Source organism: Sebastes fasciatus, chromosome 11 (genome assembly GCF_043250625.1).
Source record: "Sebastes fasciatus isolate fSebFas1 chromosome 11, fSebFas1.pri, whole genome shotgun sequence".
NCBI classification, from domain to species: Eukaryota; Metazoa; Chordata; class Actinopteri; order Perciformes; family Sebastidae; genus Sebastes; species Sebastes fasciatus.
The window spans coordinates 27,586,605-27,639,630 of record NC_133805.1 but is presented as its reverse complement, the minus strand read 5'-3'; the positions used below and the strand labels follow the sequence as shown (position 1 = coordinate 27,639,630).

Here is a 53,026-nt window from a genome sequence, read left to right as displayed (position 1 = left end):
TTATAGTATGCAACCTCTACTGCTCCCATATATATATATATATATATATATATATATATCTTGCTTCTATAGTTACCATATACCAATTTCTTACTTTATTATTATACTGTATATTATTTGTAAATACACTATTATTTTTATTTTTTTATTTTTTTGCTACTTAACTTACTGTTTTCTTAATGTGACTAACAAGTGCATGTTTCTGTTGCTATTGTTTTTACTATGTAAAGCACCTTGTAAACATTGTTTTGTAAAAGTTTCTATATAAATAAAGCGTATCATTACTATTATCAATGTTATTATTATTTTATAGTAAGCAAATTCTACTGCTCCCATATATATATATATATATATATATATATATATATATATATATAATAAATATATATAATATAAATATATATAAATAAATAAATGTATATATATATATATATAAATATATAATATATATATATATATACATTTATTTATTTATATTTATTTTTTTGCTTCTATAGTTACCATATACCAAGTACTTCCTTTAGTATTATACTGTAGATTATTTGTAAATACACTATTATTTTTATTTTTATTTTACTATTATTTTGCTACTTAACTTCTTTAACTGTTTTCTTAATGGAGCTTCCCAGCAAAAAGTATTTTACACGATTGTACTTGTATAACCGGTGTGCCAATAAACATCTTGAATCTTGAATCTTCATTCCTCAATCTATTATTACAGTGAGACAAGCCTCAGCATAAACCGGCCTTCAGAATAAAACGCCCCCTGGTGGCTCCAACTCGTTTATCCAGGGATGAATTATATACTGTACATCAGAATCAGCAAAGACAACGAGGAGCTGGAAGCAGAGTCTTTTTTTTTGTCCCAGGATCCTCAAGAAGGTTAATCCGACCATAAATCATAAATGATGATCATATTTTGTAGTCCATTCTAATAAATAGTGTATTAAATACATTAAATATTCCTCTGACAGCTCCTCATCCAGCTGTCAGAGCAGCTGACAGCTCCTCTCTCGTCTCTCTGCTCACCGGAACCAGAACTACTCCTCGTGTTGAACTTGACGCTGGTCTCGGCTGCTGTGGATGCAGAGAGGAGGAGTGAGCTGAGTCTATTTAAAGAGGGTCATCCAGTCATCCAGTCAGGAGAAATAGCAGAAGGTCCTCGGCGTTGACTAACCGCCTCTAAATGGGTTTATCTGCCTGTGGCTGCTTATTGTCCATTATTAGTCCAGACTGAGACTGAGGCCGCTTCACTGCTGAGACTGACTGAGACTGAGACAACCATCCGTCCACCATCACTCCACCAGCTCCTATCTCTCTCTCTCTCTCACTCCCTCTCTTTAAGGGCTAATATCCGCCTTTTTCCTTCATTCTTTATTATTAACGGATAGGTGAGAGATGGGTAAAGATTACTATAAAACGTTGGGCATCTCTAAAGGAGCCACAGAGGAGGATATAAAGAAAGCTTACAGAAAACAAGCGCTGAAATGGCACCCGGACAAAAACAAGTCTGCAGCCGCCGAGGAGAAATTTAAGGAGATCGCTGAGGCGTATGAAGTCCTCAGTGATCCCAAGAAAAGAGAAGTTTATGATCAGTATGGAGAAGAAGGTAATGGCTTTTTATATTTGCATTGAATTACATTTCATAACCTTTGTGTGACGGATTTTAATTCACCTTCTATGCAGCGTTATATATATATATATATAAAGCCTGGATGGTTGGATGTAAAACACAGCTGGCAGGTTTAGAAAACAGCTGTTCAGCAGATCATTGGACTACAGGTCTGCCTGTTTTATTATTATTATTATGAGGATTATCTATTTCACTATATCTGCAGTTATTATAAGCCTCTGTTTAAGAGAAATAAAGGCCTGTCACCATTTCCACCACAGATTTTCTTACAAATGTAGGTGTTGTAATAGAAACAAATTTGATTATATCGAAGCCTTTATGTGTCGTACCTACAATGTAGCAGGTCTATCTGAACAGATGGCTGAAAGCTATGAAGCATGTTTGATGTGAGGAAGGGAAAACAGATCATCTCTACATCCGTATATTAAAAATTAAAGGTGGCCATATTCACAAATGTACCTTATTTTTTTTGTACCATTTAATGTAGCAAAGGTGCTGAAGAAAGGGCCAGTATAAGGGAAACATGGTGTAAAGTATGAAAATGATTGCTAATTGAACCCTAAAATGAAAATATGTACCTGGAAATATGTACGATATGTCTCCTTTAAAGGATTATTTAAGCCATGCAACGAACAGAGCATCTACAAGTGTGCTTTATTGGTGATAAAATGCAACTTCTTTAACATTGCTATTGGATAAACCCATTACCAGAGTAGATTATCTACTGTAATATCTCAAAAAATTAAAGATCTTGAGTTTGTTTAGTCTCAGAATTTGTCCAACAAAGATTCAAGTTCCTGACTGTCCTTTGAAAAGCATCATAGTTTGATCTACTTTTGCACTATAAAGTATTTTGTTGAACAGGAGATACAGTCTCAACCAAAGAACGTATATTGCCAAGAAGTGAAGTCAATTGTACGTTCCATTGCAACATCAGCAGCTAAACTACGCTTCTGCCATTTTGGACTGAAAGCGACTATCGGACGCCAGTAAAACATCCACATAAAAAGTGCCGTACAAAAGTAAAACAAAATGATGTCAAATCTACTGTCATATTCTATCAAAATGGTCTGTGTTGAACAATAAAATATTATAAATATATGCGTTTTCAGTCCAAAATGGCGGCAGCAACTGAGTTCGGCTCTCTGCTTCTGTACTCTTTGCCCCAACTCTGAGGGCATCAACCAATATACCAGTTCAATACCAGTGCTCTCTTTCTGCAAAATTTAAAATCTGTATATCACACTTTGTGGAACTCACTGGGATCATTTTTATAGAAGGCAACATGATGCTAAGGGTTTTTGCTGTACTGAAAAACTGCTGTTGTGCTTGAATGAATTTAAAACTAAACGATGAATTTTCTACTGACATTGACAAATAAACTGTAGAGCTGCAACTAATGATTATTTTTTAAAATAGATTAATCTGCTGTTTATTTTCTCAATAAATTGGTTAATCGTTTGGCCTATAATACATCAGAAAACAACGGAAAATGTAATTTCTTAGAGGCCCAAGGGGACATCTTCAAATGTTTTGTTTTGTCTGACCAAGATATATAAAAAAAAAAAATCAGTTCACAACAATGTTAAAGGACCAGTGATTGGGATTTGGCGACATCTAGTGGTCTGTTTGCAGATTGCAATCAACTGAGTACCCCTCCGCTCATCCCCCCCTTTCCAAGACTGCGTTAACGTGAGCCGCCGAGTGCAAAACTGTGATAACGTCATTCCCCTCGGGCTGACCTGAATTCTTCAAAGCTTCAACTGGTAATCGACCTCGAAATCAGTATTCGATTGCCTCTTTTTTTGTTTTTTTAAATAAGTACTGTATGTAATAATAAAGTATAAATCCCAAAATAGCTCATGAATTAAGGCATAATCCCACAACATTATTCATATTCAACATTAATTATTATTAGTAATTCTCAGACGGATATCGCTGTTTGTTGTGTGTAGAGGTGCGTGTGTGTACAGTAGTGCATCAGCGGCACTGAAATGGGAGAGATGGAGACAGACAGACAGAAGAACATGTCAGCCTGCTGCGCTTTGCAGCGCCGCGAAGCTACGAATACCTTCAAATATTTCTCGCTGAAGCTTCGAAAGCCCAAAAAATGGTATGCGGGACAGCCCTACTCAGAGGCTATCCTTAATAACACTACTTAAGTAGCAACGGAAGTCAGATGGCGGCTGGTGGTACCACGGTTTTGCACTCTGTTGCTCAAGTTACAGAAACGTTTCGGAGAACTACGGTGGCCTTCAGGTAACGTAAAAATGTGAGCAGCCCTCTCTAGAGCCTGGTTTGCAACATGGCGGACTCCGTGAAGAGGACCCGCTCCTTATGTAGAAATAAACAGCTCATTCTAAGCTAACGAAAACACAACGATTCTTAGTTTCAGTTGATTATTCACTAATGAAAACATAGTTATGAACATTATATACGATTTATGCAAATAGATCCCTCGAAATGTTACACACTGTTCCTTTAAGACAAGGAAAAGCGGCAAACTCTCACATTTGAGAAGCCGGAATCTCTAATGTTTGATATTTTTACTTGAAAAATGACAATCAATTGATAATTGAAAATAGTTCAATCTATCGACTAATCAGCTAATAATTGAAGCCCTTATATTTAATGTGGTTCCACCTAATAAGGTCAGTATCGGACCTAATACCTATCTGGTGGATTGGATTGTCAAAGTAGGCATCACTTGGGGCATGAAGCTCTCCCACTGCAGAGTGTCAATGTTTGGATGACTGATGAATCATTTCTGTCGCCCATCAGGTCTCAAGGGAGGAAGTGGGCCCACTGGTGATGGACCAGGCAACACCTTCACCTACACCTTCCACGGGGACCCTCACGCCACCTTCGCCACTTTCTTCGGGGGTTCGAACCCCTTCGAGATGTTCTTCGGGCGTAAGGCCAATGGCCGAGACGACGACGACATGGAGGTGGACGGAAACGACCCCTTCGGCTCCTTCACCAACTTCAACATGAACGGATTCCCTCGGGACGGGCACGTCGGCCCCGGAGGGCAGGGGCGCCGGAAGCAGGACCCGGCCATCATCCACGAACTGAGGGTCACCCTGGAGGAGGTCTTCCACGGCTGCACCAAGAGGATGAAAATCTCTCGCAAGAGGCTAAATCCAGACGGCAGGACCATGCGCAACGAGGATAAGATTCTCACTATCGAGATCAAGCGGGGCTGGAAAGAGGGAACCAAGATCACGTTCCCGCGGGAGGGGGACGAGTCGTCCAATACCATCCCTGCTGACATTGTTTTCGTCATCAAGGACAAGCCACACCCTCACTTTAGGCGGGAGGGCTCGAACATTGTGTATCCTGTGCGCGTGAGCTTACGACAGGTGAGGCGCTTTCTATTCTGGCACCCACTTCTGACTGAGTGCAGTAGTATTAATAGAGTCTGATAGATGGATTAGTCACTCACAGGATTCAGAACAAGCGCATATTTATTTTAAAGTGCTGCTTTAATGCTCACTACTTAAGCCGTAGGTAGTCTGCCTCAAAAAGCTGTTTTCCCTGGAATGTACAGGCATCCTGAATGAGCACTGTAGTAGAGCTCTAGTACTGAACTACACACACACTTCGGCTGTTGTGCATTTATGTAATCTAGATCATCAGCATTGAGAAATAGAAGCTGTATCACAGGGAGGGCAGAGAGGCGGTGGCCGCCCACGTGCACACATTGCAAGATGTTCTTATATGGTTCCTCCCACTCTCTGAGAACTCTCTGCTTCATCTCTGAATATGTGATCGATGTATGCAAACAACAGAAGATCAACTCTGCATGATGTGAATCACGCTGAGAAATCACCTTTTAATCACATTAAATGTTTCTTTCCGATAGGGCTGTCAATCGATTCAAATATTTCATTGTGATTAATCGCATGATTGTCCATGATTAATCAAAGGGACATTTGTCCAATATTTAATACTCTTATCAACATCGGAGTGGGCAAATATGTTGCTTTATGCAAATGTATGTTTATATTAATATTGTAAATCAATTAACAACACAAAACAATGACAAATATTGTCCAGAAACCCTCACAGGTACTGCATTTAGCATAAAAAATATGCTCAAATCATAACATGGCAAACTTCAGCCCAACAGGCAACAACAGCTGTCAGTGTGTCAGTGTGCTGACTTGACTATGACTTGCCCCAAACTGCATGTGATTATCATAAAGTGGGCATGTCTGTAAAGGGGAGACTCGTGGGTACCCAGAGAACCCATTTTCATTCACATATGTTGAGGTCAGAGGTCAAGGGACCCCTTTGAAAATGGCCAAAATTTAGTGCAAGTTTGGAGTGTTATTTAACCTCCTTTGCGACAAGCTAGTATGACATGGTTGACACCAATGGATTCCTTAGGTTTTCTAGAGCCCGCTACAACCTCCGAAAGATTGATTACGTTAACGCGTTAAAGAAATTATTGGCGTTAAAACAAATTTGCGTTATAGCGTTATTATCGCGTTATTATCGCGTTAAATTTGACAGCCCTATTTTCCGACTATGATCAAATAGAATAGTTGTATATCACCATGAAAGTTGCATTCTTGACTTTGGCACACAGTTGTTTGATAAAATAAACTTATCTCAAGGACCACTTACTAGCCTTTTCCAGAACTTTCCACAACTTCTCACAGTCTTCATCTGAAAGACATGAAAAGAGAAAAAAACAGAGGTTGTTTATATCCAATGCCAAAGGCGATCTTTGAATAGAGAGATTACGACCACCTGTTAACATGTGACGACAACTGAGCCATCTCCTCGACAGCTGAGCAAACTCCATCTACTAATGAAGAGTGTTGATGTGGTCTATGGTTGAGGAAAGCTCTGGAAAAGCTATGAAAGGGATCTTAAATGAAGACTATTTGGTCAAAGTAGTTGTATAATTTGCTCAGTGTTCAAATAGCAAGGGTCCTGTCTGGGTCTGGGAATAAAAATACAGCAAACACCGTCAGAAATCTCTTATAATGGTACAGTATGTCCAATGCAATGTTAACTGTTCACTTAAGCTTCAAGGGTATTTAAAGCTGATGAACTGTAGATATTCAAGAGGCCAGTTTGAGTGCATCTGTTGAAAAAAACATTTTGCAAAAAATTTGAGCAACCTGCACACCGTCTACAATATTAGTTTATCGCAGATATATAGTGTCCACATATAAGTAACAAAAGAAACTGCAATACAGACTTGCCAAAAATATGTTTGAGGCAAACACATTAATCAATTTCACTTTTCAATAGTAGTCCCAAATGTCCTGCTCAGTACATTTCATGGTCGCAATTCTTTTAAACCAGGTATTCTCATTAAAAATGTTTATCTTATGTGTTTATGAAAAGACTGTTAAGTATAGGAAATCACCATTAAAGTTCACAGATTTTTGCATTTTGAGATTAAGGAAATGTGTGTAAATGCATTCACAGTAGAGCTGGAGAATAATTTAATGCCATCCTTTATCAACTTTCAGATGAATTGTATCATGGTGACATGAACATTTCCTGTTATCGTACAACAAATATCTGTTGTCAAAGGATTGTTAATGATTATTAAGTGAATCTAACAAAATTAGTTACTTTGATGACTTTGGCGTCATGTAATACATAGCAATGGATCATAGTCAGCTGCTTTTAACATCAGTGTGATTATTGTATATGTGAATTAGTGTACATTTGCTATAATGTGCAATATATTGATATCAGAACATATCCTTTCTAATATCATGGTCATTGCAAGTATATTGCCCTGCAGCTCTAGGTTACACATGTATAACTTTAAAGGGATAGTTCTGATTTTTTATAGTGGGGTTGTATGAGGTACTTATCCATAGTCAGTGTATTACCTACACTAGATGACGGTCAGCACGCCTCCAGTTTGGAGAAGCAGGCAGGAGTACTGGCAAGGAACCAGAGCAATGTACTGCCTTGGATGGGGGCAGCAGCAAAACATCTTTTAGCCACCTAGAATCAATATCAGTTTAAGTGTATGCTACATTTAGAATATTTTCACCGCTTTACCTTGCCTTCAGACAACGCTATGTGTCTGTGAACTGAAGCTGTTGTATTCATCTATGCTCTCTTCAAAGTCACCAGACTCCTTTAAACTGAACTAACCCTTTAAAACACCAAAGTCACACAATAACAAACAAACTAACAGATCGAGGCAGAGGTAGACCAGCTACTTCCGTGTTCTGCGAGGTAAAATAACTGTTTTTGTCAAAGGAGTCTGGTGGCTTTGAACATTGCTTTGCATCCGTGCTGGTACTCCTGTCTGTTTCTCAAACTGGGGATGTACTGACCACCATCTACTGTAGGTAATACACCGACTATGGATAAGTACCTCATACAATCCCACTTAAAAAAAAATCTGAACTATCCCTTTAATCTCAGCCAACGAACAGATTAATGCGTTATTTTCACAGTAGCTCATGCGTGGGTTGCTGTTCTCCTGATTCTCACGTCTCACATTCTCAATGTTCCTGTCTTTTTCAGTCGTTGTGCGGCTGCTCGGTTACCGTGTCAACGATAGACGGGAAGACGTGCAACATGAAGATCACGGATGTCATCAAGCCTGGCATGAGAAAGACTGTCGCCAGCCAGGGTCTCCCCTTACCCAAAAACCCCGAGCAGAGAGGAGACCTGGTGGTGGAGTTTGATGTTAACTTTCCCGAGGCGTTGCCTGGCAACGCCAAGGACGTCCTGAAGCGGCATTTACCTGCTTAGGACGCAGGACACGGACTGAATGAGGGGAAATGACAGCATTGCCCTTGTTACCAAACACCCACACACAAACACACAAGGGCAATTCTGACAGTTCACAGATGGACCCTACAACGAATGTGCAATTTCTATTTTTGAGCTGGTGTTTTTATAAATACCATGCATGCTGCCAAGATGATATAAGCGCAAGTGAGAGACTGTCTGGGTTGTTGATATCTGGAAGAAACACATTTTGTGTATGTGGGTCTTGGCCACAATCACTTTAACTTTTTGTTTGTTGGAAATATTTGGTAGTAAGTGAGTCTACAGTTGCCAAAAAAATCATCCCAGTGATCCTGGGAAACATTACAGTGCCAAACAGTACATTTTCTTGCTCTACTGACATTTTCTTCAGTGTTTATTTTGTCATGTAGAGATACAAGCCTCAATGTGGAGGCTGTCTTAAAATCTGTGTACAAGTTATTCAAGAGGAAAGTGAAGTTGAATGAACTGGATGGGCATATGTGCATTTTAGAAACTTATATGTGAAGATATTGAACTTGAATTTTAAAATAAATATTTCCACATGAAGTGATCTTGAGCTGTTTCAGTGAGGGAGGGGAGGCATGCGATGAATCCTCCTCCACGAAATAAACCGTAAAACCGTTGATGCTGCTAAGGCCTATTTATAGTCAGTGAACAGTCTGCATAGCAATAGTGCACTAATCGAGCACCAGGAAATGGTTCTTCAGACGTATATTTTAGTAGTCAAATGTGAATATTTTGTTGTTGTAACACTTTTCTGATGTGCAATTAAAAATACGTTGACTGAATTTAATGCTTACTAATGGCAAAACTATGAATGTGTAAATATAGCTGCCTGGTCCCAGCTGCTGGCTGTCAGCTGCCAACACAGAGGCCTTTACTGTGCGTTTTCCCACCAGGGGACGCCATATCACTCATCATGGCGGCGGCCCAGGGGCCCACAGAGGCAGGGTCCTTGTTGGACAGATACAGAGAGCCTCTTGGCTGCTGACATTTGATCTCATTAGTTCAAAGCTCAAAGACAAATATAAGCTGTTATTACATGGCTGTAACAAGTAGTTATTACGTACATATTTTCATTTAATATCACAAATAAGTATCATATTAATTTAACATTTTTATCTATCTATCTATCTATCTATCTATCTATCTATCTATCTATCCATCCATCCATCCATCCATCCATCCATCCATCCATCCATCCATCCATCCATCCATCTATCTATCTATCTATCCATCCATCCATCCATCCATCTATCTATCTCTCTATCTATTAGGGCTGTCAAAGTTAACGCCATAATAACGTGTTAATGCAAATTAATTTTAACACTGCTAATTTCTTTAACGCATTAATGAATTAATGCCAGTCCCATCTCAAGACCCATCTTTTCTCCTCTGCTTACTTGTAGCCTCCCCCTCCCCCTACCCATTTGTCCGTGTATATGTATGAGAGTGTGCCTGTGTATGTCGCCTGTTTTTTGTCGTTCGTCTACTTTTTGTCTCACACCGTTTTTCCCCCCGAATGTGTAAAGCGTCTTTGAGATCCTAAAAAGCGCTATATAAGTTTAATCTATTATTATTATTATTATTATTAATGCAATTTGCGATTTTTAGATTGTAGCGGGCTGAGTTTTAAAGCTAGAGTGAAGATAGCATCTTATGAAACTAAACAACGAAGGAATCCATTGGTACCAACCATGTCACACTAGCGTGTCATGAAGGAGGCTAAATAACACTCCAAACTTGTGCTAAATTTTGGCGAGGAAAAACTGGCATGACCATTTTCAAAGGGGTCCCTTGACCTCTGACCTCAAGATATGTGAATGAAAATGGGTTCTATGGGTACCCACGAGTCTCCCCTTTACAGACATACTCACTTTATGATAATCACATGCAGTTTGGGGCAAGTCATAGTCAAGTCAGCACACTGACTTCTATCTATCTATCTATCTATCTCTTATTTTAAAACAAATGTCTGATTAGTTTTCAAGGGAAAAAAGATGGAGATCTCTTGGTGAACAAATTGTTCCTTTTGCTAGCAAAGATTTGCACTAAATGGCTCCACTGTCCCTAAAATAACTAGCACATCAACATGTGCATGAGAGATTTGTGCAAATGATGAGTCACTATTATCCAGGGAGGGTGGAGGGTAAACACACCTGCTGCCTCTCATTGTGTGAGCCTGATGTTGATGTTGGTATCTAGAATAGAAAAGATAGCGTTCAAGCTAGTTTTATTATATTGACAAAATATCACAGTTTACACACCTTTCTGTTTACAATAATTCAGTGTCATGTTTCATCAGTAATCGGCACTGTAAAGAAGTGTATAATTATATATAAAAAAGATAATAACTCTTTATCCTGATCTTACGTTACACATCTGGGAAACCCTTATCTGAAAAGCTTAAACTGGTCCTTTAGGTTTCAAAGAAGAATCCTTTCAGAATTCAGGAGGCAGCTGGGAGTCCTGGAAATAACATTTAAGGAAGGGTGTAAGAAATGTTATGTTATTGTAAATTAAAGATGATCATTATATTATCCACCAATGAATAGAAAGTTAAAGTTAAAGTTATGTGCACATTATTGCATCACTAATTATAATCCAGTGATATTATATGTATTATTCTGAAATGAGCCATTCTACATAAAGAGTACTTTTACTTGTGGTACTTTAAGTATATATAGGCTATATTGATGCTAATAATGATGTACTTTTTATTTAGGCAAAGTAAGATTTTGAATGCAGAACTTTTACTTGTAACAGAGTATTTTTACAGTATAAAGAACTAACTACTTCTTCCACCACTATCCTGCAGCATGTGTTTTAAATACCACCTGAGTAATTGATTTAAAGTGACCCCTCCTCCTCTCCTGGTAGAGTACAGGTGCACTGGGACTGCGCCCCGCTGCGCATGCGCCCCGCTGACATACATACAGACAGACGGACAGAGCAGCTATTGTTAGCCTTCAGGACCGGAGCAGCCAGCAGGTTGTGTCAGAGTTTATCAGCACTCACCACCACCTACCTGTTGAATATTCACACTAGTTATTCAGCAAGCGAGAGCCACTGTCGAAGAAACACATCCAGGCTGTGAGGCAGGTGAGGAAGAGGAAAAGTGTTGCCGCGGAAGGAAGGAAGGAAGGAAAGAAGGAAGTAAATAAGGACCAAACGCGACCGTTGGGATTAGAACTCAACAGGTTACTTCAATGCTCTAACAGAAGCTCGGACTTTATACTTTCCAACGTCGACAAACAAGCGAAAACTACCACAAACATGCCGCTGGGACCGTGGAGGAAGAAAAAGCAGTCGACGAAGGAGCATCTGGTGGACAACGAGGAGGGCGGCGGACACGCAGGTGCCACCGGGAGCTTGTCTAATAAGTCCTCGGTGAACGGAGCCGGGCTGCCGCCGCCGCCCGCCAACCTGCGGCCCAAACTGGTGTTCCACACGCAGCTGGCTCACGGGAGTCCCACCGGCAGGATCGAGGGCTTCTCCAACGTCAAGGAGCTTTACGGGAAGATAGCAGAGGCGTTTAACATCAGCCCACCTGAGGTAAGAACAGCTCACCTGGAGGAGCAAACAGTCATGCATGTTTCTTCTTCTTCTGTGGCTTTTAAAACTCATGTTTGTGGTTTAGTTTTGCGTTCAAGTGTTTTAACTCAAAGTAATGAAGTATTCTAACCTGTAGTACTAAGTACTGCACTCATGTACAGTTTTCAGGTACTTTACTTGAGTTTTTCCATTTTATGCTCCTTTATATTTACTTTATACATTTCATACTACTTTATACTTCTACTTTACTGCCTTGTGGGAGCCAATATTGTTCTTTTTTTTACTAAATTTATAGAGTTGGGAGTCCTGGAAATAACATTTAAGAACTAAAGTAACTTTTATTACGATTTTCTATTTCTTCTAGAAAATCAGATGACATCAAAGTCTGTTTACAGTACAGTACTGCATATGTGAACAAAGTTGTATAAAGACTTGTGGCTCCAGAGGGACATGCATGAAGTTAAAATGGACTATTATTAATTTTTACGGTTAAATTAAATGACTAAATTGACTCAAATGATGTCACTTAGAAAATGCATCATCACAAAGCTGAAAACATATGATGATCTTATAGAATATGATTCATTGATTCATTCTTTACTTGAGTATTTCCATTTCATACTATTTTATACTTCTACTTCACTGCCTTGTGGAAGACAATATTGTTCTTTTTTACTACATTTATTACATTTATTTGATATCTGTAGTTGCTTCTTACTTTGCAGAGTCAGATTATTAATACAAAATATTAACAAACTAATAAATGATGATGTATCATTATGGATTAAGCTGCCTGATAGAATATATTTTAAAAATTTGCATTTTATGCTCCTTTATATTTACTTTATACATTTCATAGGGAAATATTACTTCCCCCCAACCTTTTCAGATTAAGGTTATGATATTTTGATAAATTGATAACAGCCTCCAAATAACCATAAAGTTTGATCAACATTTCTCTTAAACAGAACAGTATACATTTCATAAAGGTAGGATTTATTGCAGGGCGGTTGTATTAAGGTGTATTGCCAGGTGTACCTATTAAACTGGATTTTTTTTCCCCCAACAAAACAGCTTTTTTTTTTTTTTAACTTAGTTTTTATTGCAGTTTCAGCAACTTATAAAATCATGATCGAATTCTTTACCACTGTATTTTCATTTTACAGCTGTCTCTTTGTTTTTACACAAAAAAATTACAACTTTAAACAAGAGGGGGAGAGAGAAAACACAAAAAACTCAAAACAAGACTTCATCTTAAACTGTAATTTCAATTGAAATCAGAGAAAGGGAGAACACATACTTAAACAATCCAAAGAATGAAAATGAAATAAAGTAAAATAAATAAATAAATGTGGTGAAGGGTCAGAGGTCAGTGTGTGGAAGGGTGTGTGTTGTGTGGGTGTGTGTATGTGCTTAGAGAGATGACCTGGGTCAGGAAGACAGAGATACAAGTATGATCCAGGATATATCAAAATATGCAGGTACCTGATCACAGTCTTGGTATGATCATGGCAGGGCTCCACCTTTTAATAAATGTGTCTTTTTGGAGTCTTAGGGAATAGGTTATTTGTTCCATGTGGTAAATTTCCCATACCTTCTCAATCCATACATTGTATGTTGGGGGCTCAGGTTTTAGCCACTTAATTGTGATGCATTTAATTGCTGCTGTTAGCAATATCTCATGTACAGTTTTGAGGTACTTTACTTAAGTATTTCCAATTTCAATTTCAACTTTTCCAATTGGAGGATTTGCTTCTTTTCTCTATTTTTTTTTATCATTGGAAATTACTTTTCTTTGTGTTTTGGACTGTCGGTCAGACCAAAGAAGCAATTTGAAGACATTTTTCAGTATTTTCGGACATTTTATATGGCAAAAGATTCATTGTGAAAATAATCGGCAGGTTAATGATGATGAAAATGATTGTTGCTGCTCGGTAGTGTTTCGATACCGCAGTACATTTATTTGACATCTGTGGCAACCTTTTCAGATTAAGGTAATGATATTTTGATAAGTTACAAACAAACCCCATATGGGTCAAGGAGCCCGTCCCATTTCAGATGTCTGAGTTATCAGCAGTTCCACTAAATATAACATTTTCTCTTTAAACCTCACAGATGGTGTCATATAGATAACTGTCAAAATAATGCAACTTTGTGTAGCTGAATTTAGATTTTCTTCCCTATTAATCACATGACTCCTCAGATTTATCCTGTGACCTCTAAATTGGGAACCACTGGACTGAACTGTATACAAAATAATTTAAACTAGCTCCACCTCGACCAACTATAACAGTAAAACTCATTGATTTATCAGTATAAACAATGTAATAATGATATATATCAGTTACAGGGGCCATTTGTCTGCAGAGTGCTACTTTACTACATTTTGCTGATAATACTTAAATATTTCTGCATAAGTACATTTATACATACTTTAACATATAATGGAGTATTTTTACAGTGTGGTAACGCTACTTTTGCTTCAGTAAAAAAAACTTTAATACTTCTTCCCCCACTGCTAGATGAACACTTGTAGTAAAGGTTTGGGTAAACACTTTTATAAGTGGCTTTTCTTAGAGATTAGCCCCGTGGTAGCCATTAAAAGTCAACATTGATTGTCTTGGGAAAGCTAGTTTGTAAAGGCACGCCTTGCCAGCCCTTCAACCAACCATGCAAGATAGCTCTGTGTCTTATCTTCATTATGAAGTCACTGGATACCTGAGAAATTACCTCTATTTTTAGATACAGTTTTCATTCCGCGTCAAATTCCACTGGGAAGCAGGAGCAAAAGCTGCACGTCTACAAGGAGGTCCTGAAAACAAAAGCCGGTTCTGTGTCCTCCTCTAAGCCCGTACTGCATAAGCTCCTCTTTTCAAAGGAAAGTGTGAGTGGCATGTTTAGCTTTTGTCAACCTGAAATATGACTAGCTAGGCCGGTGGGGCCGGCTGTTATCAGCCTGGTGTGTTGTAAGAGCTGGGCACGTGAACTTCCTTCCCCCTCTTGAAGCTCACAGATACAGTCGTTTCATTCAACAAGTGCAGTAATTGGAAAGGAATTTGTCTCGGTGGCATTGGTACACAGTGAAGCACATATAGATGTACATGTGATAGGTGGAGGGCTGCTTCCCTCAAACTGGCCACAGTCTTTCTGATTTGATGTCCTCAAGGAGACTCAAACTGTGCAGTTATTCTCTCTGAATGGGACACCAGCCATATTTCCTATGGGTATTTGTTCCATCAGGTCTATCAATAACACTCATTAGGACCGTTCTGCATCTGTCTAGACTTGTTTAAGTACAGAAACTGCCTACGGCTGGCTCTTTCCCTAACAACAAGCACAGTGCTACAGAGAAGCTGAAGAGATTTGGGATTTTAGCAGATTTTCAGCAGCTTGTGTTGGAAGACTGGATTCAAACCTTCATGTCTGCAAGCACTGCCCTGCTTTTGGGCAAGACATTGGTCTTGTACCAGCTGTGGGAGTGTTGTTCTGTAGATCAGGGGTTCTCAAACTCTTTGGGGCCAGGGACCCCTTACAGGGGAGAACATTTTCTAAGGACCCCCTCTTAATCCTAACACCGATTAAGCATAGTCTTACTACCAATCATATTCTTAGATGCCATTGGAACTATATGTATTTTAAAACTTTTCAGCCTAAATACTAAAGACCTGTTTCTTAGTGATAAACAGAAACACATTTCAATTTGAATCCTGTTAAGATAAAATGAGATAATCCTTTAGTAGACCTGCGGTGGGGGAATTTGCAATGTTATTGAATGTTAATACCACTCATATACCTTTTTTAAAGGGACTGTTTGTAACTTCTTACACGTATTAATCACCTGGGTCGGTGTCCCATGCGCGCTCGCATATGAGCGCTCGCATATGCGCGCACGCGAGCGTGTGGCTACGCTGTTCAGACAAGACTCTAACACAAACTAGACGGAAGCACCAAAACCGCAAAGTTATATCTAGCGAAGCCCGTCTGTTAAACAGTGTTGGCCGCGGTCAGAGGACGCGGGGGAGACCGTAGCTTTGGTCTCCAGGGCCGGAGTCTCTGCTGTACTCTGCCTTTCTGCTCCTCTGCCTGCCTGCTTGCCTTCACTCAGCTCGTTCCACCTCACGTGCATGCGCGCACACTACACACTGCAGGAGACTTCGTAGATCTGAGAATATCTAGTGAATGTGCAGTGGACGTTTGTGCAGAAATAAATGCTGCAGCTCCTCCAGACCAACAGAGGTTTCCCGTGTCTTGTGAAGTGACGGGGCTCCGCAACGAGTTACGTTATCGTCTCCGATCGGGTGCCGGTGTCTCCTGTTCCCTCCGGCCGCGGTCGGGAGGCTGAGGCAGGAAAAGCCAACACTAGGATCAGCAGTGATTCATGGAGAGACCTTCGTCTGGTCAGCTAACATTACTGCCAAGCAGCTGAAATATAGAGTGATATTGTGGTTTTAGCTGACGTGTGTCACCTCACTGTTTTGAGCGATGCTCGTTCATGTCTATTTAGAGCGAGCACAAGCGCGAGCCCTAAGCCGACTTTTGTTGCCTCACTTTTGTTGACTTAACGGCCACAGGAGTCTCTGTTGACAAGCATTTCTGATTCTTACAAACAGTCCCTTTAAACAGAGGCTGATTTTATTCAAATTGCATTTGCAAAATTAAAATAACATCCTAAATTTCAACCTATCACTCTGCCCGCCAAGCAGTTATGTCACATTGTCATTCTTTGGTGTAGAAAGTATGTGTGCCACTGAGGATAGTGGTCTATTCAGAAATCTGGCACAGATAGTTACACCGAGACAAAGGCAGATGCAGACTGACAGGCGGATGGAGTGTGAGATGTTGGACTCCACGTTTTTTTACCACAGGAAGTCCCTCACGTCCGGCTCAGTGGGCATCGCCTCAAATCTAACCAGATAACTCGTCCCGCTCCAGCCACAGCCAGAGGCGTCCCAGAGGACCCGGGGGAGCAGCTCAGCCCAGTGCCTCCTCCCTCCATAAACATCACCAAACCCTCACTCTGCTGTTGACTGGACGTGACCTCTGTTTCACAGGACAAAAGATATCAGCACTGTCTGATGAAAGCCGTGTTATTTCCCAACAAAAGTCTAATTTTAATGAATACCAGCATGTAGGGCTGGGTACTTGTGCCCCTGGTGTGCTACGATACCCAAATTATACTTACTGTACTTCTCATTCTACTGAAAGGTGTTACTAATATTTTGTCGACCCAATTTATATCAGTGAGGGCAGACTAAATGATAGAAACACCTCTCTCAATGTGTAATGCAATTCAATTCAACAGCAGCACAAACTACAGCCTCCAAATAACCATAAAGTTTGATTAACACTTCTCTTAAACAGAACAGTATAAATTTCATAAAGGTAGGATTTATTGCAGGGCTGTTGTATTAAACTGCATTAGTATTTGCCAGGTGTACCTATTAAACTGGATTTCCCCCCCCCCCCCAACAAAACAGCTTTTTAGGGATTAAGTTAGAAGTTTAATCTCTTTTTGATACTTGTAGAGCTGCAAACAATTAGTCGATTAATCGTTCAAGTCGTTTTTTTTAAGCAGAACTGCCACTTATTCTCAGGTTTCAACTTTTCCAATTAAAGGATTTGCTTCTATTCTTTATTTTTTTATCATTGGAAATTACTTTTCTTTGGGTTTTGGACTGTCGGTCAAACCAAAGAAGCGATTTGAAGACTTTAACTTGGACTCTGGGGAAATGCAGAGGGTATTTTTCAGTATTTCTGACATTTTATAGGGCAGAAGATTAATTGTGAAAATAATCGGCAGGTTAATGATGATGAAAATGATTGTTGCTGCTGGGTAGTGTTTCGATACCGCAGTGCCAGTGTGATACCCGAGTTTCTGAACCTATACCAAAACAATAATGTGGTCAAACTTGAATTAATATGGGACGTATTTTTCTGCTAATCTTTTTTTTATATATATATTTTTTTTACATTGAACAAAACATGCCACACAGTAGAGCTGCAATGATTAATTGATTAGTTGTCAACTATTAAATTAATTGGCAACTATTTTGATTATCGATTAATCGGTTTGAGTAATTTTTTTAAGAAAGAGAAAGTCAAAATTTTCTGATTCCAGCTTGTTAAATGTGAATATTTTCTGGTTTCTTTACTCCTCTATGACAGTAAACTGAATATCTTTGAGTTGTGGACAAAACAAGACATTTGAGGACGTCATCTTGGGCTTTGGGAAACTCTGATTGACATTATAGACCAAACAACTATTCGATTAATCTAGAAAATAATCAACGGATTAATCGACAATCAAAATAATCCTTGCAATAACCAGTTGCAGCCCTACTTATCAGTGTTAAACACTGTAACACAAACAGCTGAACAAGAATGTTACCTAAATACAGTTGGCACACATGAAATGCCTGATAAGTGCATAAATAAACAAGGCCAAGAATCTAGCCAAACATTTGATGCCAACTTCACTTTATGATACGTGATAGTGTTTTACGCTATGGATACATTTCAGTCAGTATTGAGGGTGAAGAGCGAGTGTGGAGGATCCAGTGCTCGACATGTTATTCATTACAAAACTGTCAAATGCAGTCTGCTCAAAAAGACCAAATGTCCCACTGAGCATCAGATATATTTTGAGTGTGCCATCTGCTTTAGCTCTTGTATAGACTTTAATCTTTATGGCTGTAAGTGCTGTAAGTGAATAAGCTCTAAATATACATATTTACATTTTAAAACATCCCACAAACAGCCTTGAATACAGTGAGAATACATATGAACCAGAGATAATGCTTTTATTTTGGCACATCACAGAGAAGATATAGTCTATGATGGATGTCAACTAAAGTTTTTTAAAAAATGTCAGTGTAAAATTACAGATTCAGTTAAGACAGATGTTGTGGTTTATCATTGTGAGTTTAAATAATTTGTGTTTATTTCCATTCCTCCCTCTTTGCTGAGTTAATTTCCTTCAAAATAGGAGTACAGAGTTTTTCACAGCCTGGAGGCAATTCTTACATAGAAGTGATCTAAACATTTCCTCTCAGACTCTTACACAGCTGTGCTAAATTAAAACACATGTGTGCAATGTCAATTCTGTGGCATTTTGATTCAAATGTAGTAAATTTAGTAGGGCTGTCAATCAATTAAAATATTTAATTGCGATTAATCATCGCATGATTGTCCATAGTTAATCGTAATAAATTGCAAATTAATCACATGTTTTTTATCTGTTCAAAATGTACCTTAAAGGGAGATTTGTCAAGTATTTATACTCATATCAACATGGGAGTGGGCAAATATGCTGCTTTATGCAAATGTATGTATATATTTATTATTGGAAATCAATTAACAACACAAAACAATGACAAATATTGTCCAGAAACCCTCACAGGTACTGCATTTAGCATAAAAATATGCTCAAATCATAACGACAGCTGTCAGTGTGCTGACTTGACTATGACTTGCCCAAAACTGCATGTGATTATCATAAAGTGAGCATGTCTGTAAAAGGGAGACTCGTGGGTACCCATACAACCCATTTTCATTCACATATGTTGAGGTCAGAGGTCAAGGGACCCCTTTGAAAATGGCTATGCCAGTTTTTCCACAACAAAATTGAAGTATAAGTTTGGAGCGTTATTTAACCTCCTTCCTGTCAAGCTAGTATGACATGGTTGGTACTAATCGATTCCTTAGGTTTTCTAGTTAAATTGGTGCCGTTAAAACTAATTTGCGTTGACACGTTATTATCGCGTTAACTTTGACAGCCCTAAAATTTTGTGAAATAAATTGACAGCTGTTGCCTTGTTAATAATGTGAAACGTGAACGATATCTGCTGTGAGAACACAAATCCTTACCCATTGAGGAAGTGCTTCATCTTTAATTTAGCGTAACACTAAAGTAAACAGCAGGACAAAAGAGTCGCACATGGAGGAGCCAACAGAAACCATAGCTGAGGTTGTTGTAGTGGCTCCGAGGCTACATGAGTGCTTGGATGACCCTGATATGAATTATCTAATGAACAATGGCGTCGTCTTCCTTGTGATCACTGCCTCTGATAGGCGGCACATTTCTTTCCAAACAGACATCACATTGCATTGCAGCACGTCTGGGTTCACTGTGAGGGTCTATTATTGTGCCTTTAATTAGACACAAGTTCTTATGTTACACTAAAGCTCAGAGTCTTTACTTAGGAAGCAGAACTGATCATGTTTGAGTGAAATTAACATCTCAAACATTATAACAGCAAATGCACTAAAAGTAAAGGCTTTACATAGAGTATATTATGTAAACTCAGTTCAGTCTCTATGTAAGTAACACGTGAATTTAGTGCTGCAGTCTTTAGATGAAGAACGGGATCTTTTTATGTGCTCAGTTCAAAGTCTGGTTATTGGCCCTACAGCTGTAGAGTTTGAGGTGTGGCTCTCTCTGTGACTTTGCTTGTTGTCCACCTGTTGCAGTGAGAGTGCTCCCTGCTCTCCAGAAACACCATTTGCCTACAGTTTGAATATCTGGGCTGTGGTCGCGTGACAGAACCACACATTTTGTTTTGCAGGTTGTTGTACTTCCAAGTTTGCAGCCAGACATTTCTTATTATTTATGGATTAGGAGAAACAATTTCATGAGTTGATGGAGCTTGAGTCTGCTGTTTGTATTAACCGAGCTCCTGCACTCACTTCCTTGTAGTTGTTTAAGAGAAGTTTATCTTGATTAGTTGATTTGTGACTGGATTTATCTATTTATTTTTGTATACAAAGAAGGTTAAGTGAGCTTTCCTTGTCTATCACGATATGAGGATGAGACACTGCTTATGAGAACAGTACAGTAGCAGTACGACTGAAATCAACAGCCCAGTATTCATAGTATCGTATGGGTTCATGGGTGTGTAAAAACATTAGAAACACTAGGGCTGTCCTCGACCAAAGAAATTCTTAGTCGACTAACACTCATATGATTTTGTCGACTAATTGATTACAACAGATCTGTAAAACTGAGTTTCTCACACAAAAGCACCGCTTTAAATCTTGTGTTTATCAGAGATGTGCTCATAAATTTCTTGGAAATAAGTCATTCATCATGAAAAGAGTATAAGCAGCGCTAAAAAACACCTCAATATAATTTCAGTTCAACACCACTGCAAACAACAACCTCAAAAATAAAGATGTAGTTAAATGAATACCTCTCTGACGGTGTCTGAACATTATTACCTTTGTAAAGGTGGATTTTCTGGCCAATTTCACAGGTGTACCTAATAAAGTGGCCACTGAGAGTGTATCACCATAGCAAATGCATACAAGATAACATAACAATCAAATTGATGTTCAATGTAATGAAATGTGTTTTGCTGTTAAGCATAACATCGGACAAAATTCTTTGTTTACGTGATAAACAACTTCAGTTACTCATTTTGTGAGTTTAGAATCATTAATTATGATGACAGGATTTTGTAAAATAATAACAAAACATGTCCATGTCTTTACAACACGATTGCATAGTAAGATGATACACAAGCATATATAGTATATATCTGTGTGTATATAGGCTACATATATCTATTTAAATCAGCCATCCTTAGTCATTTAACATACAAAAACTTCTTGTTTTTAGACAAAAAATCTTTAAAGGCATGTACTTGCTCCGGAGCTACAGATGTTGTTTTATTTAGTGCTGCAACTAACAGTTATTTTCATTATCAATTATTCTGTCAATTATATTTTTCAATTAATTGATTATTCTTTTAGCCTATAAAATGTAGCATGTTAATAGTTAATGTCCATAACAAGTCTTCAGAGCCTAAGTTGATGTCTTCATATTGCTTGTTTGGTCCGACCAACAGTCCAAAAAAAAGCAGCGAATCCTCACATTTGAGAAAGTGGAACCAGTTTCAAGAGTCTGCCAATTGATTTTCATACTTAACTGAAATGAATGGAAACCAAATAGTTAGTACAATACATGTTGAAATGTAAAACACAACAGCATTGTTTGCAGAAAGGCTAATCTGTGTTGTTACTATAAGTATATGTAATCATGCAGAAAATGAGCTAAAACATGCAAACCAATGGTGTACTGTTTCAACTAAATGATTAGTGGGATTATTTTATTGTATGTTAGAAAGGAAATCTAATGTTTCCTAAATTCATTCTTTTGTAGTAAGATTATTATTTTGTAAATTAAACTTTTGTTTCTACTCTAATCTTAAATTTCTTTTTAAAGCCACCGTTATTTGCTTGCATAGTAAACCGGCCCACTTATATCATATAAGTGACTAATAACACGTTCTGAAATGATCCTTCAGCATGGTTCCAGTGAACATGCGGTTACTACTAATTGTTCTTCATTACTATTGTCAGGCAGATGACCCGACCGGATCTGGTTTTATAGCGATTTAAGTGGTTGTTTACCAGCAGCGATGCAAAGCAAAGCGCCGTCGAGGCAGCTGATCCCGCAGAACAACAACAGCAGGTTTCTTCAGAGGCGAGTTCAGGTTTCCATCGGTCTCTCTCTCTCAGAGAATCGATGTGACGGCGGGGACAAAACAACCACGGATAAAAAACAATATTTGCTATCACCTGTCAGGGACGGGTGTGGTGATGAATCAGAGAGAGAGTTTGACCTCTGGTTGCCACACAGCCCTCTCCCTCCCTTCATAGTTGTACATAGTCTTCACAGAGCTGCATTATTTTTATCAACACATTCAGTAATCTGTAGTTTAATTCTCATGGGTGTCAGTGTTTTATTGGTGCATTCAGAAAGCAGGACTACCAGTTAAACCAGGTTTACTTCAGTAATTCTGGCTTATTTTCAGGAAATTCAGTTTGCCAAACCTGTTTGATAACCTGACCTGTTAGTTTTCAGCCGTAGCTTCACCTCAGGCTGAAGAGTAAAATTGTTTCCTCCCAATGTGCAGTACACATAAAATTCATCACATTTTGACATAAGCTGTACTTATTACCAGTGTTGGGTAGGGGTGTAAGAAAATATCGATACACATGAGTATCACCATATTATGTTTTGTGTAGGGCTGTCAATTGATTAAAATATTGAATCGTGTTAATCGAGTTAATCGTGATTAATCGCAAATGAATCACACATTTTTATCCGTTCAAAATGTACCTTAAAGGGAGATTTGGCAAGTATTTAATACTCTTATGAACATGGGAGTGGGCAAATATACTGCTTTATGCAAATGTATGTATATATTTATTATTAGAAATCAATTAACAACACAAAAAAATGACAAATATTGTCCAAAAACCCTCACAGGTACTGCATTTAGCATAAAAAATATGCTCAAATCATAACATGGCAAACTGCAGCCCAACAGGCAACAACAGCTGTCAGTGTGCTGACTTGACTATGACTTGCCCCAAACCGCATGTAATTATCATAAAGTGGGCATGTCTGTAAAGGGGAGACTCGTGGGTACCCAGAGAACCCATTTTCATTCACATATCTTGAGGTCAGAGGTCAAGGGACCCCTTTGAAAATGGCCATACCAGTTTTTCCTCACCAAAAAGTTTGGAGCGTTATTTAGCCTCCCTGGCGACCAACCATGTCATGACTAGTATGACATTGTTGGTACCAATGGATTCCTTAAGTTTTGTAGTTTAATATGATACCAGTATCTTCACTCCAACTTTAAAACTGAGCTGAATTAGTGGCGTTAAAACGAACTTTGACAGCCCTAAAAAATTGCAATATATCGCCTTGTTTACAGTATCACAATATATCCCAATATATTGAATCGTAACCCCTGTATCATGATATGTATTATATCGCCAGATTCTTGCCAATACACAGCCCTAGTGGTGGGTAACGGTACTTTTAAAAGTAACTTGTTATATTACAATGTTGCTGCCAGTAAAAAGTAACTCGTTACTTTACAGCACTGCCTGCTGAGAAAAATAACTCTTTAGAGGGTTTTTTTGTCTTTGTCTTTGAAAACCCCTTTGTGCTTTCTTGCGTATGTTGGTTACATTGTCCAGAGGGCTCATACTGTACGCCTTTCTCTTGAATGTATTGACTCCACTGTTATTGCATAACCTCGTCTACAGCATCTGTAACTCTGCAGGCAGGAATGACAGACACAGTACCCCTTTACAGCTCTTTATTATATCGAGGTAGCCAGCAAATGTTTTATTCTGTCAGGCACTGTTCCCTCCATGTTATGCGTTTATTAATGATTTTACGGAAAGATGGAGACTAGTAGCATCTCCTCCACCACGTAACCAGCTACAAGCTCGTTAATTTCCCTCGGAGTGACAGCCGAAAGTTTCTGTTTCAGAGCTGTTGCATCAGCGTTGTTCTCGTTCTCGTTGAAGGTATTTAAACAGTATTTCTGCCATATGGAGGCTGTTATTCACATGTACAAATTGTATTCAACCGATAGAGAACTTAAATTTCTTATTATTCTGCCATAAAATAAATGACCTGGCACCTATTTGATGCATCAAAGTTGTTTGATGTCGTGTTGCATATCTTGTACACATTTTCAGCAGTTATCATACAAAGAAAGTTCACACCCTCTGAGCTAACAACCAGTTCAAACACTTCTCTTTTGCTTTGTTTATTATTACAATCAGCGCTATGAAACAGACTGAATGTTGGCCGGGAGTCACTTTTCATAATGAGCTCTGCTTTTATGAGCCACCTTTTATGAAACAAACCCTCAGCTGTCATTCTGATGAACCTCACATCCGCAGTCAGGTAAATGATTACACCGGCTTAAATGCTGATGAATGTGATATCCTGTTGAAAACACAGCCACGCCACAATACACACCGCTTGCATCAGCATTCCCTGTTAACTACCTAAAAACACCCGACACAGAAATAGAAGTGGATGAAGACAGGAAATGGGAAGAACATTATTCCACTAGTTACACATGAGTAATTCCCCTCTGTAAGCACGATGCTCTCCGTTTAATCTTTCTAACCCTCTTTTCTGCCATTAAGAGATGAGGCTGTAAGAGGCTGTAAGAGGCTGTAAATGGACAGCGCTTCAGTTACCAAAGAAACAGGTTTCCTAAGTCAACACTGTTTTAATGCAGGACATAATTCAGAGGGAGATCCAATTAAAGGCTTATTTGTCTTACCTTTCTCAAACACGGGCAGGAGAAGGGAAGAATACATGCAGGTGGAGATTTTTAGAGATTCATTAGATGTACTTTTGCTTGTATATTATTGTGCAATATCTGCTTCACAAATCTCTCATTTTGTTGAGTTACAATATATTGTTAGAGCTGGCGGCCCACATAAAATGTGAACAAAATGGCAATATAAAGATTATTTGTTTCAGTACATTTATCAATTGAGTACTGTAGTTGCGTTGCAGAGTTAGTCAAAAGGCATGTCTTAAAATTAATACAGAGCTGCTCTTTTGGGTTGTGAGTAGGGATTCAACTAATTAATGAATCCTTAATATGTTGATAAAATAATAAATATATAATAAATAATAAAATGGCAGAACATTGTGGAAACACCCCTTTCCCCAGAGCCTAAGGTGATGTCTTCAGATGTCTTGTTTTGTCCAACCAACAGTCCAGATTGAACCATAAGATATTACATCTACAATGATATATAAAAGGAAGACACCACCAATCGTTTTGTAGGCTGTCTTAAAAACTAGAAAACAAAAACCTTTCAGGGTTTCCACCAGGAAAACGTTGGTCACTTGATACGACAGCGTGCTGATCTGACAGCGTCGGAAGAAGTATTCAAATCCTTTACTTGGGTAAAAGTTAAATACCGCAATTATAAAATATTACTCCATTATAAGTAAAAGTCCATTATTCCAAAATGCACCTAAGTTAGTTCAAGTACAGAAGTACTCATTATGCAGATTGTTATATAATATTATTGTTTATTAAAATCATGATGTTGTAGTTTGTCAAAGTGGAGATAATTTAGTGTAGTTAATCTTTAAAAATGCATCATATTTTGTAAGCTCATATATATACTGTATATAAGATCATAGGGTTGTCACTATACTGGAATTTCTAACTTTGATTCAATACCTTGAAAAATATGGATATTTGACACCATTATCGATACCACAGGGAAAAATTGACAGAACATTGAGGGCATAAAATTTTAGATGGAAACATAAATAGCGGAGAGGGCAGAAAGCGCAGCTGGTACCCGTGTACCAATACTGCGGAAAATGAGTATTGAAACCATTTCAAATATCAATATTCTTGACAACACTATAAGATCATATATTATGCGATACTTATATTATATGTGTGTAAAATCGTAATTTCCAAAATAACTAGTAACTTTAGACGTCAAATAATTGTAGTGGAGTAGAAGTATTAAGTAATATAAAATGGAAATACTCAAGTAAAGTACTAATATCTCATAATTGTGTTGAAGTACAGTCTGTGAGTTAATGTACCTTAGTTACATTGCACCACTGTGCTCTGATGGATAACTGAAGTGAAGGTTTGATGTGATGAATCAAACAATCACCTGCTGAGCTGAATCAGACAGATCCTGACGCATCTCATCTCATTATCAATGTGGTGACTAAATGAGGGTTTAAACGCCTCATATATTAAATCTGTGGCCTTTGCTGACTGTGTGATGTTACGCCCGCCACTGCTCGTTTTCCCTGAAGCTCAAAGTCCCACTCCACTGAGAGTGGACATTACAGTGAAATAGGGAACATCTTGTGTCCACCAGTAAAAAAAAAAAAAAAAAAATTGAAATGAAAATATTTGCAGAAGCTGTTCTGCAGGGCTGGAGCTGCTGACAACTGCAAGATGATCACATAATCAGAAAAAAACAAACAAAGTGTTTGTGGTAGAAACTCACACAGTCAACCAATAGTTAATATAATCAGTGGATCACTGACAAGAACAATGTGTTCAGGCCCAGCTCATGACAAAACATCCATGATCATATTTTTATGGGTCGAGTGTAAAGCTGCAACGATTAATTGATTAGTAGTCAACTATTAAATTAATCGCCAACTATTTTGATAATCGATCTGTTTGAGCCATTTTTTTTTAACAAAAAAAAGTCTAAATTCTGATTCCAGCTTCTTAAATGTGAATATTTTCTGGTTTCTTTACTCCTCTATGACAGTAAAGTGAATATATATATATCTATCTCTATATCTATATAGAGATAGATATATATATCTCTATATAGATATATATATATATATATATATATATATATATATCTATATAGAGATCTATATATATATATATAGATCTCTATATAGATATATATATATATATATATATATAGATAGATCTCTATATATATATATATATATATATATATATATATATATATATATAGAGATCTATCTATCTATCTATCTATCGATCTATATATAGATAGATAGATAGATAGATAGATAGATATATATATATATATCTCGTCAAACCGATATAGAAATGTCTTTAGTTAACGCGATAATAACTAATGTCTTTAACACATTAACGCAACTTGCGATTTTCAGGTTGTAGCGGGCTCAGTTTTAAAGCTAGAGTGAAGATACTGGCATCATCTGAAACTAGAAAACTAAGGAATCCATTGGTACCAACCATGTCATACTAGCTTGTCATGAAGGAGGCTAAATAACGCTCCACACTTACATTACATTTTGGTGAGGAAAAACTGACATGGCCATTTTCCAAGGGGTCCCTTGACTTCTGACCTTAAGGTATGTGAATGAAAATGGGTTCTATGGGTACCCACGAGTCTCCCCTTTACAGACATGCTCACTTTATGATAATCACATGCAGTTTGGGGCAAGTCATAGTCAAGTCAGCACACTGAAACACTGACAGCTGATGTTGCCTGTTGGGCTGCAGTTTGTCATGTTATGATTTGAGCATATTTTTTATGCTAAATGCAGTACCTGTGAGGGTTTCTGGACAATATTTGTCATAGTTTTGTGTTGTTAATTGATTTCCAATAATAAATATATACATATATTTGCATAAAGCAGCATATTTGCCCACTCCTATGATGATACGAGTATTAAATACTTGACAAAGCTCCCTTTTAAGGTACAATTTGAACAGATAAAAAAATTGCAATTAATTCACGACCAATTGCGATTAACTACGGACAATCATGCGATTAATCGCGATTAAATATTTTTATCGATTGACAGCCCTAATTTTTATATATAGTTTACATCGCGATATGGGCTAGGCCTATATTTATTTATTTTTTCTCTATAATTTCACTTCAAACAGTTATGTTCATTTTGCACTCAAGTGAGAAAATACTCCTCCTACTTTTCATTTAAATTCACACAGGAGTATACAAAAATATATTTTCCATGTGGTTATTTCATATAGACTCTGTATTAGACTAATGACCATATGCCCTACTCATATGTGCTTTGTCCTCTTTTGAAAGCATTGACCCATGAGTAGCTCATGCTGAACAGATTGCACTGCCTCTCCTTTCATTCGCCCTTTTTCCACGTGGTTATCAAGGTTCTGGCCCGTGTGGCGCAGGCAGTGGGAGGTGTAGTATCTGTTGTAGTGAGTCAGGCCGTCACTCATCAGAGCGAGTGACGCCTCATCCTGAGCTCCACCCGGCAGTGTGAACACACTCAGCAGGAGGAGAAGAGTGCTGAGAGCTGCTTAATGCGGTCGGCAGCCTTGGTAACCGGGTGTAGGCGTCCGCTGCTGTTCCTCCCACTCGCTCTTGGGTAATGCCCTGGTGTGGGGGGGGGTACTGTTATGGAAAAGAGCCATTAATTCAGCTACAGTATGCCCCTCCCTTGCCTCAGACATCGCCTCTTCTCCTCCTCCATTCTCTCTTTTTGCCCTTCTCCTCTAGCGGCCTCCCTCCATTATAATCCCGTTCTTTTATAGTCTGGTAACCCACGGCAACGCATGAGGCCATGTTCGCTAATGTGTGTGTGAACAGCGTCTGTTGGTACACAGGGGAAAAAATGGCCCAAACAAGGCGAGCCTCGCTGCCAGAGCCTGATTGGCGCACAAAGGTCATCCTCCTGATGAACCAGTACGAATCAATCCCTTTCCACCGCGCAACCCGGAAGTCAGGCACTAAATCCTGGCTGCAAAGCCCAACTAGGACGCTGATCCCACAATAGAAGTTGCATATGGGCATAACGGAGTAGGTTTATCCGAGTAAATAGAAATGAAAGTATTAATAGCCTCTGTCTAGGTAGAGTGTAATAAATGATTCACATCCTCATGGGTTTCACTGTCCAGACTCCGTTTAAAGGGCTGTTAAATCAGGCCGCTTGAGTATCGCGTTCCTGCTGGTGATCACATTTCCCTCATTCCGTCCTGCCAAGATGTGGCAGCCACAAGGTGTGAAGCCAGATTTCAACATTTCTGGCACAGGGAGGAAAGGTCATTTGCTTCATCACAGGCTCAGGACTTACAACAGAGACACACTGATGACACTGTGGGGTGGAAGAGGGCATAGCTGCATAACTTGGCTGCTGAATAGAGACAGCGTTCCCTGATGATTCCTGTATTTAGCATACGAAGGCAGCGCTCTGTCATCTACACTTTTATTTTTGAATCTGGCTCAGTTTTCAGGCTGTGACTAAAAACAGGGTTATTTTGATTGTGGTTAAAAGATGCAGATGCTTCGTGGGGTTATCCTGTCAAGACAAATGATTAATAGTCTATTTTCATTTTATTCAGTGCCTATTAGAAAGCTTTCAAAGTACTTTTTTTTCAGTCTTATCAAATATGTGCATTCTCCAAGTTCTTTTGTAATGTACCATATCTGCCTTCTGTGTCTGTGTGTGTGTGTGTGTGTGTGTACAGATCCTGTTCTGCACCCTCAACACCCACAAGATCGACATGGACAAGCTGCTAGGGGGACAGATCGGTCTCGAGGATTTTATCTTTGCCCACATTAGAGGGATCAAGAAGGAGGTGGAGATTCATAAAACTGAAGATGCCCTTGGCCTCACCATCACCGACAACGGAGCGGGATACGCTTTCATAAAGGTAAGAAGGAACCGAGCTTCTCATCCTGAACATCGTTTATTTCACTTCTTAATTCACAGTAGTGTCGAGTTATGTAACATACTAAATACATGGGTAGGCACAAAATGAGAGAAGGGGATTCATTTATTGTAATCTGCTTATTTGGTAAACCTACTGTAATATCATGTGTACTAATACGTTAGTGGCTGTTTTAACATTTATTTTGCTCATTCCAGTATCAGACGTTAAGCCGTATCGAAGGTTAGGATTAAACAATAAACTGTGTTTAATAGTAGTAGTATCATTTCAATAATGGTTTGCTTTTGTCAGCCAAAGTTGTGTAGACAAATGTAGGTACTGTCTCATATGGGGATGCAACAACCATTTTTATTATGAATCTATCTTCGTTTTTCAGTTAATTAAATAATCATTTACATTAATAAAATAATGACAATGCATAAGCTACCAGGGACCAAAAGTGAAGTCCTAAAACCTGATTCAGATTTTTTTAAGTGAAATATTAAAATCAAGTGTTTACTGCTTTCTGATCGTATTTGAATCAAGATGCACTTATTGATTACTTTGTTGTGGACATCGAATGACCGCCATATTTAAAGTAACTTTACAAACCTGCTCTCAGAGCTGAAATCATACTTGAGCTTGGTATTTATGGCTCTGTTGATGCAGACGGATCTAATGAGCTTATTTGGTCTCAGCCACCATAACAAAGTGCTCACATGTGCCATCATGTGATGCCCAAACAGCACTGCATCTGACAGTGTTTGACACATTAGAGCCTCCGGTCAGTGTTGTGATGCTGTTGTAGTAGTATGTGATAGAGCTGCACGATTCTGGCCAAGATGATAATCAAGATTGTTTTTGATCAATATTGAGATCATGATTATTTATCATGATTATTCATTGATTTTAGGGACAAAATATTTTGAATGCTCTTTCAAAGTGCATTTAAAATAAGTAATACACCTACTGTGGATAAGTACCTCATACGACCCCACTTCAAAACACCCGAACTATCCCTTTAAGAACATGACTAGTGCAGCCTAATAATGCAGCTTTTCTGTCACATCTGTTTTACACTTTCTCATGCAGTAAGTTGTTGTTGTTGAGAGGGTCATGAAGCATTTAACAATTCTGACTGTAGCTCAAGCTAAAAATGAATTGAAATGAACAGGTTCTGGTTAAACACTTTATCTTCCTGTGAAGAAAAAGACCAGGAAAGTATCATTCAAATTCAAAAAGTCTCAAACCCATGCAGTGCAGAGGCTCCTAACTTGGTAGATTGGATATATTTAGTAGTATAGTATATAGTTTCCTTTTTTAAAGCTTTTGAAGTCTCATACAGAGATACATTTAGCTTTCCATGGAAGCATTTTAAATAACTATATATGTAAGTCAAGTGGTTTTGCATCATAAACAATAGAAAAGAGATTCTCTGGTATAACATAATGAAAGAGCAAATACAGTAAACTCTAAGTATTGTACACACACACACACACACACACTTGGCTTGTTTGCTCTCTTGTTTTGATCTGTATTTCTGTCTTGTGTTGCTTCAAACAAACCTCTTTTTGTTTGGCACTTCATAAAAGTAATGACGTCAGTTTTGCTGTCTTTTAATTATATTTGTCACTGACTTCTTCTGCATGGCAGCGCATCAAAGAGGGCAGCGTCGTGTACGGGGTGAAGGTGATCTGTGTGGGCGACCACGTGGAGTGCATCAACGGACGTAACATCGTCGGGACGCGGCACTATGAGGTCGCCCGCATGCTTAAAGAGCTGCCCAAAGACAAGGCCTTCACCCTAAAACTGGTGGAGCCGATGAAGGCCTTTGGTGAGTGAGAAACAAACAGACACATCTGCATCAATACATGACAAGTGACCCACATGGTAAAAGGCCAACAGGTCCTCCTTCAGGATTCAGTCACTAGACACATCAGAAGAATAGTGTGCTGCAGTGTTCCTCAGCATGTGGTCCAGGACACATGAGATCATTTTGTGCATTTACAACATAATTTTCTGAAAAACATCAGAATGCGTGTTTAAAGAGGTCAAATTATACCTTTGCTGATCATTGTGGTGAGACAGACAGCTCTGCCTTTCTTTCAGGACTAGCTTATAGAAGCCATAACCGGGCATTTTTATAATGTTCACTTGTGGTTAGCTGAAAACATCAGTGTATTGTTGCAGCAACGGGACAAAAAAAACGTTCTGTAATATTCCTTCCCTTCTGATTGACAGAAATGCTTGAGCCCAGGTCAAAGGGCGCCAAACCTGCCAGTGACAACAAGATCGGCACAGGGAGGGGGACTCTGAGACTTCGCTCCAAGGGCCCAGCTACTGTAGAGGAGGAGGTGAGTTTCTTTAGGAAATCCCGCTGAGATCGGGTGTTACAACTCGAGTGTGCAAGTGTTGTGGATGTCCTATACTGGGAAAGAGAGCTTTTTTATCCCCTTTGAAAATGGAACTGTTGGCACTTTAACGAAGACTGCTTGGAAGTTTTCTCGTTTTTGCTCCTGAACTAGGTAGAACACTTTTTTCCTTTTTTCTTTTGCTATTCCTAAACGGGGTTTTGTATTATATATCTGTACTATTTTTAATTGGCCATGTCTATTTTTGACATGTTTTATAATTTTTCTAACATAGTGCTATCGTGGCCAGGTCTCCCTCAAAAACGAAATTTCAATTTCAAGGGACTTCCTGGTTAAAGGTTAAATAAATAAAAAGAGTAGAATATAGTCTTAAAGGCTCTCTCTGTTTAAGATACACAGATCTGATTTAACAAAACAACCAAAAATACACCCACAAAAGATACATACTCATCACTACGTTCTCACCTAATTCACATGTACTTGTTCCCCCCTCATCAATGAAATCTGGAATAATAAATCGCTGTCAGACTGATCTCCTAATTTGCCACGTCCTGGGAAGTGTTGTGCAAGAACGTTACTGCAACAAAATACAGTAAAAATTAGGAAGTGAATGATTTGTTTCTGAGTTGTTGACTGAGTTGTTTGTTGTTTTCTAGCCAACAGAATTTGAGGAGAAGGCAGTAAAGAAAGTGGACGACCTCCTAGAGAGCTACATGGGCATCAGAGACACTGAACTAGGTGAGTGGGATACATCCATGGTGGAAACGTGAGTGCCAGTCAGGCAGAGTTTGTTGTGTTGGAGTACAGAATGCGTAGCTTAGTGTTATCTACAAGATTTTCAATGTCATGGCTGAATATTTAGATGATTTCCACAATGTGGATGAGGTATTTGAATTCGATAGCCGCCCGTATTTATTTGAGTGTACGGATATTCAGATTTCACAACGAGACTTCTCCTTGAGCGGGACAGTAACAAACAGACCAGATCAAGCGAAAGGTTAAGAAAAACGTTTTATTTCTCTGTTGGGTCCTTTCCATAATGTTGTCAGACACTTCTAATAACAATCTGAGCCTGTCAGCGGCAAAAACAAACAGTTTTAGTGAACGTAATGTTCCGTTGATGCTGCTCACTTGCCCTCGCAGCTTGTTTCGCAGCTGCCGGTGACAGCGCTCTCCCTCAGTACTGGACCAATTTCAGAGATTGTTGTCCCTATTAGTCAGTTAGACACAAACACAATATCCAGTTAGCCCGACTGTATCTGTGACCTGTGTATGTTACTCTGTGACTTAGTCACATAGCGTTCCCTAAGCAAACCCCAGGGGGAAAAAAACAAAACATTTTATTTGCATTTTATCATGCCACTCTGCTCTACTCTGCAGGCCAGAGCTGTAGCCATCACAATGTGTGTAAATATTGGTTTTAACCCCATGCAAACATTATATCATTCATGGCAGACAGTAAACATCTGTGAAATCATGAATGTACCATGATGATTTAACCCACTTCTGGAAAATAGATTTAAAATGACTGTTTTGTATAGGGAACGCTACATGATATAGTAGAAACTAGCAGCAAGTACGGCTCTAAATCTTGGAACAGTATGGGGTGCACGACATGGCAAAGACAGGAGAAACAAATCACCGGCACTCCCAGACATGAGGTCTTTCTTTGTTTATTTTGGGCAAAAAAACAAACTCGAGCTATAAGCCATCATCAGCGTAATGACTCCAGCAGTAATGCCAGTTTTAAAGCTAGAGTGAAGATACTGGCATCAAATGAAACTAGAAAGCTTGCCGCGAAGGAGGTTAAATAACAATTTTGGCGAGGCAAAACTGTCATGGCCATTTTCAAAGGGGTCCCTTGACCTCTGACCTCAAGATATGTGAATGAAAATGGGTTCTATGGATACCCACGAGTCTCCCCCTTTACAGTCATGCCCACTTTATGATAATCACATGCAGTTTTGTGGCAAGTCATAGTCAAGTCAGCACACTGACACACTGACAGCTGTTGTTGTCTTGAGTTTACCATGTTATGATTTGAGCATATTTTTTATGCCAAATACAGTACCTGTGAGGGTTTCTGGACAATATGTCAGTGTTTTTTGTTGGTAATTGATTTCCAATCATAAATATATACATACATTTGCATAAAGCGAACATATTTGCCCACTCCCATGTTGATAAGAGTATTAAATACCTGACAAATCTCCCTTCAAGGAAGATTTTGAAGAGATAAGAAAAGTGTGATTAATCGTGGTTAACTACGGACAATCACGCAATTAATCGCAATTAAATATTTTAATCGATTGACAGCCCTTATTATAATATATAAACATTGAATGCCCAAGACATATATGACAAGAGCTATGACATGCATATTATGTGTAAACGCTATGTGATCAAATCACAGACTCCGTATAAGTATTAAGAGCTAGAAAATCCTTTCACTCTCAGGGAGTAATTCCTGAAAAGCTCTTCAGTCATTCAGTGTTGTGTCCTGCTCTTCTCTCTCCAGCCGCTACGATGGTCGAGGTCGGCCGTGACAAGAAGAACCCGGATGAATTCGCCATGGCGTTAGACGAGACCCTCGGCGACTTCGCCTTTCCAGATGAGTTTGTCTTCGACGTCTGGGGGGCCATCGGAGACGCCAAGCAGGGAAGATTTTAAGTTTGCTCCTGCCTCCCTGTCCCCAAACACACACATACATACACACACACACACACTCCCTCCTTCCCCAACTCTTAATATCCTCAGAAGCAAACTGGACAAACTTCAACCAGCACAAACGGGGGGGTGTTTGAAGTGTTCTTGCCACCACTTAGGTGCATCTTTGCACTTGGATGGAGTGTCTTAGAGCGTCAGTCAGGTCGGTTTGTTATCTTGTTAAGATATCCATGAAATGCAGTTTCCTACACTGGACCTCCTGCATGCTGAAGAGCTGGTGATTAATTCCAGATGTTGTAACCATTTGTACACCCCCCCCCTAGAGACATGCTGCATCTTAAAAGCTCCTGCTGCTGTTCTTCATAGTCCACGGTGGTCTATTACACTGGTTATGAAATGGTATGTGCACAACTTAAATCTTAAAACAATCGCTCAGTTTTAATCACACTTTATAGCTGTGTCAATTTTGAATATACAGATGTATCACACAGCTTTTTATAGACTTTTTATATGTGAAAATGTTGCTGATTTTATAGCAGCAGCATTGTGTAATTAGTGTAATTATAGTGATTGTAGCAATATTTCTCTCTCTCGAGCAACCTTTTTTTATTTCACTCCCGTCTTTTAAAAAAATGACCTCACAGTGAAGAAATGTTGACGCTTCGGGCATGCTCACTTTGTTGATGTTCGTTTACTTTGTGATTTTCTTACAACTCCTCTCTGTGCCCTTACACACCTCGACTGGAGCCCTTCGTCGTCCGTCTGTCAAGAGACTGAGCAATACATCTTTTAAATGCCTTTAGCCAAGTTTGACGACACATTCCTCACGTTGTCTTAGTCTGTTAGAAAATTGTTAACATGTCATGAAATGAGGCTTATTTAGAGATGCACGCTTATTTTTTTTTTTCCCTTTAATTTATTTTATCATGAAAAATCAAATGCTGCAAGACATTTTTACACTGAGACATGGCTCGGTATGAAAGAGAGTTCTTTCTTAAATGAGCCATTTTGTCTGGAATGGGATCAATTGCAATCCAATGTCTTAAATAAATGCACTCGCATTGATGTAACTGCACTATTTAAATCACTATCAAACTGAATTTAAATAGTGACTTGATTAGTGTCATCTACTGATGTTAACTGTTGACAGCAGTAGCATGTTGTTTGACAAACCATAAGGGATCACTATTGTTGGATAGACAATAAAATTTGATATACTGTTATTACAGCTGTGTCATGAATGCTTCCGGCTCACAAAAGGTCTCAGTACAACAAACTTTATTTGCACACTTTGGCTGTGTACATGTATAAAATACATCAAGACACATAACCAATGTTTTCATCCCTCATTCAAAAACCCACCCCAAAAAAACGAAAACTTCATGAGCATCAAAACAAACCAAGATCAGGAAAGAAAATGTAGATATAGCAAAATAAGAATACAGAAACTGGCAGGATTAAATGAATAATTCATATTATTTTAAAGACTGTTAACAGAAAGTACAGAAGCCCATATGGGAAGAATTATCAGATATAATTAACGTACTGCAGAGGATCTTTGGAAGCACATCACAGGAGGTGTTAGACTTGATCTCGACTAATATGAAGTACTGGGTCATTGCTGTTGGGTGAAAACATGACTCTACTGGTTCAAATGAAGTACAACGTTGTACTACAAGGCGTTTCTGAAACTTCTTCAAAACCAAAATGACTGTCATGACTATTTCCTTAAAACTTGGCATTTTCCAGATGTGAAGTTTAAATCCAGCAACAGTGTATGCAAGTGAGAGTTAGTAACGGTTAACTTGGCTAGCTTGAGTTGGTTGTATCCTCCACAGACAGTAAATACAGTACATATGGCATTTAATTAACAGTAGATTACAAATATATTTGTTTTAAAACAAAGATGATGACAGGAAATGAGTAGTCGTGTTGGAAAAACAGAAATACAAGCACCGATTTTAATGGTTGGCTTGGTTTAGTTCCCCAGATGGAGCCCGCGGTTTAAAGTACAAGTGTAATTGGTGAAAGGGGTTGTTTGTTTGTTTGTTTATGTAACATGGCGCTCTGAAGCACAGGCTCCGGTAGAGGAAGTGTAGCCCTTACAGCCTGATGCCCGTCTCTGCCTCCTCACAGCTCGTCTCCAGTGTGACCCTGCTTGAAGGCGTCGCCCGTCAGCTTCTCCTGCGCCTCCTTCATCCCGGACACAACTGAGCAGGGAATACACACCTCGATTATCAACCTCACGAGTTTCCTTTAATCCCAGCTATCATCACACTATAACCGAATATTTTCCACAGGTAATTCATGATAATCTGGATTGTTACCGTGTTCTGCGGTGCTGTAGAAGTACTTGTAGTTGGGATTCCCATTCTTGTTGGTGATATCAGGATGGACTTTACCGCTGGGATCTGTGAGGAGTCAAATAAAAAGGTCTGCTCAGTTCAAATGAAAAGTTAAAATCTAAACAATAAAAGGCTGCAACTAGCTGTTTTCTTTATGAATTAATCTGACAGTTTTCTTGATTATTTGCTTAAGAAATTTGTGGAAAAATGCTCCCAACAACTCCCCAAAGCCCAATTTCACATCGTCAATTTGCTTGTTTTCTCCAACCAGCAGTTAAAAGCGGTAGGTAATTAATTTATTATTATTATTATTATAGAAGACTAAGAAAACAGCAAATATTAGTATTTGAGAATCTGGAACCGGTAAATTTTGGACACTTAATTATATGTCTATTAACTAATTGATTAATCAACTAATCATTTTAGATTTAAAACAATATATTAGTTGTACCTGAACTGTTCATTTTAACATTAATATTCTGCATAGTGGCGTAACATTCCTGTGATTCCTTCTAGGGCTGACCCAAATGCTTCGAATCAACCTCCAAATCAGTATTGGAATGCTTTGTTTTGTTTTTTGTACAGTAAGTATGTAATGATAAAGTATAAATCCCCAAATAGCCCATGACATAAGGAATAATTCAAAATGATTTATTATTAGTTGTTCTCAGACGGATATTGCTGTTTGTGTACAGTAGTGCGGCAGCGGCACCAAAGAACGTATATTGCCAAGAAGTGAAAGTCAATTGTTCGTTCCATTGCGCCCATCAGCAAAACTATGCTTCTGCCATTTTTGGACTGAAAGCGACTAGTAAAACGTCCGCCTAAAAAGTGCCGTAAAAAAGTAAAACAAAGCGATTTCTATTCTATTGTCATATTCTACCAAAATAGCCCTAATATGTTCCTTTAATCTTTACACGCTTTATTTTAAACCACTTGACTTTTCTGTTGTCCAGTCAAAAGTCGACTATTTCTACCTGCTATTTATTCTTCTGTCAAACACCTGTAAACATTTGGTATGTGCCCGTTTTAATATTTTTCTCTGTGTTGTTAATTTACCGATTCCTTGACTAGTAGCTTTCTTTCTCAGTGCTGATAAAGTGTAACATCTCTGCCCTTTCAGTGCACCGTCACTAAAACAAGACCATGCTATTGCAACCTTATCAGGGACTGTGTGTTATTCAGGAAGAGAAACTGTGCTATCAGTCTCCCCAAAGGAATCCCACACAGCGTTAAGACTTTGTGACTCAACCCCCTTCATACCGAGGAAAAGAATCCGAGGAATGTATCCACCATCGGGGCTGAAGCCGTCATCCTTTGGCTCCTCCTCGTCCTGTTCAAACAAGAGATAACTGATCATTTACGAGCCTCATACCACCACTAATAATATGTTAATGTTGGTTAACAGCACAATCACGACACACAGAAGTTAAATGACGTGAACAGTTTCCTGGGAAATGTCCTTACCTCCAGGTTGATCATAACAAAGTTGTGTGCAAGCTCATTGATTTCCTTGGAGGCGGCGAATTTGGGCTTCAGTGCTGATAAAAGAAACGACACAATTAGTCGTTATCTTGTATTGCCATCAAATCAAAATACAGCTTTAATAATCACTTCCCGTTTGTCTTGTTTGTCCACATTACAGAAGGCGGTTTGGCTGAGCTTGAAGGATAGGCTTACTGATGTTTATTCATCTACATACCGTACGACTTGGTTTGTTTTCTGTCTAAACAGAAGAACAAGCCTTTTTCACAGCACACTTTTGGACTCGTCATAGTAGGAAAATTACAGGTGTAACTAATAACACTAATGATGGCTCTGTTCTATTCAAGTGTTCCAGCAAAGAGTATAGAAGCAAAGAGGTGAAACTCTGGTGCTTTTCTGACAACGGCTGCTAGATTGCGCTGATGTAGCGCTGCCGCAATTTGGAGCGTATACGCCAATGAGTCCATATAGCCATGGATGTATAAAGAGACGTCTGTAAATCAGAGGATCATTTATTTTGAGGTAAATCAACTTCCCAGTACGAACACTTAAATCATTATGCCCTAAAAGTTGTAAAACTAATAGAAGAATCCAGAGTTATTTTCCTCGGCATAATGAATGTGCATCAGACCCACGGAACTGCACCGCCCTGTACGCTCATATGACATATCTGGTTCAGCCAGCTTCCTGCTAGCTGTCATAATGGATATATTGGCTATAATTCATCACTTTTATTATCTTATAATACACGTCTCTGTTCCCAAACAACCGGCTATCGGCCAGTAGCTAGTAGTGCTAGTAGCATGACATAAACAGAATTTAATGGAGTTGTAGGTTATTTATTAACACGCAGGGTAAAAGCACAGGACACAACCGCTTATACATCCATGGTCTATTGGACATCCATTTCGGAGGTCCTTGACATGAAAAAGTTTGAGGTTGCTCTCAAAATCTGTGTGCTGAATTTTATTAACTTCCATTTATGTCCATCGCTCACTTTATGCTCCTCTGGGAAGCAAATAGTTTAATAAGTAAATAAGTAAATAGTTATAGTATGCATATTTATAATATTTGTTTATTGTTCAACACAGGCCATCTCAGTAGAGACATTACAATTATGACAATAGAATAGAAATAATTTTGTTGCACTTTGTAAGCGGACGTTTAACTGGCGTAATTTTGGTATTCGACTCGATTACAGTCCAAAATGGCGGCGGCTTATCTCTGCTGCTGGGCGCTGGCGTTGCAATGAAACATAATTGACTTTCGCTTCTTAGCAATATATGTTCTTTGGTTCCAGTGAGACGATCAGCATGCACAACACCTGGATCCTGAAATCAACGCAGCTAAATGGAATTCACACTTCATTCATATAATTATTTACACCTCTGCTTTTCCCACTGTGACACGTTAGAATGTCTTAAAAATGGGTGTAAACGGTCAACTAAATGGAAACTTAAATGTTCTTTTTCACAGAAGCATGTTGTGCTGTTTTATCACTAAGGTTACTCAACAAAATCACAAGTTATGTCTTTAAAATTTAAAACTGAACCTAATTTCCAGTCCAGCCCGGTTGTAAGTCGAAGGTACTTTAGGCATCATGATAACAAACAGTAGATGAGTGGATATCTTGTCCCTGATTTGGTCACACAGTCCAGGCTACCCCCTGACCTATTTCAAGGTCAAGTAAATGGTGAAGGGACTTGTGTTTGTCGGCTATAATGTCCACAATGTAATGTGTTTGTGTCGGGAGCAATTTGGGGTTCAGTGTCTTGCTCAAGGACACTTCGACGTGGACTGGAGGAGCCGGGGATCGAACCACCGATCTTCCGATTAGTGGACAACCTGCTCTACCTCCACCCACAATGGGAAAAGCACAGGTGTAAATAATAAAACTAATGAACTTCCATGTAGCTGCTTCGGTTTCAGGGTTCTGGAAGAGGGCACACTGGCTCACTGTCACAACTTACTGGGACACTTGATCAGAACAGACATCATTCGTGTTATTAGTTGCACTTGTGCTTTTCCTGCTACGACAAGTCATAATTTGAGCTGTGAAAAATGTCTGTAGTCAATACTGTCACTTGTTTGAAGGTGTAACCAAGTGTACAAGTGTTAATTGCTATTCCAGGGAAATGTTTTAGGCAACCACATGTCTTTGAACTGCTACATGAGAAAGATAATCTGTGAAGAATCCGGTTCCTCTGCCTCCTTTTAGTGTTCCTCATGGCATCTGCAAGATTTCACAGCGCCGAAGGAAAACAACAAATCAGAGCCGAGGAGTCTGTAACACAGCCGTCAATCACTACTCACAAAGCTCTGAAGTTTCTGACCCGGCCGCCATGTTTCAAAACAGTCGCGCCAGAACCAAGCGCCGGCCGGAGCAAACTTTCTCATTTTACAGCTAAACAGTACACTACGAGATGTTTCTGATAACATTTGAGGTGAGAAATGGACATTACAGTAACAGAATATTGATAGCGCTGCATAATTAATCCAAATTTTATCGAAATCTCAATATGGCCTACTGCAATTTTCATACTGCAGGAGGTGTAATATTTGTTAAAGGTGAAATGTGTTTCAAAATATAATTTTAAATTAAATATCGTCGGATTTTTTCACAGATTATCTGTCGTGTATACTGTCAGGATATAGTGACAGTCTGAGCCAATATGACACGTTATTGTTTTATTAAGTTACCAACTGTAGCTTTAAAGTTCCAACAAAACAAAGTTGGACCTAATGAAGCCCTTTTCAGAAAGAGAATACGTAACATTTCTGATTACATTTATTTGTAGTAAGTAATGGCTTTTTGTCTCTTAGGCATAGATGTCCTACATGGAAAGGTTCCAAATGTATTCAGACATGATGGGACAGCTCCTAACCTGAGGCTTTTATAGTGAAAGGGAGAGAACGTGCTGGTTTTTACCTTTGCAGGCTCCACACCAGCTCTTGTGGATGATGAGCATGATTGGCAGCCCGCTGTCAATGCAAACACATAGAAACATTTGTCAAGACCAAAAATTCAAACTAGTAAAACTTTGACTATTGACAATTTCCTGAAAAAAAAGTCATAGTATAGCATGTCGAGAAATTTCCTGAAAAAAAAGTCATAGTATAGTATGTCGAAAAATGTACTATTTATTTACTACAGCATGAAACTCTAGTAAATAAAAAATAAATACACCAATCTTTGAATAATACATTGAGTATTTCATTATGTAATCTATTATTTCTTTATATTAATCTAGTCTCTAGGTGGAGGCTTCAGATAAACCCAGTGGTTTTTTTGCCTCTTCCTGCACTGTATATTATTTATTTATTTATTTTTGTTATGTTGTATAATCTTAAATTGTGCAAAACAAATAAACAATAAACAAAGTAAAAGTTGCTGATATCGGTCTGCTCCGGTTGTCAGCGGAAATGGAGATGTGGGGGATTTCTTTAAAACCCGTTTTAGACCTCGGGGTTAATGGTTGTACAAAAGTCAGCTCAGCAGGGTTTCAGGAAGTGATTGTGATATTTCAGCTCTCAGTGTGAACTCACCTGGCCTCAGCTTCTTTCTTGCCGTCATCCAGCGTCCTCCAGTGGATGTTATCGCCAAACCCTGCAGGAGGAAATGGATTAATGAGTACACCAGGGTTGTGTAACTGGTATTCTGTTTCTACAACAGGGTGGGTCTGCCCTAAATACAGGATCAACAGAAAGACGTGTGAGGAAACAAATGAATGGAGGTTATTTAATATCAAGCTGCAGGGAAAATACTCTGCCCCGTCATCAGTAACTACTCACAGTAACTAGTTCAAGGTTCATGTGGTAGCGATGGGACACGTCATCAATACAGCAATAGATTATAGTGTGATCTTGTCATACTGATCAGGCAGCTGCACGGCATGTAGGTAACATTTCCTGATGTGACTATTGTACATTTTATAGTATGAAGTCTATTTCTGTATAAAATTACACATGCATTAATGGGAAGCATATGTACAATTTATTAGCAAAGGATGCAAGCACTTCATGCAGTGTACAGAAATCAACTCAACCAATGAAATCATCATAAATTGGAGTAATTAAAATAAAAGAGACTAATATAAAAAGGCAAGGTTATAATGTTTGGGACTCAATTTCATCAAAATTTCATCTAACTTCTCTAAAAGAAATGTATGAAACTGAAAACAATTCTTACTTTGTCATTTTAAGTGTATACATTTCCCTCTTCCAGTTACACAGACAGATAGCACAGTGCATCACAGGTCATCTTGAACTTGACTGTGTACTGCATTATCATGTATGATCCTTTTGCTATTATAGAATGTAACGTGTAATGACAACTGTATTAAGTATAATTATTGTAGGATTTCTGTTTCTACTTCAGGAAACTTCTCAACAATTGAACTCCAGTTCTGTAAAAACAGTATGTACACCTCTTGAGAACATGCACCAACAATATTATAAATCATATATTCTGATATCATTAATAAGAAAAGTTTGCTTTAAGATAAAGTAAATGAAAACTCTTTTGTCAATCAGGACTTATTGTCTGTAAGGTTTGATTAGTTTTTCATACTTTATCTAATCAGATCTCATTCAGATTTTTACAAATGTGTACTCATCAGAGCTGTGTGTCTTTCAGGGTTACACACACAAAGCTAATAAAAACATCTCAACATCTCTTGGTTTTGTTTAATCATATTTCCCCCTTGCAGTGTGATTTGTTTTCCATCCATATTTCTATGCTTTTAATTTGTAGCACAGCAACACTGATGCACCTTTTTGTAGTTTTTTTAATTGCTTATAAATGATAACAACTTGTGCATTTTAATTCATGTAGTATGTCTATTTTATTTCACTACTTCGATGAAGAAACTGATTTTATTTATATTCCCAAATGATGTTTTAGTGTGCACTCCAGTGAATATCAATCAAACTGGTGTTGGTTTAATCATTTAATGAATGTTTTTTTTCTGTTTTTGCAAATGGACTATTGTATGACATGATGTAGCTACATTAAAGCACACCTTAATAATTAAACAACTGGTATTACCTGTCCAGGACACAGACTGTGTGATCCAGGATGCTCATACAAAGACAGATAGCTCTCCACTGGTCAGATTGTATATTAAGTCCAACAATATAAACTCACCTTTGCTGCTGGCTGCTTCGACCACCTCCTGAAAGCACGTCAAAGACAACAACACCTGCAGGGATGAGAATAAAACGATGTTCACTAGAGATGTTTTCATTTTGACTGGCCTGGTTTCTCTCCTCACAACTAGAGCGGCTAGCAGCTAATGGCAGTGACTGCTCTGTGAACCAGCGACCCGGAAGTTCAACCGTCTCATTTCACAATAAAAGTCTGTCCAATTAAGTTGTGACGTGTTGTGTGTGTGAGTGGCAACCTCCTCCTGCTATTGGTCAGGAGGGATCCGTTTCCCATGTTGGGGGACGTTCACATGACGTCACATCCACACAACCGCGTGCTCCTGCCTGCTGCTCCAACTGTCAAGTTAGACAACGGAATGTCATGCAAACACCGGAAATCAGTACAAAAACTAAAGTGTAAAAGCCTCAAAATATATATAAAAACAAACATATATTTGGGGATTTCACCTATTAAATCCTGCTAAAATATATAACAACTTATATCCCCCCATTTGAGCACGGTTTCACAACAGCTTCTTCCAAGCTACAATAAGACTGGTGGCAAAGGACATTAAAGAGGGACACAAATACCCCACACCTCACCTCCATACCATTAGTAACACACAGTACACTTGAAATGAAAGGACTGAAATTCTGTGCAATATGCTGCCTTCCACTGCGTAATTGTCTGAAATATATTAATTATTTCTTTTTTTTACGAGAGTTACAAGTTCTTTTAACATGGTCATGGAGCATATATACTGTATATTTGTATTCTGGGGGTATCGTTCCTATGCAGAGGGTAGTTTAGTTTATTTATTGACTACACTGAGGGCATTTTATATTTTAATAATTTATTTATTTATTGTGTTGAGTTGAATGTGCTACTTATTTTGTACTGTAATTCCCTTTGGCCTTTTTTACCTTTTTTCTTTTCTTAAAGCTGACTCGGTGTAACTGCTCAGAATTCCAATGTACTTAGGTGCAAATGGCAAATAAAACTCTTGAATCTTGAATATTCCCCCATTTGCTATTAATATCTTCTCTACATCATTATCCAAAATGTACTGTCGAATGCATCATGGTAGTTTTATTGTGAAAATACTAACAGGAAGTGTGTTATATTGCTGCTACCCTGACGCAGCGTTAAGCTTCAGCTCTTCAGCTCTGGTAGCAGCGTGAACAGTTCAACAGGCTGTCAGCTTATTGCTTTTAAAAGGTAACAAATAATCATGTAATGTTGTGTTTAAGATCTGAGCAGGTGTGTTTAATCGTTTGGTGTGAAGTTGACGTTATGTGTTTGTCTTGCCAGGAACAAAAAGACATTTAGTTTATCTTGTTTAGCCACTATGCTAATGTTAGCTACATTAGCCGTCTAGCTAGTTAGCTAGCTAGCTAGCAACCGAACTAGCTACAGTTACACTTAAATGTCATGTTAAAATTAGCTCCAGATAATTTTCATTTTCTCATTCAATGTATGTTGGTTAATGCCGGCAGTCAGTATGTCTTCAGTATACCTGTCAGCTGATCTGTTAGCAGTCTGCTAGCTCAGTGCTAATGAGGATTATAGTAGCTCTGATTGCCTAACTCATGCTGTGTCTCATGCTGCACTTCAACAAGTCATCACATGTGCTCTCTCAAACTGCTGAGCTGTGCAAAGCTACACACTGTCATGGATACTGCATAGCCAACTCATTTGTATAACTATATATTCGTGGATTATGTGAAAAGCTTGGGAATAACATGATGTTAATGTTGTTTTTTTATTCACAAACAGAACACTATGAATCAAGAAAAGCTCGCTAAACTCCAGGCACAAGTGCGGATAGGTGGAAAGGTACAGTACTATTAAATCGCTTGTACTTGTGTTGACAAATGCCCAGCATTGAAGTCTGAATTCGGGCTTTTCAGATTGATCCTGTCGTTGACTCAGTTGTTGCTCATTTTAAGGAGTGTGATGGCATTCAGCACCTGCCAGGTCTTTTCCTCCTGACCTCAGCATTCCCTTTATGGGGGAGAGATTTCCCCCTTCATCTGTGGCCTCTGTGGCTTTGTTCAGATGCATTGTGAGGTCTTCAGCCACACACTAGGTGGCGTTATTTATTTTTGCCTTGTGCCCCTTTACCAGATTGCAGTACATTGACATTCTCAAATACAAAGTACATTTACTTAATTTGTATTTTTACCAGAAGTGACAAGGAACTGTCGGTCACTTTTTTTCCCAGTCATAATTATTTGATTCTGGGTTGTAAAATCTTTTAACCATCTGTTGAGTAAAATCTAAATGTGCTTTAATTTGTTAAGTTAAGGAGCTCCTTTTATGAAAAACAGAGGTTAATAATGGATTTGACTTTTAGGACTAATTAAATGGTTAAAACTAAATCAAGTGCAACAATTGGATATGGCAGTATAATGTGTCTAAACAAATTAAGGAAAGAGCACTTTTCCTTTGCTGCAAATTATCAGCAAATTCTAGTCTTGTGTTTGAAACGGCTTCACCACAGCTGTTAATCTTTAAATGAGTAAATAATGTGTCAAAGATAGAATGGATAAATGTCCCATATATACATTTAAAAAGTCTGACATTACCCAGTGGTATTAAACTACATTTGACATTTCGGTAAATTCAGCTGTCTAATCCTTTTTTTTGGCATTCACACCTGTTCTTTCCTCAGGGAACGGCCCGCAGGAAGAAAAAGGTTGTTCACAAAACAGCAACAGCTGATGACAAAAAACTCCAAGGCTCGCTGAAGAAACTGGCAGTGAACAACATTGCAGGGATAGAAGAGGTGAGCTATCAAAGGAAAACTAATGTCAGCGTTCTACTGTAGCTGCACTGTTTTTTCTTTTTTTTTGTCTCAAGAGTCCTGATATGGAAAGATAAAAAGACGGGGAGAGCCCGACCAAAAAGCTCTCCCATCATGTCATCTAGTTTATTTTTAGAGTGCTTTTATCCATCTCGCTTCCACAAAGTGTTTTAGATAAATCAAAGCAAAAAAAACAGATACAACTTGAGGATAAGGCACTACCCTGATGCACACAACTCATTTAGTCTCATGTTGTGGGCCAATTAATCTTGTTTTTACAGTGAGTTCTTAAAAAGATACTCACTGTAATTCAGACTAAGATCTCAATTAAGACACTTTTTACCTGTTAAAGGTTTATTTTGGCGACTTTTTAATTAAAAACCGTGGGTCTAAGGACAGAGCAGAGGGTGTCAGTAGGACTGTTGAATTTTGTACTGCTAACATTGATATACATCTGTGTTTATCATGTAAATGTACCCCTTTTTCAGTGTAAATTTGTCATATGTCACTCAGATGTTTACATAAAGTACTGTTGACATGATATCTTGACGATTTAGAATCTTGTGTCAGGTTTTATTGGCTCTAAGTCTGACTGTGTTTTTTCTCTCCCAGGTGAATATGATAAAAGATGATGGGACGGTGATCCACTTCAACAACCCCAAAGTGCAGGCGTCTTTGTCTGCCAACACCTTCGCCATCACGGGCCACGCTGAGACCAAGCAGCTGACAGAGATGCTGCCAGGCATCCTTAGCCAGCTGGGAGCCGACAGCCTCACCAGCCTGCGCAAGCTGGCCGAGCAGTTCCCACGGCAATGTGAGTATACGCTTAAACACACACAGTCAGAGTGTCAGGGCTCTCCGCGGTAGCGTAATATCAGGGATATTCTTAGAAGGTGTCAGCAAAGTCATCCGCTTTTGTGGATACTTAGATGAGAATGAATGGTACTGTAGTGAGAAAAGTGAACAGCTTTGAGCCATAGGGCCAGAGATCAGGTCTCCATGTTGGCAAACTGCTGACATATAAATGACCCAGACATTAAAGGCAGCTGTTCATGGTTGAACTAAAACAGAAACATGCTGCCTTTAAGACGTCAGTGTACTTAAGCAGATTTGTGTGACAGCTTTGTTTGATTAGAATCACTGCAGAACCAGCAGAGATTAAATGAGTAAATGTGACCTAGAGAAACTGGTTATAGCAGCGACTAAAGCTGAAGAGAACAACGAGGACTGTGAGGATAGAGCAAGTGCCACAGAAAAAAGTGAGCAATTAGAGGCTAAATATGTTTTTTTCCTGTCACATATCTTTAATATATCTTCTCTGTTCTACATTTTATACAATTGTCTGGGATATAGAGACTAAATATGAAAACAAATGCAGATATCCAGCTTACTGGCTGATTAACTAGATGATTCAGTTTGAAGAAGTTGACCTTTGTGTTAGCATGTAAATGAAAATAAACAGGAAATAGAAGCAGCTCTTCCACATGGCAACACAACTAATCATGTGATATTTGTTTTATCCAGTTGTCATGGAATTGTAGATGTTATCATTTTTATTTTATAGAGCATTTCACGTCCATGTTGAGCAACACCTTATTTTGTCTATTTCATCAGCCAGGTGTCCTCAGAATGTTTTAGCAAAACAAGACAATTAGCATTTTGAGACGTTGATGGGCGTCAGAGAAATGCAGCCACAACACAAACATTTAAAGCAATGCCAATTTCCTGGAATTTGACAATACAATTTTGGGACACGCATACTTGAACTGACTTGTGCCAATAATCAGCTTGGTTTTTGATTCACTCGTTTTATTTTCTTTATATATTTTGCAGCAATGGACATGAAGGCAGTCAAGGAGGAAATTGCAGAAGAAGAGGATGACGACGTACCAGGTATAGATGCAGATAATACATGTTTGCCGTTCTTTTCAGGCTTATGGTAAAAACAGTGCTTCAACTTTTAAACGTCCCTTTTGCAGATTATTAGGGCTGTCAATCGATTAAAATATTTAATTGTCATTATTAATCGCAATTAATTGTAAATTAATCGCACATTTTCACTGTTCAGAATGTACCTTAAAGGGAGATTTGTCAAGTATTTAATACTCTTATCAACATGGAAGTGTGCAAATAAACTTGCTTTATGCAAATCAATTAACAACACAAAACAATGACAAATATTGTCCAGAAACCCTCACAGGTACTGCATTTAGCATAAAAAATATGCTCAAATCATAACATGGTAAACTGCAGCTCAACAGGCAACAACAGCTGTCAGTGTGCTGACTTGACTATGACTTGCCCCAAACTGCATGTGATTATCACAAAGTGGGCATGTCTGTAAAGGGGAGACTCGTGGGTACCCATAGAACCCATTTTCATTCACATATCTTGAAGCCAGAGGTCAAAGGACCGTTTTGAAAATGGCCATGACAGTTTTTCCTCGCCAAAATTTGGCACAAGTGTGGAGCGTTATTTAAGCTCCTTCGTGATAAGCTAGTATGACATGGTTGGTACCAATGAATTCCTTTGGTTTTTTAGTTTCATATGATGCCAGTCTCTTCACTCTAACATTAAAACTGTGTCAGACAAGAAAATAAGGACTTAAGTGTTGTTTTTGTCTTTAGATCATTTTGTAATAAAGGATTAAATCAATCACCATCCTGTCACTAATTGTTAGTGTTCCAAAGACCTGATGCACTTTGTTGTTCTCTGTCTTACAGATCTTGTGGAGAACTTTGATGAAGCCTCAAAGAATGAAGCAAACTGATGAAACCTTGTTTGCTTTTCCTCCGTCAACCGTTTTATTTTTTTTACCTCTTACGGACTCACAGAGGGCATTTCCTCTTGTGGGGAAACGGTTATTAAAGGTGCGATGCATCATCATCTCCGGAGACGTGAACCCCAGCGGTTTAGCCTGCCACAGCAGCACAACAACAACATGCAGATAAAGTAGGATTTTATTTCAGTAGGCTGGGATATTGTGGACACGCCGAGAGACGAAGATCCGCACGACTCTCAGCACCCGAAGGACTCCAACTACTTTAGAAATAAGCTTTCTACATGGTCAAAACGTGGCTAGTATTTAAGAGATTGTTTATTAAATTACAATTAAAGTGAATGAATAGTTCTTTACATTATAGCGGTGATTATGAATTTAATAAAAACATTTTTGGGCTATCGATGCATCTCGTTATTACTTGACTTCTCAGATTGGTTTTGGCCACTAGAAGAATACTTGTCACCTCAATGCAAGCTAATGCGGAAACAAAAAGTCAGCAGTATTATTATTATTAACATACATGTCCACTTTAATAAGCACATTTGAAGTAGTGGTTGAGGCCTTTAACAGTATATGTAAAGAATGTGTAACTGATGCTCATTTTATAAATAGAATACGCCCATAAAAAGCCTCACAGTGGGCCTCTTCCTTTACACTTCCTGGTATTCATAGATATCTGAGCTGTTACGTAATACATTAATCTGCAGGGTAAATTAAAATATACAAAGCAGCACAATAACATTTTAAAACTATCTAATTAAAACTACAAAACTATTTAGATTTTGAATGTTTGATAAATTTGCTCATTGGATGTGTTGCTATAGCTACGAGGATTTGCGCTAGTGCTGAATGAATTCAAATAAAAACATCAACCAACAGTGGTGGAAAAATTATTCAGATATGTAAGTAAAAGTAGCAATAGATAAATATAAACAAGATATACGTATAAATACTCAATTACAAATACAGTAAAAGTCCTGCATTCAAAATTTTACTTAAGTAAAACTACATTATTTTCAGCATGTACTTATACACATATATATATATATATCATTTATTTTTTATAATATATATATTTATTTATATACATTTATTTTCAGCAAATGTACTTAAAGTATCAAAATCTAAAGTATTTGTGCAGCAGAATGGCTCCTATAAGTATTGTATATAATTTAATTTAGTTATGACTGATGAATTAACAAATAAACACAGTTTTAATATATCTAGTCAAATGGGAGCTAATTTTAACCACTATTTTTATTATTTTACTATTCATTTTAATATACATTTATCATATACTATTGGGTAATTGGTTTAATATACAACCTTTTTTTTTACCAAATTGTGTAAACTGATCAATTAATTTAAATCTGCAAAGTAACTACAGCTGTCAGATCAGTAGTATGTAGTGGAGTAAAAAGTACAATATGTATTGTAATTGTATGTAAGTACAAGTGTACTTTACGATACGATAAGATACAACTTTATTGTCAGTTTGCACTGAAATTCATTTTGCATCCATATGCAGCTCAGTTTGAGAAAAAGTACACATACAACAGACATACTGTTACCATAAACAAACAAGTAAGACCCATCAGACAAAAAACAAAACACATCACAATTAACCATACATAACCCATTAAAAAAATGACCATCTGTCCTCTGGCTTTACATCTCCTTAGCAGCACATTAATTATTATTTAGCAACAAAGTAAGTACAAGTGTAGAGTAGAAAGTAGTAGAAATTGGAAATACTCAAGTTCAGTACAGTACTTGTATTCCATTATTTTGGTTATTTATCATCATTGATGTCATTTATCAAGTAAAAAGTCTAGAGTTTTGCTGTTACATCCTCACAAAAGAGATGAATTACTTTATATAATATTTTATCTTTGGATTAATAATTTGTTTTTGTCTGTTGGGTCACAGAAAGTAAGTTATTTTATTACCTTGGGTTCATTTTATAAAGTAGTTTTGAATCAATAATAAAAAACAACAGTTAATATTGGACTTAATTTCCATCACTATAATAATGTGTTTTAAAACTAATGATTGGATATGTAATTAAGACTTTTCCACATCACTACATGTCCACCAACACTGTAACATCCCGTTTCATTGATCACCTCTGAGTGACGCTCCTCTGCTGCATCGTGCTGATCGATGAGCCGCTGCTGTCAGAGTCTCTGCACCGGGAGAGCTCTGACAAGGTTACCGGGGATGAGTGGGCCATCTTGGCTCTAGTGTGTCTCACCGTGAGGGGAGAGGGGAGGGGGACGGAGCTGCGGACCCGCCCCGGGGCTCAGCACACCACCTCCAGCTTCAGCCCGGTCTGAGGCAAAATGTCCCTGCTGCTGCTGCTGCTGCGGCTGCTGTACCACAGAGCAGAGCAGAGCAGCGCAGAGCTGGATGGAGACAAACCGCTCCATGCGTCAAGTTACACACAACCAGCTGGGTCACAACCGGAAACTGTGAGCTGTCGCCTTTAAAATAAGAGCTCAGAAGAATATATTGAGATTAGGGGTGTAACTGTAAAGGACAGGGGGGAATCAGAATAAAGCTTTTAAATGTTGCTGCTGGAATGATTGCAATGCGTACACTTTAAGTACTTGTCTTTCAATTCCATGCAACTTTATACCTCAACTTCCCAACATGTTAGAAGCAAATGTTGTAGGTACTTTTTGCTGCTTCCACCGGCTTCCACATTACTTTTGATGATTGAAGTACAGTTTTCTAATGATATTTATATACTTGTCCAGAAATGTTTTAAGATATATAATAGTACTCTGCTTTCAATAATATTTTTTTGTCTGATATATTTTTTCCACAAAAATGTTCAGTTATAATGTAGTAGATGTCTTCTGCCTCATTGACTAGTCCGTTTTAAGTGAAAGTGCACTTTAAATGTGTGCATGTGTGTGTATTGCAATTGTATGTATGTAAATACAAGTGTAGAGTAGAAAGTAGTAGAAACTGGAAGTACTCAAGTTCAGTACAGTACTTGTATTCCAATTTTGGTTATTTATCATCATTGATGTCATTTATCAAGTAAAAAATCTAACTTTTGCTGTTACATCCTCAAAAAAAAGATTCATTACTTTATATAATATTTTATCTTTGGTTTAATATTTTGTTTTTGTCTGCGGGTCACAAAAAAATAAGTTATTTTATTACCTTGGGTTCATCTTTCTTTTTTACTATTTTATAAAGTAGTTTTGAATCAATAATAAAAATAACATTAACATATTGAACTTAATTTACTTTAATTTATATATATGTATGTATATTGTTTTTGCACCTAATTGTAAGTTTATATTTAATATTGATGCACAGTCAGCAATTCCCTCGGGATAAATGGAGTTCTATCTTATTTAATCATAACAATAAGCAAAACAAAGCACATTTAAGTACGATTTTGCATACAGGACTTTTACTTTAACAGAGTATTTTTTTTACATTGTAGTAATACTGTTACTTAAGTACAATACCTGAATACTT

General features: G+C 38.2%; 4 protein-coding genes across 4 annotated transcripts; 3 read left to right on the top strand and 1 right to left on the bottom strand.

Moving 5' to 3' along the window:
- The first annotated feature begins 1,036 nt into the window (after positions 1-1,036).
- dnajb4 (DnaJ heat shock protein family (Hsp40) member B4) lies at positions 1,037-8,944 on the top strand. The gene is made up of 3 exons (XM_074651988.1): positions 1,037-1,609; positions 4,415-4,995; positions 8,147-8,944. Exons 1-3 carry the CDS (start codon positions 1,399-1,401, stop codon positions 8,375-8,377), a joined length of 1,023 nt encoding a protein of 340 aa, XP_074508089.1. The 5' UTR covers positions 1,037-1,398; the 3' UTR covers positions 8,378-8,944.
- Positions 8,945-11,323: 2,379 nt separating this feature from the next.
- Positions 11,324-36,187, top strand: gipc2 (GIPC PDZ domain containing family, member 2). Its single transcript, XM_074651982.1, has 6 exons — positions 11,324-11,953; positions 29,743-29,928; positions 31,579-31,759; positions 32,167-32,279; positions 32,954-33,035; positions 34,816-36,187. The coding sequence occupies exons 1-6, from the start codon at positions 11,675-11,677 to the stop codon at positions 34,965-34,967; spliced, it is 993 nt and encodes a 330-aa protein (XP_074508083.1). The 5' UTR covers positions 11,324-11,674; the 3' UTR covers positions 34,968-36,187.
- A 38-nt stretch (positions 36,188-36,225) lies between these two features.
- txndc12 (thioredoxin domain containing 12 (endoplasmic reticulum)) lies at positions 36,226-44,091 on the bottom strand. Its single transcript, XM_074651983.1, has 7 exons — positions 43,941-44,091; positions 42,341-42,401; positions 41,724-41,776; positions 38,777-38,850; positions 38,573-38,642; positions 37,292-37,375; positions 36,226-37,174 (listed from the first exon to the last, which is right to left on the bottom strand). Exons 1-7 carry the CDS (start codon positions 44,038-44,040, stop codon positions 37,095-37,097), a joined length of 522 nt encoding a protein of 173 aa, XP_074508084.1. The 5' UTR covers positions 44,041-44,091; the 3' UTR covers positions 36,226-37,094.
- A 941-nt stretch (positions 44,092-45,032) lies between these two features.
- Positions 45,033-49,939, top strand: LOC141777589 (transcription factor BTF3 homolog 4-like). The gene is made up of 6 exons (XM_074651984.1): positions 45,033-45,158; positions 45,717-45,776; positions 46,615-46,728; positions 47,359-47,560; positions 48,580-48,639; positions 49,470-49,939. Exons 2-6 carry the CDS (start codon positions 45,723-45,725, stop codon positions 49,514-49,516), a joined length of 477 nt encoding a protein of 158 aa, XP_074508085.1. The 5' UTR covers positions 45,033-45,158; positions 45,717-45,722; the 3' UTR covers positions 49,517-49,939.
- The last annotated feature ends 3,087 nt before the right edge of the window (positions 49,940-53,026 follow it).

Excerpts from the sequence above, each read along its gene's own strand:
- dnajb4 (XM_074651988.1), top strand. The coding sequence starts at position 1,399 with ATGGGTAAAGATTACTATAAAACGTTGGGCATCTCTAAAGGAGCCACA. Across the intron at positions 1,610-4,414 it reads TGATCAGTATGGAGAAGAAG|GTCTCAAGGGAGGAAGTGGG; the intron begins GTAATGGCTTTT and ends GTCGCCCATCAG. Across the intron at positions 4,996-8,146 it reads TGCGCGTGAGCTTACGACAG|TCGTTGTGCGGCTGCTCGGT; the intron begins GTGAGGCGCTTT and ends TGTCTTTTTCAG.
- gipc2 (XM_074651982.1), top strand. The coding sequence starts at position 11,675 with ATGCCGCTGGGACCGTGGAGGAAGAAAAAGCAGTCGACGAAGGAGCAT. Across the intron at positions 29,929-31,578 it reads CGGGATACGCTTTCATAAAG|CGCATCAAAGAGGGCAGCGT; the intron begins GTAAGAAGGAAC and ends TCTGCATGGCAG. Across the intron at positions 31,760-32,166 it reads GGAGCCGATGAAGGCCTTTG|AAATGCTTGAGCCCAGGTCA; the intron begins GTGAGTGAGAAA and ends TCTGATTGACAG.
- txndc12 (XM_074651983.1), bottom strand. The coding sequence starts at position 44,040 with ATGAAAACATCTCTAGTGAACATCGTTTTATTCTCATCCCTGCAGGTG. Across the intron at positions 41,777-42,340 it reads AAGAAAGAAGCTGAGGCCAG|CGGGCTGCCAATCATGCTCA; the intron begins GTGAGTTCACAC and ends TTGCATTGACAG. Across the intron at positions 38,643-38,776 it reads TTGTTATGATCAACCTGGAG|GACGAGGAGGAGCCAAAGGA; the intron begins GTAAGGACATTT and ends TTGTTTGAACAG.
- LOC141777589 (XM_074651984.1), top strand. The coding sequence starts at position 45,723 with ATGAATCAAGAAAAGCTCGCTAAACTCCAGGCACAAGTGCGGATAGGT. Across the intron at positions 45,777-46,614 it reads AAGTGCGGATAGGTGGAAAG|GGAACGGCCCGCAGGAAGAA; the intron begins GTACAGTACTAT and ends TTCTTTCCTCAG. Across the intron at positions 47,561-48,579 it reads CGAGCAGTTCCCACGGCAAT|CAATGGACATGAAGGCAGTC; the intron begins GTGAGTATACGC and ends TATATTTTGCAG.